Raw genomic sequence first — 72,089 nt, 5'->3', positions numbered from 1 at the left:
TTTAATTACAAGTATTAACAAATCATTTTACTTTATAAATTAATTAATTTATATAATGTTAATAGGTGAAAGAAAGAAATTATGAGACAAAATAAGTTTATAATTATCAATTATACCTTTTAAGGGATTTCTTTTAACACATCACACATCACACACCACACCCCACCCCCACGCCACATACCCATGTCGGTTTCTCTTTCCACCCATGCCAGTCTCTCTTCCTCTTCTAACTTTTCCATTCTTCTTCTGCTCCATTCAAACGTAAACTGCCACAAAGTTGAGTTTATGAACGATGTACCTCAACAAGATCCAAGATCAAAGTATGTATTCCTATCTTATTGTAATTTGTTCATAATAATTAATTCACTTTCTTTTTCAAAATAATTTTTTTCAATGTTTTTTCAGTGCTTGTGGACTATACGCATGTCTATTTGCTAAAAATATTAGCAATGGAGTTTTTGATATGGGTTACATTGACATCGATGCAACATACCATCGTCAAAGGTTTGTCACAATCATATGACAATATGGAAAAAACAAGAATGCTGATGGCACATCTAATGAGAGCGAAATAATTGACACTATTGCTAGCAAATATGGTGGATTGCATATAGGAAAGGAACATGCTCCGAATACTATCAATTATTCTACATCAAGACCAATGAGATCAGTTGGAAGATAGATGATTGGCTTAGAATTCCATTCCAAATGATTACCAGCAGTAACCAGTTTTAATTTTTTAGTCTACATTTGAAAAACACTGCATACACATAGGAGTAAGTAGTACACATAATAAATACCATAATTCTTTAAGTTAAAAGACCCAAAAACAATCAAATGGATCTGTTTGTCACAATTAAACAACTAAATTAAAATTAAAAGAAATTATGACTAATTTTAGCAGGGTATATCTTCCTGTTGTGTTCCTTCCGACGACATGTGATGCACTTAACTTTATACCTCTTGAATTTCACATCAACAAACTCCTTCCAACGTTCAAGTTATGATCTCCCTATCTTTCTTTTAGAACTAGGCGGCAACAAATTAGACTCCGACACATAACTTGGTATATCCCATGTACTCTCGCATGGGAGAGGTTCAAGAGAAATTGCATATGCGTCCTCAAAAAATTTTAACTATAAAAAGGAGAGCAATAATCTGATTCATGCAGTTTTCTGGACTTAAGACCAAGTCAATTGTAAGCATTCTTTAATTACAAACACTAACCTGATAATTTCTATACCAATATCATACCAAGACTAAACACTGGTTCATACAAAATTCATACCAAGAAGAGTACCAGATTCAAAATAAACACTAACATGAACATTTCTATGCGCATTTCATACCAACACTAAACATTAATTCATACAAGAATCATACCAAGAAGTGCACCAAATTTACACAAGTTAATTGTAAAATTATTTAATCATAAATTAACCGTATATAAATCAATTCCATTGTGGGTATATGCAAATTCCTATACCAAATTCATGCCAAAAGAAAACAATTCTTATTTAAAATCGAACAATATAAATTTAAAAAATTGTTCAAATAAAAATTGAATACTATTCACTAAATCGAATAAAATTACGTAATTTTATTGATATACACAACTAAAACACATTCGAAATAAACACTAATTTGAACAATTTCAGCTACCACCATACTTAATTAATATTGATAAGAAGCCCTCCATCACAGAGAAAGATAATGGCGAAACAAGAAAAAAAATGTGAGAGAAGAGAAAATTTTGAGCTATTATTGTTTTGAGCGTTGATAGAGAAAGATATGAATATTGAGTAAAAAATAAGCGATTTATGTTTTGATAGATAATTAACAAGTGAGAGAAAAGGTTAGTACTATTTTGAGCTAAACAAGAAAACAAATATGTTGATTGTTATGACTCTCCTGATTTTATGCCTATTATTAATTATCATAACTATTATTAATTTGTTTGTTAATATATATATTCCTTTTTTTATTCAACAAATATTATAGCCCGTAATTGTTTAATGTTAAAACTTGAAACATAAAGAATAAAGTCATGACTAGTAATAATTAGTCTTATATATGTCAATTATAAAATTTTCTCTTTTCTACAAGGATGCTTATGATTTGATTAAAAATCGATCCAGATCAAAAAAATGAATCAAACTAATTAAATAAATCGATCCTTTTTGGGGTGTGGTTTGGTTTAAATATTTAAAAACCACACAATATTTGATTTAGTTTTGATTTTAAAAAAAAAATAGAACCAAACAGACAAATATACATATACTATTTGAATTGACCAACATGCCCCTCATTAAGTTTATCCAAGATTTTGCTAGTTAGACTTTGCTTCTTTATTCAACATTAGTAATTTCTGATAATAAACTTTTCTGTACTAACAAAACAAAAGCTTCTCAGTATTAGTTGTAAAGCTAATTATGCTAAGACAAACATTATTATAAAAGGAATTAAATAATTCATCTTTTAATATAATAATAATAATTAGATATAAAATTTCTTAAACTTGCTTGACATAGAATTCATAGAGGGGACAATATAACATATGACACGAAAGCAGAGATAATGCCTACCTTCATATCCACTCCATTCCCATTTGCCAAAAAAATAGAGGCAAAACCTTCATAAGATTCCTTTCAAACTTTCAAATATTGCCAATCACATCATGCTACCCTTCACTCTTCTGACCAAGTGGCGTACTCATAATTTTGTACAAAAATATATTGAAGTAAATAAGCTCGAGCAATCTCTAAAGATTTTAATACTTTACTTATTGTCTCAAATTAATATTTACTTTATATCATTTTCAAATGATGTCAGACCATTATACATACATACATTATTAGTTATTAATAAGCATTAGTACATCATCGAATATACAATATTATTCCACATCCGATTCTTTCGGTTATTTGTTGTGCAAACAAGAAGTTAAATACGAGGAAAAATTAATAATGAGAAGTATTTATTCTAGGCTCGAACATTGATGTGTATTCATATCATACATTGGTGACATTTTTATTGCTATGTTTATTCTTTTTTATTTTTTTAAAAGTGAAAGTTGTGTCAAAAAGGAAAAATATGGAACCAAATGAATATCATAACTATCATATGAAGGAGAAAAAAGAAGAAAAAGGTTGAAAATTATATGTTATATATGTAAAGAGAAGTTTAGAATCAAAGTTAAACATAGAACCAAAGGAAGAAAGAAAAAAACTTAGAAACATTTAATTAAAATAGATTTATTTATTCATGATATAACAACATGCTCACTTTAAGCTAAGTAATGAGAGGACAAAATATTTTAATGGGACTTGCTTGTATGGCTAAATATTCCCTTCTTAAATTCATGTGACATAAAACAAAAAAGGCAAAGTATATAAACCACCAATTAGGTGATTTTGATGCACAAAAAATATTCACTCATGTCTCTTCCTACTTGGTTAAGTCTCAAGATTAAGTCCCCTCATGAGTATAGCTACAAGCCTTCATCTAGGCTCATTCCATCTTCTATTCCATCAAAGTTGAATCTACCATATACAAATCACTCTGAATGTCCAAACATTCTATGTCCTCCAACAGACCAGGTTTACATGTCGTCCATACTAAAAAGATCTATTTCAAAATACTTGTCATTCTCTGTTCATCTACTTTTACTTGTTTGTTCACTATACTAAAAATAGATGTTCACTTTTCCTTGTCCAGTCGAGAAAACCAAGAGATAATTTTATTATTTAGTTCCTTATTTATCCTTACGATTAGAGAAGGTCATTTCCCAATGCATTTAACAGAACATTGAGTTTATTATATTCATAGGGTAATATAGTAAAATTATAATTTTATTTATTGCTCCTTAAGGGTTGTGTCAAGTCAATACTGGACAAGTAAAAATGAACAGAGGGAATTTTTTTTTTCCGTTTTACCCTTATTAGTAATGTGTTCTTGAACTAGAAAGGTGTTCACTATGAAACTTGTCCAAGTCAAATGCAGCATTGAAATGGAAGGGGAAAGTTAGGGGCCATAAAGAGCGAGTTCAGAATTCAACTGTCAAGGCGTCTTTTGGGTCAAAACCCAAGGGGACAAAACCTTAAGGTCCCAAAAGTTAGACGAAGAGCGAGCAATACCTTGACAGTTGAGCCTGGACCAATATATCTTGTTACTATTTTCTACTGATTCTTTACAAACAATACAATGTCAATGTGCCAAGAATCTATAATGTAGATTTACATCTTTACCATTGTTGGCAGAATGTTGCAGCAATAGTGTTTGGAGATGGATCAAATTCAAGACTTTATCCATTGATAAAGAGAAGATCAGAAGCTGCACTTCCTATAGCAGGAAACTACAGGCTCATTGATGCAGTTATCAGTAACTGCATCAATAGTAATATCAAGAAGATTTATGCACTTACACAATTTAACTCTGCCTCTCTGAATTCTCACCTTTCAAGAGCTTATTCCTGTGCACACATCGGAAACGAAGCATTAGTTGATGTAATTGCAGCTTATCAGAGTCCTGAAGGCAAGGGCTGGTTTCAGGTAAACAAAAACAGGCAGTTTCAAGACTTTATAAATGCTTTCTATAACATTCCTTCTTGAGTAGCTGTTAACACGAATAAGAGCAACACTGTTATATCCAATGTATTCTACGGATAAAGAAGTTGAGAGATTTTGTAGGTTCTTCTCTCCATTAGAACTATAGGACCGTTATGCTTCTCAGTGTTTTCATGTATTCTCAGGGAACTGCTGATGCGATAAGAAGATGTTTGTGGGTACTAGAAGAGTATCCGATTGTTGATTTTCTGGTTCTTCCTGGTTACCATCTTTACAAAATGGATTTCCAGGAACTCTTAAAGGTCCACTGCAACAACAAAGCCGATATAACTGTTGCAGTTTTGAGCAGAAGGACAGATAAAGATATAGAACTTGGTACTTTCCAAGTAAATTCTGAAAATCAAGTCATTTCGTTCAAAGACAATCTTGAGATAAGAGTAGTAAGTCTCTTTTTCCTTCTTCTCGTACTTCCAATAGCTTCATTTGCTCCTCATTATGGACTAGCTGAAAACATTATTTTCAGGTACAAAATTCAGACATTTCTCAAGATTTGTATGCTGGTATGGATATCTATGTTGTTAACAAAGATGCCATGATAAAGCTTCTTACAGAGTATCACCCCATGGCCAATGACTTCAGAAGAGAAGTTGTACCAGGTGCAATTTCCTTAGGAATGAATGTAAGAGTCGTGTATTTCCATATCCGAGCAACTTGTTGCTCTAAGTTGCCATTTTGAACATAAAATTTTTCCATCCTGTTGCGTAAAGATATTCAACATTTTGTCTTCTACTCTTAATTGAATCATTCTTTGGAACAAACAGGTATATGCACACAAATTCAGTGGCTACTGGGAGGACATGAGAAGCATTGAAGCTTACTACCAAGCAAATATGGAAAGCATAAAGAACACAAAGAAGGCATATAGGTCAGTATCTCCAAAAACCAATAAGTCTCAAGAGTAAATCCCTTAAATATCACCTAACGGGATTTTCATTTTCATTAGCAGTTTGTATGACAAAGACTCTCCCCTATACACTTTGCCTCGACACCTGCCTCCAACTCAGATAACTGATGCTGCTATAACAGACTCTGTGATCGGAGACGGATGCTTTCTCAATGTATAAAAGTGATCAATTGTCCTTGAAATATAGTTAAAGTTTATGTAATTTTTCTCAAGAATTTGGTCTCACAAACATCTTTCTTCCATACTTTGTGTTTTCCGAGTGCAGAGATGCAAGATCAGAGGTACTGTCGTTGGCATGAAGACAAGAGTAGGTGATGGAGCGATAATTGAGGATTCAGTAATAATGGGATCTGATACTTACCAAGTAAGATACATGAATACATTTCATTTGGTATTCATGGATGGTCACATAGAGGAAATGGAGACTATATGAATCCAGTTCATATTCAAGTAAAACTTTTTGAAAGATCCCTCATATTTCTACGTTTGATTCTTATCGATCATGGTAACAATAAGGAACATTAAGTTTCTAGGGGAAGGATATTTAACTTGGTGAAAAATATGCAGAGTGGTCGCGCAGAGGAGGATATACACATTCCTATTGGAATTGGAGAAGGCTCACAGATAAAGAAAGCAATAATTGATAAGAATGTGAGAATTGGCAAAAATGTTAAGGTACTTAGAAAGATTTCCTATCAAACTCAAAATGCACCTTAACGATAAGCTGTTTGAATGCGCGAAAATATCAACGACAATACAGAATGTTGTGATTTCATTTTCTTTATCAAACTGCATTCATACTTAAGTAATCTTTTTATGCAGATATTGAATAAGGAAAATGTTCAGGAGTGCAATAATGAAGCAAATGGTTACATTATCACTAAAGGCATAGTTGTAATAATGAAGGGTGCCATTATTCCAGATGGGAGCATTCTGTGACAGATAACATCATTCTTTCAATGATTTGATAGGAAGACATAGCTGCAGGGAGTCAAATTGTACACTGAGAATTTTTTGAAATTCATACATTTTACTTCACTTTGGTTCATAGTTCAGATTTAGATCATACAGAATCATTCTGTAATGACTTTAATTCATGTTAAGGGGAATAAAGTTTCCAAATTCTGGAATCGTTTTAATAAAAAATGTCAGCTTTGTTCTTTCTGAAAAAGCACCAGTAAAGGTTGCCTTCAGACTTTTTAGGGAAAAGAAAGGAAGAAATTTTTTTTTGCTAAAAAGATACTGAAATAGGACTTATTATAAGAAAGAATATACTTAGGGTTCCAATGGGAATAGGTATATTGATAGTTTGGAAAATGCAAAACTATTGTTGTTTCTTTTTGTTATTGTTCTTTCTTTTATAAATAAAGATTTTCTGGGACATGGGTTAACTCGCGAATAGCAAAAAAATTCAAAAAAGAAGAGGAAAGAGCCTTGATGAGATTCGAACCCTGCATCGATAGCAAGTGAAGTTACACAATTAGGGTACAACTTCACTCTGAATGTTTTTGTCATGTGGATATGCAAAATAAATAAATTGAAAGGACATTTGGGACCTAAATTATGAAGCTACAAAAGCAATGACAGCAGCATCACATTTGTTTATTTTGCTGTAAAAATTAACTCAAAGAGAGTACCTTCATCCTAAATGGACTTTGAGGTTTGTCACTTGATGTACTCCAACTCTCAAGTACAATGCTCTGAAAAAGAAGTAAAGGAAAATGTGCAATGTTTATGTATTCCCAAGCATGCTAAGATATTAAAAAGTATGAAATTTTCTATATGCATACAATTATAGAAGGTGTAGGACATGAAACAACTAAACCAGTTCTTCTATTCTGATATTTCACATTTGATTCCATAAGACTACCAACATCATCTACCAGCTTCTCCTCAACATTTGCTATCGGATATCGCATTTGATGTTAGGACTATCAATCATCTACTAAGCCTAAACATTCTGCAGGCAACAACCAAACGGCATGTTAAATTCCAATGCCAGGTTATTTTCCCTCTAGACATGGTATATCATGCCAACTTCAATAAGACTAATCTGAGGAATGTTAAGCACCACGGAAGGACCCCTACAGTTCTTGCGCAGAAATGAATACCCAATGTCAATAGCAAACTTCTTTAAGAAAGAGGACGATCTTCTAGCTTTCACGTAGGAGTGCCCCATTATATATGCAACCCCTGCCTCCTTTGCTCGAATTAAATCTTCAAGCTCTGCCTTAACAGCTGGATCCATGCCAGGGTTTTCTGGCAATTGAAACCTCACTCGTCGCCTCCTTATTTGTGGGTTCTCCTCAGCATAAGCAGATCTTAGACTCTGGAGAGTAAGAGACTTGCTGCTTTGAATGGAGTCCCTCATTCCAAAATCCTCTGAGACAATTAGTGTTGAAGTCGACTGTACGTTTTTTTTGCTTATGACTGCCATCCTCCCATCAAGTGATGGACTCTCGGAGCTTGACAACTGTGGTTCCACAGCTTCCATTTGGATAAACTCTGCTATACTTTGGATGAGAAGGTCCTCAAAGTCCCCATCATCTCTCTGTATGTCCTTGTAGCCATACCTAACAATGCAACGATACATGCGATAGGGTCTTGGACAAATGCGACCAATGAGGAAGCGTTCCTCAGGTGAGACATAGGGTACTGGAACAGATTTGACACATAAAAACACCAACACACTGTGAAATGCAGGGAGATTCGTCAGAAAGTGAGAGAAGATAGCTGGAACCCCTGTTGCCAATTCTGAGTATACAAGGCCTATCCCGGGGACGCGCACAATACCAAGACTGGGGCCCATGCCAAGGAGCCATTTCAATGGAACTTTGTTGTGCAGATCAAAATTGTACTTCTTGCGAGTTCCATATTGCCAGACAAACATGACTGCTAGGAAGACAAAGGCGAGCACTAGGGAGACCCATCCTCCCTGTGGAACTTTAGTGAACGCGGAAGACAGGTACACACCTTCAATGAACCAGAAAAATAGGAGAAAGCAAGTGGCAAGAACTATGTTTCTTTGCCACACAAAAATCATGACCAGTGTGGTGAGAAACGTTGTGATAAACATACTAGTCATGCAAGCTAGGCCTGAAAGGAAAATAATCAATATGAGAAAACAACCAAGAATTATCACAAGGCTAAATTAAAATAAAGATTCAAGTGTGAAACATAAACTTTTTGTAGTAGCTGCAACAATATTCATTGTAAATCAGTATCATGATAAAAGAAGTCACAATGACCACATGATTATTCACACAAGGGAATACTCTTTGTACTGTGTTTGAGAAAAGAAAGAACATTCTTTTCAGCAGGTAATGCAATTAGAGATTCCTTCTAGTTCACTTCTTCTAGTTTTTGTTTATCATTCTAATCTTTTCAGATGAGACTCCTTTGGTCCCATGAGGCTTACAAATCTTCTATCACAAGGTTCACAAAGAAGAATACATTAGTAGAGCTACACATCACATTAGAGGAACACAATCATATAAAGCAATTAGGTTCCATAGAAAAGTTTGCAAACAGAACTAAACTGGGATTTGTCACCAATCGGTAGTCTTAACAAAACTACCTTACAGGTGATAGGCAACAACCACCTGCGCCTCAAAACTCAAATAGTTGGGTCGGTAATTGAATTTTACGTCTTCATCCCCACTAACAATTACCTTACAGTTGACAGATCGATCAATCAGCTATGACTCAATCTCAAACTAGTGGAATTCTGCTATGCCCAAATGATTCGTCATGATTAGACCATTTTTTTGTTGGCAGTCAAACTATCGCAACCCTCCTCCTTTATATGGTCTATGGAACTGGCTGTGTTCTGGGAAGCTCACATAGGTTAAGTTTATAATCGAAGATGCACAGAAGAAAAAGTCTAGTTGCTTTTGTAGGTAGCATGATTGAACTAGTTGGGAAGAAGACATGATGGAGATTGTAACCTTATATTGAAATTAAATGTTCTTTTCAAACAAGAAACAAAAAATTATATAGTCAAAAGGAGCATCAAATATTACAAAAGAGATCTTCAACACACTGTTGGGCTTACCGTATGCATTTCCCATTAAAATTGTGTCCTGGAACCCAACTGCCACGGAAAGTGTAAGAATCATAAGGATCCAATTTATTTCTGGTATATAGATTTGCCCTTTAACATGCTTTGAGGTGTGGACAATCTTCACTCGGGGGAAGCAACCTAGTGCATTCAATTGCTTGACTATGGAGAATGTAGCTGTGATGATGGACTGGCTGGCAACAATGCTCGCAAGGGTAGCAATGACAAAAACAGGCCAATATACACTATCTGCATGAAAGAAATGAGCCGCAGTTCGGAAATTGGATATAACTTCATCAACTATCCCGAGAAGAATCTCATTCAAAAGTGAAATAAAGAACTAACCAGGTATTGAATTATAAAAGCTGTCTGGAATAGAAGCAAGATTTTTGGACAGAAAAGCAGCCTGACCCATATACTGTACCACCAAGCAAGGATATACAAGAAATGAAAAGGCAATCTGCAGAGGAAAAGACTTTCAGATTGACAAGGTGCAAGTTCTAGAAATCCAACTAATCAACTACATTGAAAGATGACACAGAGAAACGGCCACTATAGGCAATATAATCTGCCCAGTCAAAAGGATAATCAGTCTAGGGGGTCCCATTTCACAAAATATACAATTTTGGGTGCACTTTGGATATCTAGTTAATACTGTTTCTTTCAAAAAAAGAAAAAAATCCAATAGACACAAAAGTTACTTCAAAGGGTTTCAAATTCTCTTCACTTAGTTGTCATCTGAAGTCCTCTCTGATTAAAACAAATTCATTATCTTAACCCATGTAAACCTTGTTGTTTGCTAAAAATGGATCTTTTACATTTTCAAACTGTTACAACAATATTTATCAAATTTGAAAAAGAGTAAGAAGAAACGGTTTGAGCCACTTATTTTGATTTCTCGAACCATTTTTTCTAGCTAGTAAGATGTTTCACTTAGCCAGGTTGTCTCTTGCCTGCACATGAATTCAGTAGCAGTTCAAAAGGTTGCCCTATTCAGGAATCTTTGGTCAACTTAAATATTCACTATTAAACTGCAACAGAAACCAATTCTTGCTTGTTGCTTCCCAACCCAATTATTTTTGTCCTAGTGCTCAGGATTTGACAAGAAAGACGTACATGCTGGGTAAAATTAACTAAGAGCACAACAGTTTCCTGAAGCTGCAAACAGGCTGACTTACCCTCATTGAGCAGGAAGTGAAGTGACCAAGATCTGCAAACATAGCTTCTGTACCTGATGATGGAAACTGAATTAGAAAAAAAAGATTCTAAACTATAAAGGACAAGTTATATAATCCTTGTTTACTAACTAGTAACTATCTGCACGAGCAAGTGCTCTTAATTCAAGGATACTTTTTAATCTTGGATAAAAGAGATGATATCTTTGATGTACCTGCAACAGAGAGGAGGACACCACCAAGAGAAAACCATCCGTGTTTTCTTGTTTCCCTAAAAAACTTGATGATATAATAGGGAGAAAGAGCATGCACAATCTTGGGATTCCAAATAATAACGTTGTAGAGCCCAATCCCAAAAATCGATATCAACCAAATGATTACTATCGGTGCAAACAAAAAGCCAACCCTATGGGTCCCAGAATGCTGTAGAGCAAACAGACCAACCAATATCAGGCAAGAAAGCACCAGCACTTCACCTAGATGAAAAACAATTTAATGATCAATGCCTTGGATGGAAGTCACATAAGAGCAACATAAAAGTGATAAAATGTTTACCCAAAGAGGTAAATCTAAATAAATCTACCGTGAGATAGGTGTTCCGCAGCAGCCTTGATTCCTGATATGGCCGATATAACTGCCACATTAAAACTACTCCTAATTAATAGATATACTAAATTGACAAAAATAATGCAAAAGTTATAATTTTCTGCACTAACATAGGCTTAACAAGGTAGCAAATATGTCATGCTAAAATTTAATATGTTAGTCTATCATTTTCAACTGAGGAAGGAACCAATTTCATAAAACCAAACTAATATTTCTAAATTTATTTTTCCATTTTCCGGGATAAACTGATAGCTTTTAAATTACAAATGCACACCAGCTAATGCCACATACAAGAAAGCAACTACTGTTGGAATTATCAACCTGACATTGCAGGCGTTAGAATACCATCACCAATGACCATGCAAGCCCCCAACAATACAATAATGAGTAAAACTGCACGTGACTTCTTGTGTTTCTCAAGAAATCTCTTTAACGCTGAACACGATGTGGACTGCCCAGCAAAGCCATATTTGTAAGCAGATAGCTCCTCATCAGCTGCTTGTTGGTTGGAAAGTAGACTGAATTTTGCATGTCTACAGAGTAGAGAGTAAAGAGCAAATGTACCACCTGGTAATATTCAAGTATAATTGATCAACACAATCAGGTTCCACAAGAATTATTGGATTCACAGCCTTCTCTTTAACATACCTTCACCATTATCATCAGCACTCAGTACAATAAGTACATATTTGATCAAAGGAATAAGAGTTATTGTCCAGAAGATCAACGAAAATGCACCAAATATTGTTTCTGGAGTCTGATAATCCTGCAACTTCCCCACAAATATACTCTTATAGACATAAAGTGGTGAAGTGCTCAAATCTCCATACACCACCCCAAGACTCTGGTATGCCAATAGCATATTTCTGGAAATATCCACCAAAGGGAACTGCAAGGCCAAATATAAGAGCCGAGCTGGTTTCATACATAATCAGTAGGTAAATAAATAAACTTGACAAATGGAAACTCTAAATTTATGAATTCTACTAGAAAAGAAGAAAATAAAATTTTCTATTAACTGAACAGTAACGTGTATTATCTTCTTCTTCTTTTTTATTTAATAACGTGTATTATCTGCTCCACAAAGTTCAGGCAATGTGATTTCAGTCACGATGTACCCGGAGCTTGAAGTTCTCTTTTTTTTTTTAGATCTCCTTATTTGGATGAATAAACACGCTACACATGGGAATCTGCTAGTTTTTTGGTTGCTGTAATATCTGCATAACTCATATGGGAGTGTGTATATTGCTTTACACTAGATAGACTGTGGAATGAGGATTCTTGCACTGGATAGACCCAGAGAATTCTTATTTTTTTCATTTGTGCAAGGGAAGTGGAGTGAAGGGGATTCGCAACTAAGGTTATTTATGTTTCCCTCCTATGGAAAAGAAAAAAATAAAACAAAGTTTTTTGCTTCTACATTGCCACTTGATTGGTGATGGTGCAATGAGCGCTTGCAGGAATAATTTCTTGACCTCCAATAGACAGTGCAATATTTTACTTTTACCACATCCCCTATTAATGTAAGTTAAGATGAAGCAAAAATAAAAAAGAAAAATTATGCACCTTTGACGCCAACTTCCTTTTTTTCCTTTCTAACTGGGGTTGTTCCTCTTGTCCAACTGTAATGACTGATTCCTGGGCCCCCCCACCTGCAGACGTCGGAGGTGGTTGCTCCACATTATGTTGCATGTGCTCGATATCACCTTGGAACATCTATTTACCTGCCATTTGTTTCAAATAATCTATGTTAGATAGAGGAAGAGAGCTGTCAAAAAGAAAGAAAGAAGTTAAGGAGCCAGGGTCATAACAAAGGGACAATCCCCCTCCCTCACAAGATACATCTTGTGCCTATGAGTCGCTATAATTATCCAAGAAGACACTTTTATCAAAATGTACAAAATAAGCTGCTGTCACAGATATAAGCAAAGGAAGAACAGCAAAAGGTAAGCACCAGCAGGATGATCTTATCAAATGATTTTTAAGGTAAGCACAAGCATCAAAAAGTGTTATCTTGTAAAACCATTGTATTGCCAGACTGGACACCAACAATCTCAGTTTGATGCAAATCAACTTAAACCCTCTAATGGTAAACTGAAAATCCCTCTCTAACCAAAAAGCATACATGATACACGAGAAACTGATACCTAGAGTAATCATTTGAAACATAATAAGTAAACTTCTCAGATTTGATTACAAGAGCGAAGAAAAAAGGTTGGAAGAAGACTATCATGCCAAACTTGTTGAAACGGTAGAGAGGGGACACTCAAGACATATAGCCCTAGAAGTGGTAGAATTTGCTCATTCATACACACACCGACTGGCAGCAAAGATAATGCTCGGAAAGCGAATACAAGTCACATTCTTTGACTAATACTCTATTCATCTCAAAATGCAGTTTCTTGTCATTCAAAAATATACAAAAAACAACATGGCCATTAAGTGCCACTTGCAATTCACCAAAGCTCAATGAATCTTCTATTTTACTAAGCTCCTAAAAAGAGGTTTTCCATTCTTTCTTTTTCCTTGAAAAGGGGTGAGGGATACACAAAGCAGCAAAAATATTTTCCTCAACTTCCTCTTTTTTATAAATAACCTAGTGCCCAACCCAACTTGCACGCACCTCAACTAATTCCACAGAATGCATGTCCTCTCCCAAAAGTAACAGGTACCAAGTTACTGTGTCCACCAAGGCTAGGACAGATGAAAAGAACTCACGTAACCTCTCACTAGTATCGGGTATCAGGTATCTCTGTCCACCAAGGCTATGATAGATGAAAAGACATCACCTAGTGTTTTGTCGCTATTAGATTTTAGCCAACTTCCTTTTTTCCAAGTCTTTTTCATTTTAATCATCAGATAATCTTTCCTAAATCAATAGAACAACAAACAACATTGCATCTCAATCTCAGTCCCAAAAAGACCTAGTACATCAGAAACCATTTCCTTAAAATAATCATTAAATTAGTACAAAAAAATCCCAAACTTGAATCCCTAAAGTTCAAATCCTAGATAAGCAACATTTCCAAACCATCTGTATGTCCAATTCATTCCACTTGGGACACACATATCACACATATATATTATTCATCATAAATTATTGAAGTAGTAATTTTAACTTAACAATATAAAATCACAAACTAATCAAAAGGGGTTCTTTAGAAAATAACCAATTACGAAGTTGTTCAACCAATAAAAAGTCACACAGTATAAGTGTAAATTTCCGGCAACGGCGCGATGAATTGTGGTGACGTAAAAGCGGGTTACGGTGGCAGTATTGAGATGTAAGAATTGGAGAAGATAGTAATGGTGTTACTACTAGGGTGGGTGGTCAAGATTAGGCCTTCTTCTTCTCCTCCTTGTTCGTCCATGAATGGTGATCTTCTGCTACACTTGGCTCCTTCTACTTGGTCTGCCATTTTCATTCTTGCCAAAAAAATTCATGGACATTAATTACTCTTTAGCTTTTGAGGTTTTCATTCAAAGATATATATATATATTTCTATGTTAAAAATATATATTTCTTTTTAGTATCTATTTTAACAAATTAAGAGAGTTTTGTAATCTATATATTTATATATATTATTATTATTATTTTATTTTTTACTATATAAGAAGAGCGAATAAGCACACTTTTCTCTGTCAACACGTGTGCTTACGTGAAAATACACTCAATTTAAGGGTTATTTTTGTCATTCTATGTTTTACTTTACATAAGTGTTGAGTACCTCAATACTACGAAATCAGTTAATAGCCTCCACATGGGCCGGACGATGAAGGTACTTGTGTAAATAAATCAAAATAGAGGGTTGCTTTATGGTATTTCGTACTTTTCAAACTTGAAAAATGATTGTACTTGCCTGCTTCATAAATGTACTTCCTTTTTGTTGGACACAAAAACCATTTGCTTTTTTTTCCTCTTTTACGGCTTTAATTGTGTGGGCCCTATTATTACTTTTGTACACCATTTCATTTTTCCTTGCATTGTTCTTACATTTTATTATTTCCAATTTCTATGCTCCAGGGATCTTTGAATATTATTTATTAATTAATTCATTCATTAATAAATTATTTATATTGTTTCTTCCATTTTAATTGTTTCATCTTTTTTTTTTGCACGAAGTGTTAAATATGAAGAATATTTTTAAATTTTGTAATCTTAAATTTAAAATATATCACATATATTAAAGTAAAAAGTATTTCTAATTTTATAATCATAGATACGCTATGTAAAAAAATTAAAATTAAGAAGTAATTTTCTTTTTTAAGTGAAATAAAAAAAAATATGTTCAAATAAATTGATACGGAAGGAGTCATATTTAAAAAATAGAATAAATATGTGATACTATTAGAAAGAGCTTTAATATATATTTTAAAAATTATTTTTTCTTCCGTATATTATTTTGTGCATATATGTGGAGTTTTAAAGTTTTTAACATTTTAATATAGAAATATGATTATTTGAAAATTTTAGTACTTTCTTCATTTAAATTTTTCCTTGTTTTTCTTTTATATTTAAAAATTACATAAAAAGTACTGAAAATCACAATGTAATAATATAAGATATTAAAAAAAACATAATTAAAAATCATAAAAGAAATTTTATTGACTCTTTAATTCAATATTGAAACAAAAGAAGTTTGTTTGAAAATAACATAAAAAATACTGTAAATTAAAGTAAAATAACAACTAAAAATATTTAAGAATCATATAAGAAATTTAGTTGACTTTCGTAAAAGTACCTACGTCACATGAAATGGAACAGAAAGAGTAATATATATTATTTGAAATGATATAAGAAGTGCTATAAATCACAATAAACTAACAACTTCAAAATATATTTAACAAAATCACATACAAAAATTATATAACTCTCCAAATTTCATCGGTGTCACATAAACTGAAACAAAAAACTACTCCCAATTTATGTGATTTAAATTTAAAATATAGTATATGAACATACTAAAGATTAAATTTTCCATGAAAGGAAATAAAGTTAAATACTTATTATTAAATGTATAAAGGAAAATTATGTTTCAAATTTGTTACTCATGCACGTCAAAAAATCAATTTTATCATTCGCATGTTATGAATAAATTGTTTAAAAAATTTATTATCGCACAAAGCGCGGCTCAATTCACTAGTTGTTATCTATGTTTCAATTTATATGATTAGGCATGCTTTATTGATCAGTATTGTTATTTATCTATTTTTTCATAATTTTGAATTTTTTTCATCATTTTCTATTCAATAATCTTTTTTAAAAAAATTAGCTTCCTTCCTTATTATTAGCATTTAGCATAATGAGCAATTAAATTAGGAAATTATTTATTGCTTTTGCCCACGGAGCATCGGTTACTTCTTGATGCTTTTAATCACCAGTAATTAATTGGCAGCATTCATTTACTTATTCATACTCTATTTTCGCATATATATACTCCTCATATCTTTCATTTGAGGTCTAAGGTAAGTATTTTTCTCTTCTTCTTTTTTTCTTTTTTTTTAAAATTTTATTCATGATTCATAATCCTTAATTTTTAATCTATATATATGTTATCATCATCTTATAACATGCTAATCAATATGGAGTTTTTTTTATGTGAAGAGGCAAATCAGATCTTTTTTTTAATCAGTGTCATTGTTATTTAAGTTTTTGCAAGACTATATCATATTTTTTGTGATTTAAGTGTATTTTTGAAGTAGTTAATATATATATGAATACCCATCTCTCTCTCTCAATCTATACAATATCAAATATCAAAATTTGATATAGACAAAGTGATGTGATATCTCTCTATCATCAATAAATTATTCATCTTTTTTCTTTTTTTATTCTTTTTTTTAAAAAATTTATTATTGCAATTCAATAAAAGGCAATGCAAAAGTGTAAAGGAAAACAAAAATTCATATCCATATTATATAGAAAATATATATAACATAAGTTGGATAAAAAAAAAAAAGGTGACGTAAAACTTATTTTTAGCGTAAAAAATAATAATTTGTTTCCTTAGATTTGCAGGAAAACGTATGAATCATTTATTGCTCATGGAAAGGAAGAGAAAAAAGAAGAAAAATGTGAATATATTTTTTATACCCGGATAGAACCAAGATAGCATGTAAATGGGACTGTTAGACAAGTTCATGTATTTATATAGTAGCTAAGTTTTTAGATTTAAATTTAAAATATAGTATATGAACATACTAAAGATTAAATTTTCCATGAAAGGAAATAAAGTTAAATACTTATTATTAAATGTATAAAGGAAAATTATGTTTCAAATTTGTTACTCATGCACGTCAAAAAATCAATTTTATCATTCGCATGTTATTAATAAATTGTTTTAAAAACTTATTATCGCACGAAGCGCGGTTCAATTCACTAGTTGTTATCTATGTTTCAATTTATATGATGTAGGGGTGTTCACGGTTTGGATAAAAACCAATCCAAACCAAAAAATCTAACCAAATCGATAAAATAAAATCGATTTTATTTGGGTTTGGTTTGGTTTGGTTTTAGATTTTTGAAAACCGATAGTATTTGGTTTGGTTATGGTTTTATTCGAAAAAATTGAAGAAATAACCAAACCGAACCGATGAATTATATACATATATTTTACTAATATACATACTTAATATATTATTTTTATAAACAATTTTAAAGATCTTATACATATTTTCATTAAAATTTCTTTATAATTTACTTATTGAAAGCAAAATGCCCAAGATGAAATATTTATCTCATTGATTTCATGTATATGAGTGTCTATGACAATTCTTGGTGGGGCTGAAAATGTTATCGTCTCTTCCTTCTAGGCCAATACAGTGAGTTTTAAAGTTTTATTGATAGTAAATTTAGTGATCGAAAGTTCAGTTATTTAAGTCATTCTAACTATTTTTCGTTTTGAATGGATTGTTGTCACTTTTTTCACATTTTGAATGAATTGTTTCTTTTATTTTTGTGTATGGTTAATAACCGAATAACCGAACCAAACCAAACCGAAATCGATAACCATCAAACCGATAAATGTATATTATATTTGGTTTGATTTGATTTTGATAATTTTATTGGTTTGATTTTAATTTTGACCAATAACTGATCCAAATCGACCCGTGAACACCCCTAATATGATGTAATTTGACTTGAACGAAGTTTAAGAAAGACTTTTAAAACTTGTTGTCTAACCTTGTTTGGATGGTTGTTACCCTTATAGTGTATTGTATTATGCACATCTAGACTTGGAGGACATAGATGACACTGAAGCTAAGTTGAAGGGCACATTTAGTATTATTTCATGTTGTTTTCATTGTTACTTAAATTTTATTGTATCATATCGTTTAAATCTATTGTTAGGTAACAACAAAAAGATCCATTGTGTGTAATGATTGATTTGGTGTGATCGCATCGTTATCTTAATATTTTTTTTCTCATTTTTTAATTATCATTTAATAATCATATTTTATGCTTTACTTTACATTTTCATAATAGCTCTACCTTGTACCATGTCTTTTTTGTAGGTTTATCATTCAAATTTTTGATGTGTGACATTATGTAATGACAGAGAATGATACAATCTATTCAAATATTATATTCATTAAAACAATACAATACAATATGTTACATTATGAAACAATACATAACAAACATTAAACAGTGTGTAAGAAAGACTTTTGAGACTTGTGGTCTAAAACAAATCAAAGGTGTTTGTGTGCTTGTAAATCGTTTCATTAAGGACGAAATCTAACATTTTAAAGTTAAATTATTACTAAGGGCCACTTGTGTATGTGAGATGAAATTGTGATATGAAATTTTATGATATGAAGTTAAAGTTTTGTTTCGACATGTCACTTGGATTTTTAAGTTGTATTTTTTGCTCATAAACATAAAATTTCCATAGGTCGTGAAAACTATCAAAATTGCTCCAATTCTTTATGCAATCTTACCAAATAAGCAAAAGTTAATAACAAAAGTATAATACAACATCAAAAGCCATTTTAAAAAATACAACAATTGTTGATCGAACTTTAATTCTATAAAAAAAATTAAATGGAACATGAGTTGTAGTGTATACTACTCTTCAATATAATCATTTCAAATAGTATGGACAATCTCCCAAGCATGCATTTCTCAATATAAATAGTTTAAAGGTTGGTAAGAGTAATGATATTAACTACTTCCTACGTTTCATTTTATGTGACACCATTTATCTTGGCAAGAAATTTAAGAAAAAATGGAAGACTTTTGAAACTTGTGGTCTAAAACAATCCTTAGATGTATGACTGAAAATCATTTCATTAAAGGTAAAATGAGAATTTTAAAGTTAAATTGTTTCTAATTTACAGTAAGTGACATTACATTCTTTTCTGGACGGACTAAAAATGAAAGGATACCACATAAAATGGGACGAATGGAGTATAATTTGGTTGGTGAGAGAAATGGTTATATCCAATAAATGATTTTAATGTTGGTAAGAGTAATAATATCAACTATAAATTTGATTGGTGAGAGTAATGGTTATATCCAATATAAATTATTAAAAGATTGATAAGAGTACTAATATCAACTATAAATTTTATTTACATACGAAATAAATAGTGATTTTTTTCTTCTATAAAATATAAACGGCAAAGGGCCAAATATACTCCTGTAGTATAGGAAATAGTTTAAATATACCCCTAGTTATACTTTCGGACTAAATATACCCCTCTCGTTATACTTTCGGGCTAAATATACCATTATGACTAACAGAGGACATGTGAACGGCTATGATTGAATGAAGTATTCAATTAAATTCGGATATAACCCGTCCCGTCCCAATAGTTTAACCCGACCTAATTATAACATTTGACCCACCCAAGTTTATGATCGGGAAGTTCCACAAAAATTGGAAGCAACTCATTCTGGCACTTATGTCTTGGTGCAACACCAGGGTTGAGTAATCTGTTTTGGTAAGAAGAAAAAGAAAACCATTGTAACTCCAAATCCGTTACACTTCTCTACAAGTTTCTATGCATCCTATCCAGAAACCCCTTTTAGAGCTTTGATAATTGATGCAATAGGAAAAGTGAGGAAACTGAACAGAAAATCGACAAATGAATCCCTTGCTTCAACATATATATACATAATATCTTGTTTCTAGACTTGTTTAATATTAACTTCAGGTTTATTTTTCTGGAGTTAACAGTAAGCAAGTCAGTAAACACTTGAGAAATTCTTGGCTCTGATGTTGTTGTCAACTATTATTTGCTAATTAATAAACACCTCATTTAAGGGAGATTTTGAGATCAATGAACAAGTGAGCAGTCTTAATATCTTGACAAAGAAAAACAAGGAAAATGCCTATGAGATTACATGGAAGAGTCAATTCTCAACACATAACCTGAATAGTACAATTTATTCACTCTTTAGTTTTCCCCCTTTCTATAACATGAAATTGATTTCTCATACCTTCATAAATTGGGTGGTTCAATGTTATAGTTAGGTCGGGTTAAATTATTGAGACTGGGCGAGTTATATCAGAATTTGATTTATTTTGAATTGAATAGTTCATTTAATCTAAATCGTCCACGTGTCCTCTGTTAGTCACAAGGGTATATTTAGCCTAAAAGTATAATGGGAGGGGTATATTTACCCCAATAGTATAACTAGGGGTATATTTGACCCTTTGTTGAAATATAAATTTGTGGGTTAAATTTTGTTTGAAAAATGTGAAGTTATGATATGAAATTCTCAAAGCAAACTTTTTGGAGAATTTGAGACTTCATATTATGTCCAAACGTTGATTTCATCTCATGATATAAAATTGCATGTCTAAACGCTTACTAAATATAATAATGTGTCATTCTTTTTCAAATGGATTAAAAAGAAAAGTGTATGTCACCCTTAAGGGATAAGGTCAGATATCCCACTATATTCCACCTACCAAATGATCTTGTGTAGTATTAAATAATTAAATTTAGAGTTCTAAAGTACAATTAATACAATATGTTTAATATATACACATTTAATAAAAGATTTAAAGTTGAGGGTCAAAAACACATCTAATTTTTTTAGTCTCATGCCTAAATCATCAAGAATGTGAGTTTTGTACCTAAAGTATCACTCAATGGCTAGAGAAACACACGTAAACGCTGACTAGGCCGATGTTTGTCTACAAACACTTCTAGATGCATTTGTCCATAAAAATTACCCACGTGACATATATAACGACTATATTGGCTTACTTATTCCACTTTATTGTGTTTCATATCTGTACTATTGAGAGTGTGAGTTTTCTACTTGAACTATCACCAATGATTAGTGAAACACACCTACACGTTGACTAGACCAAATGTTTGTCTAGAAGTGCGTTTGTCTGTAAAATCTTCATCAATCTAACATATGTAACAATTTTATTTGTTGACGCATTAATTGTTTAATATATTTTTAATTGACTTTTTTAAAATCCTAAACTCTCCTCTTTCAAGTATGAGATATTGATGTCATATTAAAGATGAGACCACACTTAAGAAGATAGAGAAGAAGATGATGAATGTCACAATTGAAATAAATTTATTTATACGATGATAGTTTTAACATTTAACCTAATATTAAATTATTAACTATTTTGCCACGTGAAGTGTCGCGTGACAGAATTTTTTAAACAAAAGAAGAAATGTACAAACATCATAAAAAAATAATCAAAATGTATTTCACTAACTATTGAGTGATAGTTCACACTTCAATACATTTTATGAGTAGGAAAAGAGAATTTTCATGAGTTCTTTTAATTTGAAATTTTAACTACGGAAATAAGGAAGAAAATATGTATGAATGTTATATATGTTTGTTATGATCTCCTAGACATATGAAGTTTTTTTTTGTTTCTTTTTATGCATACACAAGCTTCAGGGCCTGAAGGGACGGTTCAAAATTAAATCATAATCAATAATCAACCGCAAAATTAACTTAATGGTTTATTAGTAGAGAAAATTGTATGAAATAACAAACTATTAATTCAAATTAAATGCTATAACCATAGTTTATTTTATTTGTAATTCGCAGCAAACATTCCATTTTTTTGCCATCTAATTCGGTATACAATTAGTCATTTTCGATATACAATTAGTCATTTTATATATTTCGGTATAAAATGAGTTTGTGTTTATATAAAGCGAGAGAAAAGTGTATATACAAATACAAATACATATATTTTCATCCTATACAAATACAAATCTTATTATACAAATTACAATGTATAAATGAATTTATACAAAACTGAACAATTTGTATAAAATTGGATGTATCTAGCAAATTATACAAATCAAAAGCTCCATAGCAAACATAAAATTTGCTATGGAGCGCAATTATGCAAACTATAACTATAACATACAAATATGATTTTTATGTTTGCTATATGTGAAAGTTGCTCTTAGTAATATTGAATTATCAGCGAATTAAAGTTTACAGTCATAAGATTTATTAGTGCAAGGAAAAGTTATTCAATTTTCTTATCGAATAAGGTTGAACAAATACACACATATCCTACGAGATAATTTGTGTGATACATTACATAAGACATACATAATACATAAACATGACCCTTAACTTGATTTCAGCAGACATTTATGCCCTCCAACTTTGAGTGTGCACAAATGAACACTTAAACTTGTATAACATTGAATAATTTGACACACATATCCTACATGGCATAATACACGTAGAACGTCACGTAGGACACGAAATTGTCATGTAGGGTACCATGTAAAACGAATGTGTCCATTTGTTCAATTTTATACAAGTTTAAATACCTACTTGTGTACACACCCTAAATTAAAAGTCATAGTTGTCAGGTGACGCCAATGTAAAGATCATATTTATGTATTATGCCTAAGACATATATGCTTACTTGTTCAACTTTATACGTTTAAATGCCTACTTATACCCAACGTTAAAAGGACATAACTATCAACCAGGAAGAAATTGAAAGGCATGTTTATGAGTTATACTGACATTTAATCATCCATAAACTTTAGGCTATACACAATAGTGTCCTTTTTTCCAAAAGCACATTGGACTTCAAATTTTAGCTTCTTCCAAGTAACTAGAGACTGAAAGAATAACCAGAACTAAATGAACAATTTTTTTGTGTATTAACTAACATAAACCATTAGTCATAAGATATGAATCACAACAGATAAGAAATGCAACAATATTAGAATGTCAATAGCTAGTTACCATATAGTATATCAACCACAACAATAACAGCAAACAATTCATCACAATAAGTTACACAGGCAGAGACACATCTAAGTAGAGACATATTTCACATCCAAGTAAACGTTTGTATTTATTTCGGGGTCTAAAAATCCCCACCAGCAGATGGCATTTCCTCTATAAAGCTCGTCGCTCTTGTGAAATTGATCTCCAACTTCAATCCTGTGAATGGAAGGGCAGAGTGTTATCATTGTTACATGTTTGTACAGCCAAGGGGTTAAAAGGAAACACGGAGGACAAGAGAGAATATACATACGAAAACTAAGCACTAGCTAGAGACGAAAATTAAGTTTCGCAAGAGAAAGTGTAGACTAGCAAGAGGTTTCTGGTATCGAGACTATGCTGCAAGCCAACGTGAAGATTAGCAACAGCTACATTCAATAGCTTGATAGAATCATGGTACAGACTGGATGGTTGGTGGCTACAAGAAACTTTCTAGCCTTCAACGCAGCGAACCTCAAGTTTTAAGTCTACTTGAGAAAATACGGATCATTTAAGATTCATCTGTGTATGCATAACTGATAACCAACATGACCCAATAGTTGAACTTGAAATACGTAGGAGATGCCATTCACCCAGCCATTACTCGAGGAAACAAAATTCAGTAAATAAAATACATAATGACAGGTAAAGTCGGTTGCAATTAGGAACTAGGTGACTGAAGGACTGTGGTGAGTAAACATGGTGACACGACATTACATTGTAAAATACAGTAGTTGGAATGAATCAATTCTTTTGGTAAATTGTCATTTCAAGTCCCAAATGTATTTTCTAATAAGAGACCAAAAGAACATGTTTTCAAATTCAAAAGATAGATAACCGAGTGCAGCAACTTTGCTTAAATGAGAGATAACCGAGATAGACACACACAGAGACATTTTGTTTTGCAGAGTAGACTATGCATCTTTCAGAAGAATTAAATTGATGAGTGAATAGCACAGCTTCTCAGAATTCACAGTAGATATATTTTTCTGTTACCCCTCTAGATTACAAACATGTAGGCTGGAAACTAAACTATTACAAGCATGGATCATTCAACATTACCAGATACAATGATCAAGCATCTGTCATCTTGTAGTGTCCCTTGATATAATTACGTATTTTAATTACCGACCTACTTCATGAGTAGAGATAGAGAGACATTTGTTTTTTCATGTTCCTTCAAATATGAATTTATTGAGTCAATAACATACACGTATTTACAGAACAGACTTGTTAAACGATAGCTAAACTTCAGAATGCTCAGGCTGGAAAGGGGGGGTGACCATTCCAACTTAGGAGAACAGAGAAACATCAAATAAGTGAAATAAATGAGCAACACTCAAGATTATTAAAGCGGAACAGCTAACATACCTCATCTTCATCATCGTCTCCCCCATCTTCTTTGTTCTTCTTGAGACTGGTTGTACCCCCCTCCTTGCTAATGGGCAACTTCATTGGTCCAAAGGGTGTGTCCACATTTATGTTACCTTTCATGGAATAGCCAGTACCTCTCCCTCTGATCATGTCCCAAAGAGCAGAGCCAAAGTCCTTGGGCCTGAAGGTTATTGGAAGATCGATATGGGTGATTCCATTTTTTGCAAGTGTAGCTGATTTCTCAAGCTCTGCACCACCAACATTCACATCGGAGAGCCAAAGATCATAATCAAGGCTATTGAGCCCCAGATCAAAGTCGTTCTTGTTTTCCAGCTTTAACTTAAGAACTGCTACAGTTTCCTCAAAAGAGAACCTCTGGAAATGAATTTTCTCAACATCTATGTCTGGCTTGTAAGGTATAGGAATCTCTCCAGTTTTCTCGAGAGGAATAGTTATCCTACCAAAAACAGGCACATCAACTATGAGATCAACCTTGATCTTATACGGAATGATGCTTCCCGGTTTTATATCGTGGTATGTAGTTTTGATGTCATCATAAACCAGATTAAGTGGTATTTTGACAGTCTCTGAACCATGTGCATGGATCGTTCCAGCGTCAGGGATCAATCCAGAAAGCAGTTTCCTTCCATCACTCTCAATTAAGTAGTTTATGTCAATGAGAGGAATTGGGATGGGGTTCGGGTTCTTCACAAGCACATCAACAACTATTTCAGCCTTTTCAAGATTGATATGAGGAATATGAATTCCAGAGACATCTGCAGTTGGTTTTCCAAAACCTATTGTTCCCTCAATTTTCTCACCAATATCATGGATGAAGTCCTTAACTTTTTCAATAAAACCACCCTTTTGCTCATCTTTCTTGTCATCGTTCTCCTCCTTGTCCTTGAAAACCCTTTCGACAATCTCTGGATTTTCCGAAGACGACATACCTTAGAAGCAAAAGAAAGAATATTCAATGATTTACATAGTAGACTAACAACAGGTATTCAAGACACAAATACACTAGCAAGCAACAAATTGGAGTTCAACATGTTACATAACTGTGCACCACAATCAGAAAGTATGTTTATATTGCTTCTAGAGGATTGCTACAGAAATAACGGGAAGCATTTCAATATTATACTGCACTTAAATAATACATCTTCAAATCATACTTAAATAAATTTGTCATACAAATGCTGTGGATGACAAAAAGTGTACTGCTTGTGCAACTACCAGAGCCAGTAGTGAGAAACTGAGTATTTAATCCAAAACTTCAGACAGTTGGTAGAATAGCCAAGGGCCACTAAGACATTAGCCAGAGTAGCTAGGACCTCTTTCTCTAGAATGCTCTACATTGTAATTTAGTTCTTTTCTTCTTCTCTTTTTGCAAAGTAATGCACCTCAAAGGCCGAAGACTGAGATTCGATCTAAATGCGACCAATGTGATATAAATATCTTTCCTAACATGTGAAAGGTAGGGTGCTCGCCAACTGAGTTGGCCCTCTACGCCAAGATTCCAAGGTTTAAAGGTGAACCTGGAAGTTTCTTTCCTTTTTTTTTTTTGCTTTTTTCTAGGGGAGGTGGCTCAACGAACCGCGAGTGTGCCTTGAGAAAATGGTAACTTGATAGTTCTAGGGGTAAAGTGCACGGATACCCAATTTTGTAGCCGACATTTAACTTGTAACCTCTTTTTAAACTTTTTTGCACGTGTACTCACTTTGGGTTAACTTCAATACAAAGTCTAAACTTAAGATATTGTGTCCGTCATTTTTGCTTGAACTTCTACCAATTTTGTCGCGGACTTCAGCCATTTTTGCTTGAACTTCAGCTAAATGTGCATAAAGTTCTGATAAAAAGGGCTGAAGTAAGGCAAAAATGACTGAAGTCCACAAAAACTATTATATTTCAGACATAGTGTCATTTGATTTTGTCAAGACTTAACTACAGACACCACATGTCTGAAGTGTTATATGGGCAAAAAATTTAAAATGGCGGGTACAAGTTAAAAGGTGGTGTCAAAACAGGCCGCCCCGTGAATTTCCCTGGTTCAGGTAGCTTGATGGGATGAGCTGAGTGGGGAAAAACAAGATCAAAGCCATAGAACAAATATGGTAGAATTAAGTGAAAATGGGATTATCAATAGTTGACTCTTGATACTACAATCAAGAAACCACACATCCAACCCAAAATCAAATCTTAAGACATAAAATGGAACAGCTAAAGACCATTATAAACTCCTTTGAAACCCTAATACAACCAATAGAGAACAGGTCAATTATGTTCAAATCCCAGCGGAAACAAAAAAAAACACTAGGTGATCTGTCCTAGCTTTGGCAGACAGAGGTACCAAAGTTACCCATACCTGTTGGCAGATTTCTATTCTCTAACAAGTAATGTTATAATTAGAAAACGTAAAGCTTTAATCTTTGCTCACAAGATTGAGTACTTGAGCAAATTCTTGCATCATAAACAAGTCAACTAAAAGCATACATACAAATCTGACAGTCAAAACAGATATTCAAACACATTCAGATGAATCAAGAACCATAGAAACTAAGGATCTGATCAGATCAATTGATAAGTACACAAAAAGGTAAAATATGACATTTTGGGAAATCAAGATTCAAGACTGATCTGCAAAGCAGACAACTTTATATTCAGACTTCAATTTTATTTCAAAGCACAAAATGGGGTTGATCTAAATCCGATCAAGAAGGCAAAAGAGTGCAGAGCAGGAGAAAAAAACACAGAAAAAATGATTACCCTTTGCTTGGAATTTGCTGGAAAACTTGTTGATTTTGGACAGAGAAGTGTAATATGTAGACTGATATATATATTCAAGCGGTTCTTTTGGTATTTATTGTCAACACATGTCTTCCGCGTGTGGATATTAATTTGTGTTGACCATCATGACAAAAACTTGTAAATTATCTCTTTCTTTTTTCACATAAATAATTATCATTTAATTTCACAAAATGTCTCCAATTTATAGTATTTTATTTTATTTTATATTAAAATGATTAAATTATGGAGACTTGGAAAGAATATGAGGGGTTTGAAAATGATCAAAATATATGTAATTGAATATGGTTACTATAAGTCTATAACTATATTATGATCATTATTTTATTGAGATTTTTTCATTTTTATTATTTTTAAGGGAAAATTCCATAACAAGGCAAATACGTGATATGATAAGCCACTTTAGTTTAAAAAATTATATTTTGTAGGGTTTTATAGTAAATTTCTTTCCCTTCCCTCCCCCCTCTCTCGTCTCTCTCGTCCCTCTTTCTCTCCAAAATATGACAATTGTATTTTGTATTATGCATCAAATGCATTTGTATTTCATATTAACTGTATTTTGTATTATGTATCAACTGTATATGTATTTTATAGCAATTGTATTATGACAATTGTATTCGTTGACACAAATTATGTTCATTAATACAATTGATACAATTATATTCTATATATGATACAAATCAATTGTATTCATACAATTATATTTATATTTGTATCAACTGTATTTGTGTTTTGTATCAATTATATTTGTGATACAAGAAATACAACATGTATTCATCCTCTCTCGATCTCGCTCACCTCTTTCCTCCTAAAATATTTTGATACAAATCAGTTGTATCAATTGTATTTGTGATACAACCTAATACAATGAATACAACATGTATTCAACATCTCTCATCTCTCTCCCAGATCCCGCTCTCCTCTCTCCTCCCTCTCCTAGTCTCGCTTACCTCTCTCCTTCCCTTAACATGCAACTATAATTCATAATTAAGCAAATTATAGCTATAGATCTCTAATGAAGTCCAAACTATAGCCATTTTTGAAAATTTCCCTATTTTTAATCATTTGAACCTCCTTTGTGGTCTTATTATTTGTTGTGTCTTGGAATTTTTCCTAAACAATTGTTTCCATACTATAATTATCTTGATAATTTATGACAGGAAAGTTGAACCTTGGTATTCGAAGGAGAAGGAGAAAGGGGAGAAATGGGGTAGAAGAATTGATCAACTCATCAAGCTTATTGATGAGTCCGAGATTTGGACTCATTTGGGGCTTTGTTTAGATAGATTTAGTGCCCTCAAATGCCTAATTTGTGTCGTAAACTGATGTTAAAGCCTTGATTTTCAGGTATATGGATTGAGGAGCAAAGTAAGGACACTAACATGCAAAAAGGAACAAAACAAACTGAAGAAGTGGAGAAAGGTGAGCCTGATGATCGCCAAGACCACACGGCAACTCACCGAGTGGCTCTTCAGTCCGCCTAAAGTTCCAGTGTGTCAACCCTGAGGGAAGAAACCAAGTCGGCGACAGGAAATGGGCAGTGAGCAAATCGTCAATCAGTTCCAGGATGACAAGATTGATCGCCCAAAGTTACAGAACTTGAGGATGCTGAGAGCTAATGAAAAAAGGCGATAGAAGAAATCAAAGGGCGGTTCACCGAACCACTCGGCGAACCCTACTTACCTCGCCTAATGGCCTCTTCGTGGCTAATTTTTCGCAACTATAAATTTAATTTTGAACTGTATATTTAGGAGTTCTTTTTTTCTAGATTTTAGCTTGCTACCATTTTAGAATAGTTTCCTTGTAGATTTGAAGGCTTTTTGAGACTAAATTTGGAGATTTTGCAAGTGGGTTACAAATTTTCTGCAAATTGGAGCATTGTAAAGGCTTAATTACTCTCACCCAGTTGATGGCTAATCGATTTGGTAACCATTTTTACCTTTTTATGATGTTTGGCTAAAACCCCAATTCTTGAGGTGTGATCATGTGATTATGGGTTGAATTAGTTTATGGATATTATTAATTACTAGTTTAAATGCTATATTGAAGTGGGTTTAATCATTAGTTGTGGTTTAATTTATGAATTGTAGTTGCAAATGCAGTTCTAATTTTGTGTTCTTAGCTTGCGAGAGAGAGAGGTTTTAGAACCAAAGGTATTGACTAATGGTTTGTAAGTGTTGGGTTGAGTTGGGTTCAGCTCGAGAGAGTGAATCCTAAACCCAATCCTATCCATGTAGCTCAAGAGAGTGGATGAATTAAGGTGTGAGTTGTTCTTCATTGCTATGCTTGTGGATGTTCGAAAGAAATCACCTGATTCGGGATAGTTGTTCGAGAGAAAGCTATCCCCCTTATAGTCTAGCCTACCCACTGATTTTTAGTTGTTTACTAGTAGTTTCAATTACCCATATATCGAAATTTGCCTATAATCGATCACATCCCGAGAATTTCTCTCCCTATTGTTATTTTATTATTGTTTTACTGTATTGTAGTTGATAATTGCAAACCAAAACCCCCCATCTGACATTCGTGTCAGCCTTTTTAATTTATTTCATGTCTTTTTCGATAATGTCTATTCCTATAGCTAGCTAGATCACATTTGTACTTCTCAATTGAATTTGAACACATACCGCTCCCTGTGGGTTTGACCCCAACTCATTTGTTGGGTTTTATATTGTTTAATCATCGTTTGCACTTAGAATTGGATGAAGTGTATTTGAAACGTTATTCATCACTTATGACATGAACATTGCATGTTTGAATTTTGTTCCTATCCTTTTTATTTAAGATTTTAATATTCAAAATCAATTGGCATAACACGTTTTAAATGTAGCCTAGACTCATTTGCATTATAGTTTATCCTACTAGGACATCAACTCGGCCTGGAGTTTTACAGGTGGATTATAAGATTTATTAATCATTGGAAGGCTAGTAAATATAATTGACAGTTGATTTGTAATATTAGGCAAAATAAATCATCTCTTTAACCTTTTGCTTACATTGACTATTCTTTTTTCTTTTTTTTTGGCTGAATTTTTTAGCTATCGGCCATTTTATTTCTTCAATAAAGAAACCCAAGAGTCGTTACAAGGCCATGGCCCAGATCTACAATCCAAAACAAAATTCGGCATAGTCTAAAAGACCAAGCCCAAAAATAAAATATGCCCCTTATCTCTTAGGTCATCATCACTTTTTGGAAAGTGATTTGACAAAATCCCTTCTCCTCCGTTGCCTGAGTAAGCTCATCGGAAAGATTGTCTTTTCTTCCATCAGTTGAGTGTCCTCCATGCATGTTCAAGATCGAAAGTTTCCTCTCAGCTCTTTTGTGTTGTAACTTCATTGGTACATGTATCAAACTCTTCTTCCTTACTTTATTTCTCTGTATTTCTATACTTAGCTCTTTTCCTTTCTTCAGGTATTCATGGTATATCCCCAAATGACTGATGAAGGAATGGGTAACTGGTGAAGCCCATTGTAGGCGAAATCTCTGGTGTCCCTTAGTTGAGTACTCATATTCTAGATCTGTAAAATAGCCCTTCTCCCCTTCGTCCTTTGATTAGTATTTGCTTGCTAGGATAGTATTTGGCTTTGTGTAAATCAGTTGCATTTCTTTGACAACATACAACCAACTGTATTATGTTCTTATTACTTTTATTCTCCTGATTAGCTACTTTGGTGTATGCAAGCCTTCTGATACTGTTTTGCATCTTGTTTAGCATCTATTATCTAATGCCTTGTGTCTTCTCCTTCTGCTTTAGTTTATGCATCATTATGGGTAATTCTGCGAGTTTTTATCATATAGTTTGGAAGTTGTGATTTGTTTGAATTGAGGTTCTTCCTTCCCACTAGAGGGAGCTTTTGCCAATCATGATACTCATGATCTATTTGTGAGTCAATGACTATATTAGCCAAGGAATCAGTCAAACAATTACCTTCTCTGATGATATGGATAATTGTTGCTCTAGTCTTTTAAAGTAGCTCTCTTATTTTCTACACCTTATCTATTATTTCTCAAGGTATCCTCCAGGTCTTCAGAATAATCTTTTTGAGACTCAGTGAATCCGTCTAAATTATAACATTCTGCAACCTTCTCCTCAGACACTGATCAAGAGCTGAAAGAATTGCAATTGTTTTGACTATTCACCATCTGTCTCGCCACTTCCAATGTCATGTTCACCATGCTCTCTGTAACACCTCAAAAAGGAGACTTGTAAGGAAGGGTTTAAGAACGGTGGAAAGGTCTAAGGAAGGGTTCAAGGACGGTGGAAGAGTCCACAATCAGTGAACCCATCTTTGTGAAAAATATTCTAAGGCCAGGGTCTAAGGAAGGGTTCAAGAAAGATGGAAAAGTCCATGGTCAGTGAACCCATCCTTGAACCCAAGCCTTCTGAAAAATATTCTGAGGCAATGGTCTAAGGAAGGGTTCAAGGACGGTGGAAGAGTCCACGGTCAGTGAACCTATCCTTGAACCCAAGCCTTGTGAAAAATATTCTAAGGCAAGGGTCTAAGGAAGGGTTCAAGGACGGTGGAAGAGTCCACTGTCAGTGAACCCATCCTTCAACCCAAGCCTTGTGAAAAATATTCTAAGACAAGGGTTTATGGAAGGGTCCAAGGACGGTAGAAGAGTCCACGATTAATGAACCCATCCTTGAACCCAAGCCTTGTGAAAATTATTCTAAGACAGTGATGCATTGACAGGTTCACGGCCAGTAGAAGGGTCTACAGACGGTAGACCCGTCCATGGAGATTGACTTAGAAAAATAAAACTCGTCAGTTATTTTTTCAAGGTTATATGGGTCTTTTCCTATGCATCTAACACCTTAACTAGGTCGTTTTTATCCTAATCCTAAACCCTATATAAGTCTTTTAAGCCTAAAATTTAACCATTCTAAAATCACTTTTTGAATTTCCCCAAATCCCTCCAAGTTCTTCCCTAAAAAATTTCTCTCTCTAAAAGCTTGAAGAAAAAGACTAGGATTTCAAGATCAAGTCTCCAAATTCACCATTAATTGCGGGCTTTGAACTCTAAGGTATGATAGTCTTCATCCGTGGAGCCTTTCCTCCATGGAGTTCCCAAATTCTCCAATTTACAAAGTTAGGATTCTCCAATTGAGTTAGGATTTTCTTCCATGTCATGGGTTCCTTTAAATATTGACTTATTTGATTGTTTCATGATCTATCAAGCATGAATTGAGCTAATTACATAATTTTATGATGAATTCCCATGAACCCATGATTAACCCATGTTTTCTAAATATTGATGATTGCAAATGGGTTTTGAACTATGAAAGGTAAATTATGAAATTATGCATGTTCTTATGTAATTGATGAGATGATGTAGATTTCTTTGAGAGTAAAAGCATATATGTTTTTGTGGTTAATTGTTGTGAAAGGAATGCTCACATAACTACCTCATGCATGAATGTGAAAGGTTTTCTCACATAAAGGATTCTAAGGTTGAAAGATCTTCTCACCTAAAGTGAATCAAAGATAAAGAGCTGTTCTAATGAAACCTAGCTTGGATTGGTTACTTAATTGTATCTTTGCATGGATGACATATGACTTATATTGGATTGGCAAGGTGACGTGCCCTTCCATGGATAATAAGAACAAGTTAAGAAAATGACTATTCTGTGGGACTTACGCTTAGCACCGAGAGGATATTGAGATGGTAGCTCTCCCGTTAGTAGAGGTCGGGTTTCTAGAAGCAATATCTTTATCCCATACCTTATGTGCCCCCATAGGATGATTGTCTTAGATATATATTAATTAGCTAGTGGATCCACATAAGTTAGAAGTTCATGGTATTACCTTAGTAATTAGGACACCCCTCTTTGGTGTGGGGTAGACACCAGATTCCGTGTTGATAGCTCACATGGTCTTATATGTCGGTTAAAGGTAAATCTCCCACAATAATAATAAACTAAGGTTACTTCAAGAAGTATCTCACATTTGTTCAAAGAACTTTAACGATGTTAGCTTGCATTGACTATGTTTTCTAACCCTTTTTATATCATGTTTTAGCTTGGTCATTGCATGTCCCCTTTTTAAGCATGTTATCAAATGTTATATGCATGTCTATCATACTTGGTACATATTTAGTACTAACGCATACTCTTGCCTTCATTTCTCTAAATGTAGGATCCGACAGTCAGGGTTCGCAGTTTCGTGGCTAGGGGTTGATTTGAGAGATTTCGAGCTTTGGTGAGTCCTTATGCTTCGAGGAAGGATTTTCATTATTTTTAGTTTTTCCTTCTTACTTTCAGTTTTGGACATGATGTATGGGCTAGAACCAAATTTCATTCTTATGTACTAGATGGCTAATGATACAAGTGTTTAGACTTCCGCTTTACTTTTATAAAACTTTTGGACTTGAAATGTACTTCTTTATCTCCTGTCATTCTATTTCTTATGTTATGAATGCTAAGTGGCTTGTATGAGGCCTCTCGGGGTCCTATACGCCATGTTATGCCTAAGGGTACCTTGGGTCATGACACTCTCATAGCTAATTTCACTTCCATGTTTGAGGGCATTCCTTCTTTTCCATAAACTCCATGTGATGATAGCTGGCATGACTTTATAAATGTTGTTGTAGATGCATCCCATATATGTTAATTCTTATAAAATTAGAAAAAAAAACCTCCATAGTTAGTAGATATGGGGGCTGTTACGAATAAATGAGTTGTTGGCTCCTCCTCTTTCCTATCACAACACCAACATCTGGAAACTATATTGATTTTCATCTTTTTAAGGTTGTCATATGTTGTAGAAGTTGATCTTAAAAGGTAGCCCTTTAATCTAGATTAAATCATAGTCTCTTCTTTGATCTTGTTTACCTCTCATCAAGTCCCAAGCTGACGTCACTGTGAATCTCCCATATGAATATGTCATCCACCATGCTATATCATTACCATGCTGGAAATTTAGTGGTAAAATATTCTCCATGATGTAATCTGCCAATTCCGTTGACAAATTTTGTAGTAACTTCTATCTATTCCACCCCTTTTCTGTGCTAAAATCTTTAACCTCCAACTCCTCTTCCCTTGCCGCACCCTCTATGTGATACAATTCTCCTTGTTTAGTCCAATTGTCAAACCAGAAGATGGAGTTTCCAGCCTTAACCTGCCACCAAATTTCATGTTCTAATTATTTCCTGATTGTTGTCATTTTCCTCCATACATGTGATATGTCATATCCCTGAGCAAAAATAGGGTGGTGCTTCTTGCAGTATTTGTTTCACATATAGGAAGCCTATGTTGTGTTTGTAGAAGTTCTAAAGTTTCACCAAAGCTTAGCAAAAAGAGCCTTTGAGACATCATGTAGTGATCTCAACCCCAAGCCCCCTTCATTTTTTGGATAACACGTTTTATCCCAGGCCACCCTGTGCTTGTTTTTAGCCCCTGCAGTATTAGCCTAAAAGAATTTTACAAAAATTCTATGCATCTAGTTAATGACACAAACCAGTGGGTTCAAAGTTGATAGAACATAAATTGACATAGACAATAGCACAGGGGATATTAACACATATTTGTTCCTAAAAGAGAGTAGTCTGTTGTGCCAAAGAATAATTCTCTTCATCACCTTTTTAATCAATGCCTCAAATTGGGATCTATTCTTCCTCCCATAGAAATTGGGGTACCCCAGATAAGTGAAAGGAAATGAAAGGAACATTGTTTAATACCTGTAATTCTTGTTATTTGCCTGCAAGCTCCAATTGGTACCTTTTCATGCAAATAGAATAGACTCTTGTCAAGATTAATCATCTTCCTAGACACCATTTCATATCCCCTTATCACATTTATCATTTTTTTCATTGAATTAGGATGTCCTGAACAAAACAATATAGTATCATCTGACAAATGGTTAATCACTGGGCTCAATTTTGGTAATTCAAATCCCTTAAAATCCTGATCCTTGAAAAGTTGATTGACCTTTCTAGCCAAAACCTCTGTTGCTATGATAAAAGGGGGTTGGTGAGAGTGGATGTCTTTGCTTCAATCCTCTAGTTGACTGAAAAAACCAAAGGTTTGTCCATTCATGATCACTGAGTACCAATTGTTAGACACCGGCCTTACCACCTTGTTTAATATTCTCTTTGAGAAGCCAAAACTTATTAGCACCTTAGAGAGGAAGATTCATGATACTCTATCATATTGCTTAGCCGTGTCTAACTTCACTCTTACATTATGAAGCTTATTTCTTCTATTGATGCCTCTAATTATGTCTTGAGCGAAAAGGACATTTTCAGTGATAATTCTCCCTTTCACAAATCCTGCTTAATTCTGTGAGATTATTTCAGGAAGCACTGCCACCAATCTATCATGTAACATCCTTGATATTATCTTATTAGTGAAAGTGCTTAAGCTGAGAGGTCTCAAATCCTCAAAGTTACCAACCACTTCTTTTTTGGGGATTAGTATTAGAATAATATGAGTAATAAATCTTGGAAGTTTTTATCCACAGAAAAAACTCTTACCATGTTATTGATATCCACCTTTACAATGTCCCAACAAAAATGGAAAAAATGCCCAGAGAAACCATTTGGACCACTAGAACTATCTCCATTCATGGCAAGAACAACCTCTTCGATCCCCCCATCTATTGGTATTCTTCTCATCTATTCATTTAGTTCATCTGATATCACTCTAGGTATGATATCTAGCATTGAAAAATTAGGGGAATTATTATTTTCCATAAATTGCTCCTGGAAAATATTTATTGCCTCTTCTCCAATATTCTGAGTTGAAATAATTACATCTCTCTGCCTAGTCTTTATTTATGAGATCTGCAACTTTCTCCTCCTACCCTTGACATATGCATGGAAAAACTTTGTTTCTATTCCCATTCTAGAGGTTGCAAACCTAATAAAATATATGAGAGATGTGACTAACAACTTGACTTGATATTGTGTTCGCATAAAGTACTTAACGGGTACAAGCAAATCATATGAGAAAACTTGATGCTATTTGTTGGAAATGAAAAAACCAAATTATATTATTTGCAAAATATACTATGGAGGTTGAAGTAAAAAAATTAAGTTTCAACTAGTGAAAAAGTGAATTGATTTTACTATATCAAGTACTTTATTTTGAGAAATCAATTTTCTAGTTTTGATTAATTGTGATTGCACCAAATAATGGCAGAGTACAAAATCGTTATTAAAATGGCAAATTCAGACTCATAAGGCTAAAATACAATATTGGGAGATCATATTGATCACTAGTATACCAACAATATTAATTGTGTTAAAACTTGTGATAATCTTGCAGATTCATAAACTAAGGTCTTAGCAACATATTGGATCTTAAGCACATTGAGGGGGATACAATTAAAGCTCATAAATTTATGAGTCATGTATGAGGAAACCCAACTTGGAGACTAGAGATCCTATAACCAGGTTTAATGGGTAGAACAAATCACATGATGACTTGTTGTGAAATGCCCTAATATTAATTTTATTCAATCCCTATGATAGAAGTGCATTTATCCTATTATAACATCCTGGAAAACTAGTAGGTGAAACTAGAGCTTTACGAGTGAGTTGTTGAGTTTGATGTGGGGTTTTATGTTGTAAAATGATTTCCCGAGCTTAGGTTAAAGGGTTTAGGGGTTAAACGTCAAGGTACGACCCCCCAAGGACCAACCAACGGTCCTTGAGGGGGACCCTAAAATCTAACCCCAAGAACCCAAAGTCCGCCAAAAAAGTTAGGACCTACGGATGAGACCTACTAGGCGTAGGTCCATCCACGCTCCGTAGCTCTAACTCGTGGGTCAAGACCTGGAAAAGCGAGCTGCAGAACCCTCACCCACAACCTACAGGACGGGGCGTGAATGGACCCACGATCCGTGGGTCATGGGCGTGGGTCACATCTGCACTTTTCTATCCAATCTCGGCCAAGACGTAATTATTTTAGGAAATTCCAAATTAATTTGTTAATGAATGGGGATGGTTTATATTGTTTTATTTCACTTATTTAAGACATTTTAAACCATTTACCACCCCATTACACTTCATAATTCCCAAGACCCCCAAAACATAACCCAACTCTCTTCCAATATTTCTCTCTCTAGAACCTCTATTGAAGAAGAAGAGGAGGTCAAGGTCTAGGGCTCAAGAACTCAACTTTTCCACTCAATTTTGTGAGGAATCTTCATAAGGTATGGTATTTTTTCATCTATGGGTAGTCTTCACCCATTGAGTCACTTCAAAACTTGATTTCAAAGCTTCTAATTTCTCCAAAAGCTAGGGTTTCAATCTAAGTCATGAGTTCTCTTTCAAAATATTTTCAATGGATGATTTATGATGAATTATGATTGAATTGATGAAATTATTGTTGGTTTATGATGAATTCCCCCAGGAACTCATGAAATCCCTAATTTTCCCAATTTGGATCTTAAGTGTGGGTATTGTGGTTTATTGGTTATGATGTAATTACATGATTTTAGTATGATTATACATGTATCCTTGATTAACCTAAGATTCTAGGGTGAAATTGGTATGGTCAAGTGTTATGCCATGAAAGAGACAAATTGAGGGTTTAGATGTGACCTTCTAAGATTGATGAACTTCTTTTTGAATTGCCTTAGACTAGATGACCTAAATATGAATTGCTTATAAGTAAAGCTTGTAGACATGAATGAATTAGGCTAGGGCTTATATGATGGATCATGGTTGAGTAGTATTGAGATTGAGTTTACTTGATGTTATATGACTATAATTGGTTAAGAATGAAACATGTGGTTAGTTTACCTTGAGAGTTAGGTTTACATGATGACCATGTGAGGTATTGCTTGAGAGTAATGCTTGTAGTATAAAGATGGCTTATAAGGCTTAAATGGTAAAAGATAAAATGAATGAGCTATGAATGCTGAGGCTTTAAGAAGGAAGCTATTATGCGTGTTGAAATGTATATGGTATTATTGTGGAAGGACTTTACCCACATGACCTACAATATGAGTACATGAGCTTATGCATGCAATGAATGAACTACTTGAATTATGGCAATATCCATGTATAATATAATGAATGCTAGATATGTTGATTTGATGTGATCTATGATCCTTGTATGCAAAATATGAGAATTATGCATGGTTGTGATATTATGTACATGCTTTATGAACACTTTAAGAGTGAAGTGTCTATGATGATAATGTTGTGTTGTGTCATTGAAAGGACAATCACACACACACTACATGTATGAGTATGATTATGATGTATCTATGGTGTTACTTGAAAGGTTATTTCTCATATGCACCTTTACACATTACTATGCATGAAGTGTACATGATCATGATAATCTTCTTGTGTTGATTGGAAGTCTATTCTCATGAAAACACATGATTATAATGTAAAAGTTTTCCTCACATATTGAAGACTCTAGGTTGAAAGTTAGTTTTCACCTAATTGAATTCATTATGAAGATTCTAGGTTGAAAGTCAATTCTCGCCTAATAGAATCTAATTTAAAGACATGGACTGTGAAAGTACATTCTCACGCATGATCTATGAGCTATTTTATGAGTTGTGTTGGATGGAGGGTCTAGATACTCCTTCATGCATGTAAATCCAATTCAAGACTAAACATGTAATTTTGGGAAATAATGCTTAGCACCGAGTGAATATGGAAAATGAGGTAGAGGCATCCCGTCAATACAATAGGTTGGGTTCTCTAAAGATAATCTCATGATATGGAAGCTCCCCCGTCAATGCAATAGGTTTGGGGTTTCTAGAAGCAATCTCCCTATCCCATCACTATGTGCCCACATAGGTTTTTAGCTAGTGGATCCACCTAAATGCTAATACATTTAATTCTACCTTAGGCAAGTAGGACATCTTTTTTGGTGTGGAACAAGACATCGGATTCCATGTAGCTCACATGGTCTATGTCGATTAAGGCTATTTTCCCTCTATGAACAAGAATAAGAACAAGAACATGAGTTATGTACTATGGTTCCTCAAGAGGTTCTATTTAGTATGAATGGGGGTATGGGACTTGATTCATGCATTGCACAAGTAGGCTTTGAGAGTGTGTGTGGTATGCTTCTCTTACGACATGATGATTATGAGTTAATGTATGCTTTATATGAACTATGAACATGAACTATACTTATGACTTCTTAATGGGCCTTACTTAGTGTGCGTGGGGTATGTGACTTCACTTATACATTGCACAAGTAGACTTTGAAAGGGGTTAGGGTGTGGTTTCCTTATGCTATGAAGATATATGAATTTATGCATGTATGGTATGCAGTGTTGCTAATAGTGACTTTCCTTGTTATAATCTATGAATATGAATGTTTTCCTGTCTATGATTATTGACTCTGGATGAGATCAAAGCATGATAAGTATGAGCATGGTGGCCTAAAAGTGAAACTTAGTATAGATAGGGTATGCGATTCTATCTATACATTGCACAAGTATAACCTAGGGTTACTTATGTGATGGTTCTATTATGATGAAATGAATTTGGTATTTAACTATGTGTGTGAACTATGTCTTGTGAAGATTGGGATATGTCTTATGTTTATGTTGGAGACTATGCTTGTCATTATGATGATATCATTTATGCTATGATGAATTGTGCATGAGTTGTCTTATGAGCTACATTCTCCAACTATTTCAAAGATGATGTTCAAAATTGGCATATAGCATGATTTCAACTAAAATGTCCCTTTTTGCATGTTTTAAGGATTTTTATGCATGGCTTCCATACTTAGTACATTTTTGTGCTAACCCATATTTCTACATTTTTCTACAAAGTGTAGGGTTTGGTGATATCAGCTTCCACCCTCATGGCTAGGACCATAGTAGATCAAGAAAAAGAAGATTGGTGAGTCTTTATAGTATTCAAGGGTTTGACCAGTACGTCCTTTAAGTCTTTCTTTATGTTTTAGACTTTTGTAAGGGTTGTGTCCCTAAGATTGTATTCAAGTGTTATATATGGTTTGAGACATAGTGTTGTTGACTCCCATTTAGTTTTTATAAGAGACTTCGATTGTAAGGAAAAGTTTTAAATTTCCGCATTTTTTCCTATGTTCTTATGTTATGATATGCTATGCTATGAGGGTTTTCGGAGTCTTGTACACCATGTCACATCTAGGGGGTAGCATTGGGTCGTGACACCTATAATGATTTGTGGAGGTTGAGTCTTTGAACTCTTAATTAAATTTTGTATCTCATATGAATAGGGTGTCAAATTATAAGAGCACCCTTGACAGATTTCACCTATGTGAATGTAAAAGTAGGTCACTTTCTATGAGAATGGGCTAATTCTAAAACACACTCATGAAAATTTAAATAGCACAAGGTTGTAATGTGCTAACTATGAAAGTTTATGTCAACACCTTGATTATTGTATGTAAGTAGTGATGCTTTATTTCCCTTAAGCAGTCATAGTTCAAGTCTGAGACCACTACAGACTCCAGAGTAAAAATTAATATTTTACTAAGTGAAGGTTCAATGCAGGCACACCTTCATTATGCATAATAGTCTACCTTCAACTAAATTGTAAAGTACTCTTTTATCTAAATATTAAAATGAGTGGAGGATTGTTAGTGTGAAAATTTTAATATTATTTTATTATTAAATTGTCTCATACTTTAATTAGGTTTAATAGCATAATTAGGTTTAATAGCATATTCTGCCTTAGTCTATCAAATGTTACATGAACACTAGGGGAGTATTTGCTTCACAGAACGTGGTAATGGTCCTCTATAGCATTACTTCCCTATTGAAACCTTATTAGTCTGTAACACATTATTTCACTTTTTATTCTATTATTATACCTTATTACTCATGTAACTTTTAGGCCATTTATTTATCCAATTTACAACTTCATTATCTTCCTTTGCCGAAGATTTTCTCACCTATAAATAGTGTGGTCTTACTTTGTGTTGAGTACAACAAGATATATACAACTGAAATAATGTAAGAAAAGATGATAAGTTTATATTGTGCTTATATTGAGTTTGGTGTAGTGAAAAAGAGAGTTGAGAGAAAGAAAAATATTCTAAGTCTTCAACTAATTCACTATACAAAAGAGAGTAATTATGTGTTGAAGGAATGTATTCTTTTGGTGGAACTTTGAACTCTTCAACTAATTCAAAGTTGGTTGAGTTGTATAACGTTGTTGGGTTGTTGTATCTTGCAGGGAACAAGTCAAGAGATATACTGTTGGATTGGTGTAAATTATGCCACAGTAAACTTGAATCTCCTTAAAGAAAGCGAGTATCTGCGCCCCAACCTGAATTTTGTTTTATTCATTTTTATCATTTTATTTTCAAGTGTAATTTAATATATTTTTGGTATATCACACCAACATTAATATAACAAATTTACCGAAATAAATATACATTTTTTCAAATTATAAGAGTGAGATAGAGAAAAGTAAAAGTGGAAACCATAGCTTGAGCTAATTTTAAGTAGTCAAACGACAGAATGACCATTTTCAATAATTTGATGATAAACGGTCCATTTTTGGTTAATACAGAGATCAAACAGACATTCTGTCTAATTTTTTTTTGAATGAGTTCAGGGGTAATAAGACCTTAGTTTAGTTAAGATGTGTCTCTGGGATTTCGGTCATAGTATAGGGGTATGTACCTTATAGCCAAATTATACAAACAAGGTCGCTCATAGCAGCTTAAACTATAGTTACAGCCTGTAAATATGCAAATTGTAGCTAAGAAGCCTAATTAAGTTCATTATAGTGACTATTTGAGAAATTTCCTCTAGAGATTATGGTGACTTTGACGGCCCACATAGTGTTTATACTTTCCTAAATGCATGGTGGCCTCTATGACCCAAACAGACTTGTGTGCTACCTGTTTATTAAGTTTCTAGGAGTAGCAATGCAACTTGAGCTTCTTAATTCCAACTTAGAAGAAACATATCCACAAGGATCTGAAATAGCTGTCTCAAGAGAATAAAGAGATATTGATAGACTTTAACACTGAAGAAAGTAGGGACTATTCCTACCTTGTTGATATTTTAGATGAGGTGAACTTGTGTGGCATGAGCTTAACAATACTTGACTATAATATCTGGATTCTGGAATTCTTCCGACTGTCCAGTCAATTCACTACATAAAAAATGATCTTAATCGGCTCTAATTAACGACAATAGTTCAATTGCCGTTAAATATGAATTTTTAGTAGCAATTAACACTCTTTGTATATGTCCCTAAAGCCTTTAGCAACAATGGATCTAATAACACTTAACTAATGCAGGTAAACACTTTAGCACTCTTTTATCATACACATGCAACATACTAATTTATCTTTTGGGAGATCAAGTGGGTAAAATGATTAGTTTTTGCATAGATTGATAGTCTCACATATAGTAACATTGACAGTTCAAATAGCCAATCTCATTAAATATAGATATATTACAATAGACTTCTCAGTTTACAAAAAAGCTTTTCCTTCAAAGCACAAAACTATTTCTTTCCTTCTGTAATCCCCCATCATACACGATGTGCCAAGGTTCCACTGCTTAGCTTTCTTTACAAAATTAGTTTGATATGTTGCAATTGGTTAAAATGATAGGGGTCAAAGGTTATTGATGAGAAAAGACAACTGAAATGTGCGGAGATGATCTTGTAAGTCTTAGGAACTCCTGTGTCATTTCAGCATGATCTGGAAACGCATCACTCCCTAAGAATGATGCAGCAATGACAAACTTTTCTAGCACGATCGCATGTTTGACCAAATATTTCACCAATGGCAGCACAAACTTATTTACACTTAGTAGCCCCTAAGGTTATCGAACTTGACAGTCTTCAGATGTGGAAATGAGCCGTCAAAACTGTGTCTCAAACCTCCGGATTTGTTTATCCTCGTTTGTGTACCTTAACAGCAGGTCCTGTAGGAAAGAAACCGCCATGTTAACCAGTTACTCTCCTTAGATGAAAACCGGAAACCAAAGAGTTGATTTGTGGATAGAATAAAAAGGTCATGAATTTTTAAATTGAAGGAACATCTAAAGTGCTTAGCAAATGTTACATACAATGTAGTACATGCAAACAACAACAAAAATGGTTCAAAGCTTCATCAAATCTGATCATATACCCCCCTCGCATGAAGGTGAGAACAATCATTTGTGAAGCGTCTTTTTCCAACAACTTCCAAAAGTTCACTCAGAAATCATTTTGATAGCGACAATCCCCTATGGTGTCTTGAACATTGTATTAGAAACATTTGGGTGGAAGACCGCCCTTATTTTATTGTGAATGCTCTCAAGGGAGTTACAAAAACTTTTTGATCCTTATGTCAGCTCACATGTTATTTGTCTCACCTTTTTCTCCTTTTTAGTTCTTGTGAAAACAGCGTACAATGGGACAAATCTCCACAAGTCAGAAGATATTGTTGTGAAGCTCCTTTTTTAGTGAAGTAATTGGTTTAATCATAGAAGGCATCAAGAAGATGCAGAGATACACAAATAGAGAGTAAGGCTACATTGTAGCTGCAAAAAGCAAAAGTGAGACCTTGTTAACTACATTACTTTTGAAAATTATTAAGTACTTAAACTAGTTATGTCTCAAATTGCAAATGGGAGTCCTCCTCCTATTAGGGGCTTATCTTTTTTTAACACGTAAGGAAGTCACGTCCCCCCTTTTCGTAATACAAATAAAGGTCTAAAAGAAACTTACTCTTGATGCATCCTCAAACCAATCAATGACCAATGTCTCAAGATCCAATGAGCTCTGTAGAAAGCTGCAAATTCCAGGGAAGTCCAACTGGTTGTCGGCTAATTTAAGGACCAACCAATTCCGGGCTTGATGGTGGAGACTGCCACCCTTTCAACTCCAGAATGGACAGGCACTTGTAAACCAAAAAGATAGAGTAGAATATGTCAAAGCATGGAAATATGACATATTTGATAAATGAGATGCAAACCGTTGAATAATTCATAAAAAATAGCTTGGACTATACGACTGTGATTTTCCACATCAAATCATAGTTGGTTTGAAAATCCAAAGACGGACCCATAAACACTTGGAAAACCCCATAAATACGACTTAAAAGTAAGATCAATGTAAATCAAACCAAATTTTACACATTGTTCTATCAATTGCAAACTCTTTACTCTTGAGTACTTAGCAACTTAGTTATCAAATTATCCCAAGTAGTGACGATATTAATGTTACTATAGTGATGATTCAATAGCAAATAAAAAAAATCGTGACTTTTGGATAGTGAAGAGTATGAATAAACCTCGATGCACCAGCTACTCATTTCAAGACACTCAACATGGGCAACACCATGAAGAAGTTCCTTCAAACAGCTTAACTCCTTCTCTAAGTTGCTTTCCTCATTCTTAAAATCAAAATGTAAACGAAGGATAGCATAAACAAGTGAAGAAACATTTCTCTGCACGATGCGTATCTGACTACACAATCCCAAAATTTCCAAATGTTTAATATGCGGGGCAATTATTTCAAGCCAAATATCATGATTCTTATCGTAGTACTCTTCTATCGTCAATACTATCATCTTCACAGATCTAATTTCCAGACGTTGTATGCCCGAAACTTTTTGTAATTCCAAGCGTTCCAAGTTAGGGCAACCAGATAATACCTTTTCCATAGAACCATCCGTCAATTCCATGAACCCAATTGAAAGAGAAACCAAATTACTCCGATTAACACTACCACAAGGGTTCAATTGACAATGATTTAAAACCAATGCCTTTAACGACGAATTTTTATACCCAAACTGCGGAAACTCATAATTATGTTGACTTGTAGTAATAAATGAAAGTTTAAATACTTCAACATTTGCAACTTTAGTAGCGAAATGTATCCATAAATGTCACGACCTGATTTCTCAAGTCATGATGACACCTACTATAACCCACCAGTAGGTAAGCCACCCCGTAACCCGGAACAACAAGTAATGGGTCTGAGGGTAGAAACTAAACAAGAGTAGGCAAATAACAATATAAACAGGCGGAAGCAAACCAAAAACATATATACAAATAAATATCCCTCCCAGAACCTGGAAGTCACTAGTACAGAGCTACTAACAAAATGAGTACAAGTCCCAAAAGTGGACAACAGAGACTGGACTGTCTCGAAAGGTAAAAGACAAGTCTATATATACAGATGGAGACTAAAATAATACAAAACGTCGTGTGCTCACTCCCGTCTCCGGATCAGTCTGCTCCAAGCTCGATCAACGCTGGCTACTAGTGCCCGGACCTGCATCACGAAATAGATGCGGAGCGTAGCATGAGTACCAAAACAACCGGTACCCAGTAGGCATCATAGGCCGACTGAACTTGAAAAGTAAAGGCAATATGAAAAGAAGGAATAACACAAACCGAAGTCAAGAACTAAAATCTAACTAATAAGGGAATGCACACGAGTGTACAAAAACTAACTAAAGTAATCTATAAGCTAACTACACTTAACTGGGCCCCCATAAGCCCAGAAGGTACACTCGTGCGCAAGTTAAATAAAAACCCGAACGGACCCCCATAAGCCCGACGAGTATACAGAATAACTATAACTAAAGAGAATTGCATATGAGAACCCAAGAACGGAGAACACGAATCAGAACCTCAACCCTAATTAGTAAAATCTGGCAGTACGGAGGCCGGACCTCTAACCGGATGCTCACCAGAAGTACCCAAGTAACCAATCACAAATATCAAGTATATGAGGCCGAAACTCTAACTGGATGCTCTATATAAGTATCTGGGAAATAGAGGCCGGACCTTAAACCGGATGCTCTATATAAGTATCTGGGCGATAGAGGCCGGAACTTAAACCGGATGCTCTATAAAGGTGCCAATGTAGCTGTTGAAAGAGTCCTAGTCGATCCACACTCATAAATGTCCGTGGAACGCCGTCCATACTTAGCCAATCAATGTAAGTCCTTGGAACCAAATCGAAAATCAAATTTAAACCGCGAAGTAGAACTAGTGTCGCCGATGTAACTCGTAAAGTCGTAACATCGGGGAAAATAAGGATAACTATAGTCGGAGAAAGAGTATTGCCTAACTAAGACCCAAACTATCAGACTTAAGTCTGCTACACCAGTCTACAGGGATCTAAGCCGGCCGAGCGACGTCAGGGCAAAACTAAGGCCTATTAGATCCGAATAATGTATTTCTAAGGCAAGCCCTAGTCAAACCTAAACTAAGGCCCAACATTCTTCAAATAAACAATAATTAAGCTTGCAAGCACTCCACGTAGTGAGGAGGGTCCGTTAATAACACAAAGCATGCTCACAGTTACCCGATATTTCCCGAAATAGGCCGAAAACATGATTTCTTAACACCTATGCAAGATTCAATAACTACCCAACCCAAACCCCAACTAATCAACATGCATTCACATTCTCGAGCTCAATCTAAGAGAGGAAAATCGTAGCCTACCTGTAGGCCAATCACACGCGCTTCAAAATCACTTCTCCGGATCTTTCCATTTCCGAACGTCCTCGAAACGCTGCCCCGCTATCAAAAATAGAATCACAACATTATTACAGTCGTTTAGACACCAAAATCACAACAAACGGAGACGGGTCAATTTCGGGGTCAAAACTGGAAAGTGGGACCCGCGTAGGAAATTCCAAAATTAAACCCAAAAGCGGGTCCTAACCAGTTTCCCCAGCTCATGTCCCAAAATGGGACACAATTCGGGGCTCGGGAACAACACAATATCAACATGCAACTAAAACCCAAATTTTCTCAAAAATTAGAAATGGGACAGCAGTTGAATCAGTGTATTTACCAGAAACTGGAGCTCTACAGTGAAAGCCGACAACACCACGACGTTCTCCTCGAAAAACCACTTAAGATAGCCTCAAAAATCACCAAAATCGGATCTAAAATGGCTAAGAAAACAAGTCTAAAAAATTTCTAAAATTTAGCTCACAAAAGGGTGCGGTAGCAGGTATTTTTAGAAAATTACCTCAAACGGGGACTCCAAATCACTATCCGAGCTCACCAACATGTTGTCCTCGAAAAATATCACAACTTTGCCTTTTGAATCGCCCAAATTGGTTGAGAGATGAGAGAGTTATGAGGGTTTGGAGTTTGGGAAATGTGTTGCTGTTTTTCTGCATTTATTGCAGAAAATCTGCAATAATTCCAAAACTTAAAACTCCGATGGGGTGCTCACGGAGTTCGGAACCCCGTGCACGCAAACGAGATATGCAACCATACCAAATTCGACATTCCAAACTCAACGGCGCAGTCAAAATTTCCATCAGAGGTCATTTCGATAAAAAATGGGTCCCACTTCCAAAAGTCATTTAAAGTCAAAACTCACAAAAGGGCTCAGAAAGATATCGAAAACCTCCAGACATAAAAGAAGGGTCAATCTAGACCAAACTCGACATTTCGGAGCTAACCACGCTGACAGAATTCTCATCCGAGCGCGTTTACTCAGAATGTTGACCAAAGTCAAACTTAGGCTTAAACTTAAAGTTAAAACGCCTAATCGCACCGACTCACACTGAAAACCTCGAAAGTCATGAAGACCATGCTACTAGCCTAAAATGACCCTTCTGGAGCTGATGGAATCGTCAAAATTGGATTCTGATGTCATCTTCTTGAACTTTTGATCGAAAATGATCATTCAAGGTTCATAAGTTCTAAAACACAAAAACTCGTACCAAGACCAAACGAACGACCAGGTGACCGAACTGTCAGTCACAACAAGTCATAAATGACTTGGGGTCGCTATAGGAACACTCTAAACGACACACAGAAGGCAAGACACAGAAATGACCATGAGGGTCTTTACAATAAATCAACATCTTTAGAATAAATCTCGTCATACCTAAGGCACCCGATACTAAATCTCTTGATTTTCTTGCAAGATTTCCAATAATAAAGCTCTCTATGGACGGAGGCCAGGTAAGCAACAGTGTCATTTTGATTTCCACTATAGGGGAAAGTGAAACAGAGTGATAATGGAACGGACATCCAAAGAAATCGCCATCGTGTAGAGAGTAGGTTGGTTCGCACAACTTGTTTTGCGTCCTACAACTTAAAGAGGATGTAGAGTAGAATTGGCTCCGGCAGATCACTCAGCCGGTCTCCTCCTCCGGCCGCCGCCATGATTTTCTTCTGCCTTTCCATGGAGTATAGATAACCTTGGTAATGACAAATTGAAATGGAGTAATTGCGGTTTACCCACAATAATATCCTCAAAACCTGTGCACAAAACTATTAAAAATCCCTTTTCTAAATTTTTAGGATTTAAAAGAGAGTATAAAATTGAAAAAGAAAGAGAAAATGTCTTAAATAAGAAGCAAAATTGATACATATATATTATCGACGTCTAACAAATTATGCATATATAGTAACGATGTTTAATCTTATATCTTATATTACAAATTCCAATGAGAAATCAGGTGATATGCTATTCGACGTCCCAAAATGTGAGAAGTGGAACAATCATCACGCCACAAGAAGACAAGTTTTCCAAGAATACACTAAACATATATCAAACACTTGACACAATACACCTCCAAACGGCCAGGTATTATAATTGCTATTGACTACACATCTAAATTTGAGAACATGTATTAAAGTTGCAATTCCACAGAAGTATCTCTGATTTCATCGATTCTAAATAGAGTTGAAATATATGAAACTTTAATATTGCATTTCAAATTCTTCCAAAGCTGGATAAAACAAAATAAGAATATCATTTTATCTATCAATCTTACACCAACTATTGGTGAAATGTCAATACCTCACTCGAGGATAGCAAATCAGTCAATTGTCTATTTTTTTAATCATTTCCTCCATTAAATCGGGCTCACAAGTTCAATTGGACCAACCACACAAGCTCTTTAGCTCTCAGAATATAAGATTGTTTCAAACATTAGCATTCAACTATACTATTAGGAGCTGATTAACACCACATTCTTTCGCTGCTTTCCTAATTTGCTTTACCACCATACTTTGCAGCATTTTCATAGGGATTGTGCTTAGATCCCAAGGACATTTATCAGGTGGAACCTGAAGTAGAAACAACGTTTTGCAGTACAGAACATAAATCCTGATAACCTTGGAGTCACTTGTTTCAGAAAGAGGTTTTGCTATGGGAATTTCACCAGAATTCATATCAAGAGTTTTTACTCTAGAAACCTCATATACTCTGATATCAAGAGTAATCCAGGTTAGAACATTCCTTGGTGACTGGCACCCGCTAACACTACCCCCTAGACATGACTGGCACCCGCTAACACTACCCCCTAGACATGACTGGCACCCGCTAACACTACTTGTCGGGCGTACCAAATATCCATACACTTACCAAATCAATTAAGCACAAAGATAAAATATGAGCAACTCCAAACTCATTAAAACAAATTAAGTAAATTAAGGATTGATAGTTCGGTCCATATCCAGTGTGGGCTTTTGTGCATTGAGAGGATCGGGAAGGACGCGCCATTAATATACCAGATATTGTGTACACGATATACGCGGAGTAGTCAAGTGCGGAATGGATAACTGTTGAAAGCATCTAAGTAATAGTCCACCCCAAAATAAAAAAATAGCAAAACATTAAAAAGGAAAAATGAAAAAAAGGTAAAAATAAATGTCCTTAAATTATGTAAAATTCAATAGAAATGTCTTTTCAAAATAATTTAGTATAAAATATTCCTATTGTCAATACTTTAGTTTAAAGTGTTCATTCCGTTAATAGTTTGGTTCAAATACTCGTTACCTTGATCCAAGTAAATTAAGGATCTATAGTTCAGTTCATATCCGATATGGGCATTAGAGTATTGAAAGGATCTTTCCCTGATATGAGAGGATCGGGAAAGATGCACCTCTAGTGTACCAATTATCATGCCCACGGTATACGCTGAGTAGCCAAGTGAAGAATGAATAACTGCTTAAAGCATCTAAGTAGTAAAGCCACCTTAAAATGAGTGCTCTCCCATTCCAACTTAATTCCCCAGAGATTCATGTAGCACAGTCGAGACAATGACAAGTTCTTTGCCCCTACAGGAATGGAGTGATAGAAGTATTTTAGAGAATTCAAGAGAAGATCACGGTGAGACGAATCGTTTATCATTACATTGGGTGTTTATCATTATGTTGGGTGTCAAATGAAAGTGCAGTGATGTATGCATTGTAACCATAAATTTAACTCAGTTCACCACGTTTAACACCCTTAATTGGGAACTATATTTGGGTGGTCATTGATTAAGTTTGAAATATAATTTTTGGCGAGCTTTGTAGAAAGATCCTATTTTCAATTAGACTACTCATTCAATTCATATACATAATATGATTGTGTAATATACTATTTCCCTAACTATAAATATAATAAATTATAGTTGAAAATAAAATAAAATAAATGAATAAATAATCATTTAAGTTGAGGCACGGATATCTCACTTTCTTTAAGGAGATTCAAGTTCACTGCGGCATAATCTACACCGATCCAGCAGTAACACTCTTGACTTGTCCCCTCTAGGATACAACAGCCCAACAACGTCAGACAACTCTAGATTTAGTTGAAGAGTCAAAAGCTCCACATGAGAACAACTTCCTTCAACATATAAATATTCTCTTTTGTATAATGAATATAGCTAAAGACCTGGAATATTTTTCTTTGTCTCAACTCTCTCTTTCACTATACTAACCTCAATATGAATTTCTCATCCTTTCTTACATTATTTCTCTTCTTACCAATACAAAGTAAGACCACACTATTTATAGGTGAGGAATCCTTTCTTATAATAAATAGGAAGATAATGGGTAGTAAATTGCGTATATGAATAGCCCAAATGTTACCTAAGTTACAGTGTATAATGAGGTAGAATAATGGGTGGAATCAGTGGTAGATCATGACAATAGTGGTTATAAGAGTTGCACCAAAATAATAGTTACATTTTGGTCAATTTATACCCACTAACATATACACTTAATATTTTAATAGATAAATGGAGAAGAGCTAAACATCAGTTGTACAGTCTCTTGCCACAAACATAGAGGTCTTTAAACTACATGGTGACATAGTAATATGTTTTGTTTTGCTAGTGACTGGTTACTATGGTGAGTCTGCTCTGGACTGAAATCGCTGAACCACTTGCAAGAGCCCAGTGGTACACGAATGATCTTCTGCTCGAAAAGATCATTCTTGTTCGAGATTAAAACAAATGGTGAGGTCTCTTTGAAACAGGGATGTCTGGCCATATTTTACAGATTGTTCTTTGACATGCATCAGGGCCATACAAAATACTGCAACGCCAACATCTCCATTCAGTAGCATCCTTCATCCATTCCGTTGGCCTTTACTCTAATTAGCTGGTACCTGTCACGAAATGAGTAAATTATTTGGATGAGTACATAACATTATGGAGTTTCAAACTATACTTCAGTTTCCCCCTTTTAACAACAGAAAGTGGACTTGTGCCTTTCAAGAAAGGGAGTAATAGGGTTCAGTTAGGAAGACATCCGGCTCGTGTTGCACACTGGATAACAGATTTTACTTTTTGGTCCGAGTATTACTTCTTCTCGACAATGATGTTCGACTAGACACAAAGCATCAAAAGGGGCATGCAACAGGCATTTCCAAATGTTTGTGGATATACATAAACACCTAATAAATTTCCAAGAAAATTTCTTAGAGAAGCTTTGACTTCAGATATAAAATAGTTAATGAAGAGCAAACAGATCTTCTATCAGGTGACATGCAATAAATTAGTCAGACAGATCCAAAAAGGAAATACCTGATGATGCTTGTTCCAGAGCTTTCAAGTCCAAGTAAAAGTAGCTTCTGAACCAATGATTTTACTCTGAATAATTTGGAACACTGGTATAATTGTGAGGTTCATCCCTCTGTCCATGGGGCTGACCATGAGGTTCGGGGAGACATTGCACATTTGCAAGCTGAAATAAAAGATAAGAATGATCTGTTGAAGGAACAGCTGATGTAGGGAGTTCCATCTTTACAAGAGCCTTAGCTGAATGTAACATAGACATATGCACACTTTTTCTAGTAAACCATCTCATATCAGTATCACAATATAGTAATCAACAGTTAGCCCATGTCTTAATTCTATAACATGCCAATGCATGATTTTCTTCAAGTGGCAGGTTCTCAAGTTTCCACAAAAAAAAAATAACACGTCGAAAGAAACAAGCCCATTGAGTCGTAATGAATCAAGAAATACAATTTCTGCAAAATGACATTCAACCTTAGATCAAGCTTTCTTACATGATTATCAAAGAAAAAATACATTGTGCTTAGACATTAAAAAAACTACAAACAGCTATTTTGTATTGGATACTGATAACTAGAATCCAAATCTCGTCTATCAACTATAAACCAATTTCAAACCAAAATTAAAAGGTTGTTATGTATGTCGCGATCACAAAAAAGAGAATAGTGTAAGATTATCAACAAGGAAAGACAACTGAAGCTTGCGGACAGGATCTTGGAAAGCTTAGGACCTCCTGACGACATAATTCCAAAACACATCTCTCCCTCTGAATTCGCAAGCAATGCCAAACTTCTTTAGTGCTGTCGCATTCTTGCACAAACATTTGATCAATGGATGTACACACTTATTTTCACTTGGTTTTCCATAAAAGTTGATGAACTTGAAGGTCTTTAGATGTGGCAATGAACAGTTAAAACTATGTGTTTCAAATCTCCTCCGTCGTTCATCCTCATTTGTGTACTTTGACAGCAATTTCTGCAGGAAAAAATCTGATATATTAACCAGTTATTCTCATCTAAGTAGAAAGCAAAGGAGTTGATTGCAGACAAATTAAAAAGGTGATAAATTTTGCCAAATCCCCTTTTTGGAAGAGGATAAGCTGTCAAAAGCCCCTCTTTGTAACCTTTTATCATTGTCTATGAAACATAACAGTTTAATGATTTTTTTTTCCCTGAAGCACTAAACATATATCATCTTTCACTAATAGTTTTGTATTAATTACATGAAGTAACAAAAATAAAGGTCTAAACGAAACTTACTCTTGGTTTAGGATGGCGCCAGTCAATGACCAATGTCTCAAGACCTGATGAACTCGATAGAAAGCTGCAAATTCCAGGATAGTCGTACGGTTCTAAGGCTGAGTTAAGTTTTAAGAATCTCCAGCTTGATAGTGGAACAGGCCACCCTTTAAACTCCAGTATGGACAGGCACTTATGAACCAAATAGATAAAGCAAAATACGTCAAAAACTAGGAAATGCAACATACTTAGTAAATGACATGAAAATTGTTCAATAATTCGTACAAACAACTTCAACTATAGGACTGTTTTGCCTCAAGCCACATCGAAGTATTCAAGGCTGGCTTGGAAATCTACGGATTGATTTTTAAACACTTGGAGAAAACCCACAAAGGTAGGCGTAAGGTTTGTGTACGCCACACCCCTTCCCTAGACCACAAGTAGAGGGATTACACTAGGTATGTTAATGTTTGGAAAAACACATTAACATGACTGTTTGATAAAAGTGGTGTTCGGGCCAGTTTGTGTGCACCTCAATTAATTCCACAGGAGACTTGCAAATTGCCACTTCCTACCCACAACACGTACTAGGTAACTTTGTCAACCAAGGCTACAACAGTAGGGAAGAATCACTTAATGTTTTTCTCTCTTGAGAACTGAACGTCACGGTGTTCAACCCACTTCATTGACCACTAGGCCACACCCATTTTCATGACTTAATAAGTATGATCACTGCAAACCAATCCAAATTTTAAATGTTATCTATCCTAGAGTAAACTCTTTGTTCTCACAATTTCCGTCATAAATAGAGTAATTTTTTTTGTTCAATAGGCCATGAGGATGTTATTCTTTAGTACTTACAAACATAGTTATAATATTATCCTAAGTAGTGATATTGTTAATGTTACTAAACTGATGAATTCAATAGCAAAGAACAAGTCTGCGAAATGAAAAAGCAAAATCTACCCTCCTTCTCCAAATCCTCTTCAAGGTCGATGTAAAAACAAAACATACCTCGATGCACCAGGGACCCAATTCAAGATTCTTGACATTGGCAACGTGGTGAAGAAGTTCCTGCAAATATCTACACTCTTTCTCCAAATTCTCTTCAAGGTCGACGAAATGAACATTTAAAGAAAGGACTGCAGTGATAAGTGAAGCCACATCTCTCAGCTGAAAGTGTATCTCATCGCAACACAATCCCCGAAGTTCTAAATGTCGAATATGTGGGGCATGAATTTCGAGGCAATAGTCTTGATGATCAACACCACATTCTCTATCATAAATCGTTACAATCAATTTTCTCAGCTTCACAGAGCTGATATCCAGACGATGAATACCAATAACTTTATCTAACTCCAAGCACTCCAAATTAGGACAACCTGATAATATTTTTTCCATTACACCCTGTGTCATACCCGCATCCCCAATCGAAAGAGAAACCAAATTACTCCATTTCACATTACCAGAAGGTCTCAACCGGCAACATCCTAACACCAAATTCCTCAAAACCGTATTCGTATACGCGAATTCAGGAAATTGATACGCAAAATCTACAGACTCAAAAAAATAAAATTTCAACGTAAACTCTTCAACCTTACCAATATTAACAGCAAAGTGCACCCACAAATCAATATCATGTTCAATAAACTCGTAACTATGAGGAAAAACCCTAAATGATTTAATTTTCTCGCAAGACCTCCAATAATGAAGCTCTCTATTAACAGAAGCTGCGTAACCGATAATATTTTCTTCTTCGTCAGAGTTAAGATCATCTTCTGAGTTGAAATAGAGTGATGCCGGAACGGATTTCCAAAGAAATCGCCATTGCGATGATAATGCGCTGGTTCGAACAACTTGTTTACTGTTTGGTAACATAGAGAGGATGTGGAGTAGAATTTCCTCCGGCAGATCAGTCAGCCGGTCTCCTCCTCCGGCCGCCGCCATGATTTTCTTGTGCCTTTATGAATTCTCAATTGCAGTTTTGGTAATGGCGAATTGAAATGAGAGTAATGGCGGTTTATCCAACTACGATTTCTGTGCACAAAACTATGTAAAAAATAGGATTGAAACGAGAGAGAAAAAGATTTAAAAGAGAAGAAAAATGTCCTAAATAAGAAGCAAAATGTGGTGTTCTGACTAGCTTTTAGGCATCTTTAACTAAATTTGTGGAATACATGTCGCCTTTACCAGCAATACTAGAATAGATGGAAAGAATTATCTAATGTTTTTTGTCTTTCGTGATTCATTCGTAAATTGATTTTGATTCTCTATTAACTTTTTTCTATTTTAGCCTACCTTTCTTTTTATCATTTTTGAAAAGTTGATAAACTTGGCCAGTATGCAAAAAATATCCCCCCTTATCACAACAAGGCTGGAAAAAAAAGAATTAACCACGGCCTTATTTCTTATTTATCAAGCTCGGGACTAGAGGAGCATTTTAGGAATTTGAGGTATTGCGTGTAATGTAATAAGGATGAAGTTTCATTTATATAGTAATGTCCCTATGTTTTGAATCTGGAACATTAGGATTCTCAACCACTTCATTGCGGTTGATTGGTATAATTAAGTGAAAAAGAGACGAATATAATCCTCAATTTTGCAATTCAGAGCATATCTCTCGTTATAAAATTTATTCAAATAACGAGCTTATTTGAATAACGTGACGAATAAAGTTGACCTACTTTGATTGATATGAACATTCAATCAATCATTATAAGCCGTATCAAAAGCATCATGATTTGATAAAATTTGAATTAGAAAATAATTCAAATTTTAAACTCTTGGTCTAGCTCAATACTCAGCGGAAGACTTATTCAACAATATAGGAACTTTGTTGCAAAGATTAACTCAATTGTCTCAAAATAAAGGTCTATTTTTTTTTTAAATCTTTTCCTTCCCTTCCTCCATTAAATCAGGCTCACAAGTTCAATTGGACCAACCACACAAGCTCTGTAGCCCTCATAATATAAGGTTGTTTCAAACATGATACTCACATTAACATTCAATTATAAGGAGTAGTAAGCTATATATAAATATAACCATCCTCGACCCACTACTTCAATCCCCCTGAACAAGTGTTAGAAAATATATCTTCACAACAAACACATAATGATATGCACAAGAATTGGTTCCATAATATAATAATCAATAAGTCCAAGTAAATGTGCAAAAAAGACACTAAATGTCTCAAACTCAATCCACACTCAAAGCTTGTCATAAACGGCAGAAATTGGAAACGAGAACAAAATAACCTAACACAATTCATACAAAGTCTTGCAATATATTATAGTATAAATAAATAAAAACATAATATAAAATGAAATGTCATATAAGAAAGATAAATAAAAAAATTAAAATAGATATATGTGAAATTGAATAGAAATGTCATTTCATATTATTTAGTATAAAATACTCAAAAGTGTTATTCTGTTAATAGTTGGTTTAAAAACCCACCACCTTGATTCAAGTAAATTAAGGATCTATAGTTCGGTCCATATCCAGTGTGGGAGTTTGTGCATTGAAAGGATCAGGAACGACTGTAACAACCTAGAAAACTAGTAAGACCAAGCTAGAGCTTAACATAAACTAGTAGGTGAAATTAGAGCCTTACATGTGAGATTTTGAGTTTGATGTTTGGTTTTAGGTTGTATATTGACTTCCCGAGATTAGGTTGAGGTGTCTAGGGGTTAAACGTCAAGGTACGACCCCACCAAAGACCAACCAAGGGTCCTTGAGGGGGACCCTAAAGTCTAACCCCCAAGGTTGCCTAAGTTCACAAAAAATTGTCAAATGTGTGACCTATGGATTGCCATCTACGGCCAGTAGATGGATCCACGGCCCGTAGGTCATGGGGCGTAGGTCAAGACCATGTTGAGGAGCTTCAGGTCATGAACCAAGAACCTACAGCACACCCCTAAGACATGGCCAGTATGTGGATTAATTTAGTTAATTCATTTTTAAGTTGTTTTCATTAGGGGTCATTTAATATGGGTTTATTTCACCTATATAAAGTATTTTAGGTCATTAAACACCTATTAATTCATTATAACCCAACTACCTCCCCTCCAAAAGTCTTCTCTCTAGAACCTCTATTGAAGAACCAAGAAAGAGATCAAGGAAAACTTGAAGAAGGAAGATTTTCAATACGAATTTGGTTGGATTCTACACCTAAGGTATGGGAGTTTTCATCCTTGGGAAGCTATCACTTAAGGATCCCTTTCAAAAGCTTTTATCTCAAATCTAGAAAACCCAATTAGCTAGGGTTTCAACTCAACCCCATGGATTCCTTTCAAGGCTGCTTTTAAAGGTTGAATTATGTTTGTTTATCAAGGAATTACTGATTTTATATGATTTTAACTTAAATCCTTCAAGAATCCATGAGTCCCCCAATCCTAGCTATGGTTCTTCTTTACATTATGAATGTTGATTACAAGTTGGTCCAATTGATTGGATGTGAATAGATTATGATGAGATTGCATAATTTTAGTGTAATTCTACATGTATACTTGATTAATCTAAGATCCTATAATGAAATTGATATAGTCTAGGGTTATGTCATGAAAGAGGTAAATTGAGGGTTTAGATGTGACCTTCTAAGATTGATGAACTTCTTTATGAATTGCCTTAGATTAGATGACCTAGACATGAATTGATTTGATTATGGCTTATATGATGGATCATGGTTGTGTAGTATTGAGATTGGGTAGTATGTCTTCTATTTGATCATAATTGATCAAGAATGAGGCATGTGGTTAGGTTACCTTAAGAACTAGGTATACATGATGAACATGTGAGGCATTGCTTGAGAGTAAGGCTTGTAACATGAATATGACTCTTAGGGCTTAAAGGGTAAAAGCTAAAATGAATATACTAAGTATGTCAAGGCTTTAAGAAAGAATGTTATTATGTATGTTGAGTTGTATATGGCATTATTGTGAAAGGACTTCACCCACATGACCTATGATATGATCACGTGAGTTTATGCATGAAATGAATGGACTACTTGAGTCATGCTTGTATTTATGTTTCTTATATTGAATGCTAGATGTGTTGACTCAATATGACCCTTGAATGTAAGATATGAGGTGTATGTATGATTATGATATTATATGCATGTTTTTGAATACTTTGAGTATAAAGTGCCTATTATGATAATGTTGTTGTTGTGTCATTAGAAGGACAATCAGACACACAAGCCCATGCATGAACATGACTATGATATGACTAAGGTGTTGATTGAGTTATTGAATCATGGTATCTTCCCTTATCTAATGTGTTAATGCTAGATGTTTGGGATGAGTTGATTCATAGCCCTTGAAGGGCATATTATGAAGGTTTGTACATGTTGATAAAAATTGTGTATGAACTCATGATTTACTTAGAAAGTGAAGATCTTATGACTATTGTATAATTATGGTAGTTGTTGAAAGGTCATTCTCCCCTTACCCTTACACATGACTATGCATGAATTATCTAGGACTATGATAATGTTGTTGTGTTGATTGAAAGACTATTCTCATTAACACCATGAACATGATGTGAAAGGTTTACTCACATATTAATGATTCTAAGATTGAAATGACATTCTCACCTTATGAATCCATGAGCTACCATGATGTTGTATTGGTTTGAGTGTTAGGTCACCTTTCCATAAACATGAACTTAAGTAAAGACTTAACATGATTATTAAAGGGAATTAAGCTTAGAACCGAGTGGATATGAGTATTAGATAGAAGCTTTTACGTTAGCAAGTTCGGCTTCCCAATTCAAGTTATATCATGAGATGGAAACATTTTACCTCAGTTAGTCTGGGCTTCTAGTAGCAATCTCCTTATCTCATAACTATGTGCCCACATAGGTTCTTAGCTAGTGGATCAACCTATAAGCTAAACATGTTAGTTCTACCTTAGGCAAGTAGAACACCTCTTTTCGGTGTGGGTTCATGACACCGGATACCATGTAGCTGACATGGTCTATGTCGGTTAATGATATTTCCCTACATGACAGGTAACATAACAAATAACATGAATAAGTACATGAACAAGAACAAGAACATGGGTTATTTACTATGATTCCACAAGAGGTTCTACTTAGTATGAATGGGGGTATGAGACTTCATTCATGCATTGCACAAGTAGGCTTTGAGAGTGGGCATGGTAGATTTTCCTTATGACATGATAATTATGAGTTATGTATGCTTTATTATGAATTATGAACATGAACATGAATATGAACATGGACTATACTTATGACTTCTTAATGAGCTTTACTTAGTGTGAGTGGGGGTATGGAACTTCACTTATGCATTGCATAAGTAGACTTATAAGGGGGTTGTGGTGTGGTTTCCTTATGCTATGAAGATATATGAACTTATGTATGCATGATATGGATTGTTGCTATGAGTGACTTTAGTTATTACAAGATATGAATATGAATGTCTCCTTGTCTATGAGTGTTGGCTATGGATAAAGTCAAGGTATGTTATGCATGATCATAGTGGCCTAGAAGTGATGCTTAGTGTAGATAGGGTTATGGGATCCTATCTATTATGATGAAATGATCTTGGTATGTGACTATGTGTATGGACTATGTCTTGTGAAGATTGGGATATGTATTATGACTATGTTGGAGACTATGTTTGTGATTATGATGATATCATTTATGCTATGATGAAATGTGCATGGTTTGTCTTATGAGCTACATTCTCCAACTATTTTAAATATGATCTTCAAAAGTGGCATATAGCATGGTTTCAAATGAAATGTCCCTTTCTATGCATGTTTAAGGATTTTTATGCATGGCTTCCGTACTTAGTACTTTTTGTGCTGACTCCATATTCCTACATTTTCTATAAGTGTAGGCTTTGGAGATATTGGATTCGATCTCCGTGGCTAGGTTCATAGTAGATCAAGAAGAAAAAGATTGGTGAGTCCTCATTGTATTCGAGGGCTTGACCATATGTTTTTTATGTCTTTACTTTATGTTTTAGACTTATGTAAGGGCTAAGTCCCTAAGATTGTATTTAAGAGTTTTATTCCAAGTAGTTAGATGGTTTTGAGACATAGTGTTATAGATTCTCTATTATTTTATAAAAGACTTCGATTGTAAAGAAAAGTTTTAAATTTAGCACTGTTTTCCCATGATCTTATGTCTATGATTATGCTAAGGGCTTGTATGAGACCCCTTCGGGGTTGAGTACATCGTGTTACGTCTAGGGGGTACCCCTGAGTCGTGACAACGATGCACCTCTATTATACCAGTTATTTTTCCCATGATATACACTGAGTAGCCAAGTGCGGAGTGGATAACTGGTGAAAGCATCTAAGTAGTAGTCCACCCCTAAATAAGTGCTCTCCCATTCGACTTCCCCTGAGCTTCTGATAGCACAACTCAGACAACAACGGGTTCTCTGCCCTGAGATAGAACGACAAAAGTGTTGGAATACTGACCCCCCAGATTTGCCTAAGGAACATGTATATTCTATTTGTTCCTTTGCAGATTACAACAATTACATTATGTAAAACAAATAAGGCAATGACACAATGTTTTATCGCGGATAACCCTGGCTCATAAAGGGTAAAAAACCACGACTTACACCTCTGTAGGATTTAACTCTATTTCATTAAATTTTGAGCCTCAACAAAAGATTACAAACCTATGTAACCTAAGGAATTCTAAACTCTAATTCCTAGACGTCAAGAACCAACTAGATTGTCGACCACACTCCAAGTTATGACTTTAGATTACAACTTTTGCAATCCTAGGACTAACTCTAATTCCTAAACTCCAAAACAAACCCCCCAATGTTTATGTTCCCAAGTCTTTAAGTCGCCCCAACTTGAAGACTCTATTCCTACTCCAGTTTATACTTCACTGAATCTAGAAATAATTAAAGATACAACTCAAAAAAACTCAATACAAGCAAACTTGACTTAAGAACTATAATGTCACGACTCGAAATGGACGTGATGGCACTCGTCTTATCCCACCAAGACAAGTCAGCCTAAATCTCAATCAATACGATAAATTGTGGAAATAAAATGATAATAATATTCCAATACTATAAAATAATGCAGAAATTTGTAATCAACTTAAATATACCCCCCAAAACCTGGTTGTCACGTGCACAAGCCTCTAATGTATTATACAAGAATTGAAAGAAAAATACAAGTCTCATATGACATTGTTTCTAAAGCATAACAAGATCATAAATAGGAGTAAGAAGGTTTGCTGAGATGACAAACAACTACCTAACAAATCTCCAGGAAGCCTCGGAAAAGAAGAGAATATAAAGTATCATAAAGATCTGGGCTCATAACCTACAAAAATGAAGAAGCAAGGGGTGAGTACCAAACCACATGGTACTCAACAAGTAAACTTCTAAACACAAGCTAAGGGAATAGAATACGGGTACTCCTTACACCCCATCCGAACCTTCATAACTACAACCTGGATAAAACCAGCCCAACTTAACAGTTCACAGTTTACATAGCATACAACTCAACAACAACACTCTAACAATTACAAAACCTCAACAACAAACTCAATATTTATCAATCACAACTTCCACAGAAGGCACTCACAAGATCAGTAACACACAAGATCAAGTTCATCAATGATAAAGATGTGCAATGCAATGAAATGTAATATCAAGTATAGTGATGCATGTTTGACCTAACGATACACACCCGTTGTCTCTCAGTTCGGGACCCATAGGGGACATATCTGTCCATGCATTCGTCGTGGCGCGCGACACGTCTCTCGATAATAGAATCCATCGCGGCGTGTGATACGTCCCTCGAAATAAAGTATCTGTCGCGGCGCGTGACACGTCCCTCGAAATAGTACATCCTCTTTAATTTCTTACTCTTTTTCAATTCACATAACACTTGTCACAATCATGTCTCAGAACAATGCAAATGACATGTTCACACAAATAATGAGGAGATGACAATTTTCATAATAATGCATAATTCACAACAACACAATCGTGATACAACATCAACAATGTGTCAACAAGCCTTTCAAACCATTCTCAACACATCACACACCAATAATTAAACATATTGCCTTTTATTACCCCCTTTTCACCATTAGAATTAATCGATATGGACAAGTCAATCAATCACCAAGTCTAATTACTCCCCAACATATACCACAAGGAAATACACGATTCTATGCACTTAACAAGAGTTTAGAAATCTACTTGCCTCAATTTATCGAGCAATCACTCCGGAGCTTGAGCATTCCCCTTTCGTTGGGCTTCCAAATCAATACAATCTATCCAAATAGATAACCACAATAAGATTTCGAGACTAACAACACCCACATTGCTATGTGTCTAGTCTAGACTCAAAAACTCACTCAAATATATATAATCAAGTTATTAAAATTAATGCCAATTAATATGTCAACACTTTCAATATTCTCCAAATTTCAAGCCTAGGGTTAAGTCTTCATTCCTCCAAATAACATAATTTTAGTTTAATTTATATAATATTATACACCTAATATTTAATTACCTATCTCGACATATCTAAAACTTGAATAATGATATGATATTGTATAATAGAAGTTCAACCACAAAAGATAAACATATACCAACTAACCTGTATCAAGACCCGTAACTATAGAATATTATGCACAAGTGAACTCCTTTGTAATTAATCCAATCCCACCCATCATGCTCTTCCAATCGTTATCCTATAATCCTAATAATCATTACTTAATCATCAACCATGTAATTTGTCTCCAACTTTTTAATAACATCAACAATAGCAAAGAAAAGAAAAACGACAAACATGTATTTGTTCACAATTGTGCAACCGGTGTCACCCCATTACTCTCAAATCAAACATATAATAATAAATTCCTACATCTACATTATTTTATAATTATTACAAGAGATAATTAATTAACAATTCTACATACCCAATTCAATAACCCCTGTTGCACGGAAACCCAATTTTTTCCAATTTCAAATCTCTATTCAACTATAAAATAATAATATTAATTCTCTCCTCCCCCAATCAATTAGTATATGTAAAGGTAATATTGAAGCTTGATTAAGCTTTCTACCTGGAGAAGTTTTCATCAATTCTGTCGGCGTCAAAGTTGAGTTCTCTCTGACGATAGTTTCAGCCGCAACTAATTTGTAATGGGGCTGGCGGGTGGGGCGGGGGCTTGTAGTGGGGCTGGCGGCTGGTGGTGGTGGTGGTGGGGGGATGGTAGTGGGGCTGGCGGGTGGTGGAGGGGAGTGAAAAATAAAAAATTTAAATTGAAAGTATTTTTAAAAATTAACTTGAATTTATTTTTTTGGGGGCAAGTGCCTGATCGAATTGATCAGGTCATGTAGGAACAAGGTTCATTGTAAGAAAAACAAAATTTTAAATTTCTTTTTGGGAAGGGGGGGCGGGGTGAGGGCAGGATAAAAAAATAAAAAAAACTAAAGTTGAAAAATATTTTTTTTAAATAAGCTTTAAATTTTATTTTTTCATAATTTTTTTTTATTTTTTTAACAAAAAAAAATTAATTTTTTCAACAAAAAATTGTAATTTGAAGTTGGAGGAAAGTTTTGGAAAATGTTTTCTTAATTTTTGAAAAGAAGTCATTTTCCTTAAATTTGAAGAAAATTAGTTGATTTGAAAAACATTTTCCGAAACATTTAACCCAACCAAACATGAGAAAACTGGAAAATACCAAACACACCCTTAATTTAATTTAGTTTTTACATATGGGCCAAGTGACATAAGGTATTAACTAAAGGAAAAATTGTATATAATAGCAAACTATTAATTCAAATTAAATGATATAAACATAGTTTGATTTAATTGTACCATATAGCAAACTATTGCTATTTTTGCCTCTCTCCCTGGTGGAATCTCACTCGCCTCTCTCGTTTGGTGGCAGTCTCGCTCGCCTCTCTCGCTTTTATACAAACACAAATGTATAAAATGCGTTTGTGTTTGTATAAAGCGAGAGAAAATCTATATATAATATAAAGGAGAAACATAGATAAGGTGATGTGGCACCCCTCTATGACCTCTATTCATATTTATTTTTTTTCTCATTTTTTTGAGATATTTTTCTTAATTCTTTTCATTAAATATTTTATTTATTAAATAAAAAAAAACAATCATATTTACTATTCTAATTATATCTAATGAGTTACAAAAAAACCTCCATCTATTTATATTCTCTACTTAAATAACATGTCTCTTCAACTTATTCTTATGGATTATCAAATCTATAAATTACAATCATCATGGAGATGTTGAATATTCATTTTTCATTTTCTCATTCTTTCTTTCTATTAGTGTAGTTTTTTTCTCATTTTTTCTTTCTATTAGTGTAGTTTTTTTCTCATTCTTTCTTTCTAATAGTGTAGTTTTTTTCTCTTTTTTTTTTGAAAAATAATTATTCTTCAACTTTTCCATGAGAAATCATAGAAAAGATAGTGATATGATATGTTCTTCACTTTGATAAGATCAACGATATATTTTCAAAGATTCATTATAAGAGATGTTCACATTAATTTAGTACAAGATCATCAAAATGAAAAAAGAAGTTTAATTGTGTTGAAAGATTCATCAAGAGAGATGAGCATATTAGTATAAAGTTTGAATGTTTTTAATATTTTAAAGATTCATTAATGTATTGTTTTGATTTCAATATTCTAAAATGTTGCCATGCTTGAAAGGTATATTGCTATTGGTACATTTCTCATAGCTATTACATATTGTTGTACTTAAAAATCTATATATAATATAAGCTAGATGTTAGAGTAGTGAAGTTGCACCTCTCTTTGGCCAAAGATTCTATTTATCTTTTTTCCTCAAGTTTTTGATAATTTTCCATATTTTTCTACTTACTTATTATTGTACAAAAAATAAATATATCAATTACTACTCCTCTATTTATTGTTATACTTAAATGTTTGAAAAATTATTTACACTCATTATTATTCTTTGTTACAAAAAATTAAAAGTCTCAATATTTACCACTTTAATATTTCAAGATATTTGTCTCTTTTTTTATTGTATTTTTTTTCCTCTTTCAATTTTGTTAAACACAAAAAGAGAAGAAGTTTATTTTCTTGCTTTCCTAATAAAACTTAAACACCCAACAAATGTTGAATAGTACATGAGTTTTTTTTTTTTTTTTTGTCTTCATTATTTTATTTTTTTCTTCTTTTATTTATTTTAAAATTTTTATCTCCATAACCTATACCTAATTGAACTTTTACTTTAATTAATATTATTAACTCTTTTCTTTAAATTTTCATATTCATAACCCCAACTATTTATTTCAAAATTTAAGACACCTTATGATATTAATTTCTTCAATTTTGTCTATATAAATTAATATTTTTTGTTTCGTTAGATTCCTACTCAAGATTATTATTTTTATTCCATATTTAAAATAATGATATTCTATATTATTGTTGTAGTATCAAATTTATACTTTAGTTTGACTCCATGAAAAGGCTCTTGGATATGGATAGAAGGGGTGCTTGATAAAAGCTAAAAAATAATTGCATTGATTATCTTATTTTTTATCATCTTTATTTTTGTGATTAAGGACTTGACAAAATTGTGTTGTTATTTTTCTCTTTTTACTTACTTTTATTACTCATGGCTCAAAAAACTGCATATTAAGTATTGAAATACGCAATTTTTAGGTATTTCTTATGGTGAAGAACCATTTAAATTTGTTCATTTCTTCTACTTCTAAAGAATTACCATAACAATATAGGATATATACAAAAAATTAGCAATAGAGGTTTATTTAGATGATCATAAAAATAGAGAAAAATAATTATTTAGACGATGTTGAATAAGAGAAAAAACAAGGACAAAGAGAGGATCAAATATCAAAGAAGAAATGAAGTAGAAATATTTATCTCTTTTTCCTCCTATTTTTTGTTTCATCATTTATTTTTTTCGAATTAAAGGAAGATTCATTGGATAGTAAATTTATCATTTGATAAAAATAAGAAAAAATATCAAGTCCTTAAATATGTTTATCTGAATTTTATGTATTAACATCATAATATATGAATTTTTTTCTTAATAAATTAGTCTTTTAATTTTGAAAAATATTTGATAATAAAAATGTAATTCACTCAAGCTCTAATTCTACAAAAATATTTGTATTGTGATTTTATCATTTTTCTTATTTCTATAATTGATTTTTTATTTCTTGTATCATAATTATTTTTAAAAATAAATTTACATATATATTTCTTAACTGCGTGAAGCGCGGCCAAATTCACTAGTTGTATATATACATATATTTTCATTCACTTCTCCCAGATCTCGCTCGCCACTCTCCCAAATCTCGCTCGCCACTCTCACTCGCCTCTCTCACTTTATACAAACACAAATGTATACATTGCGTTTGTGTTTGTATAAAGCGAGAGGAAATTGTATATACAAATACAAATGCATATATTTTCGTCCTATACACTTATGATTATACAAATACAATCTTCCCCTGCCCAACCTTCTTTTGTCTTTCTCGCTTTATACAAATATAGATTATACAATTGATCTTTTGTATATATATACCGAAACAAATTATACAACTGCTTTCTTTTATATATGTATAACGAATTATACAACTGCTTTCTTTATATATGTATAGCGAATTATACAACTGCTTTCTTTGTATATGTATAGCGAAATATATATATTTGTGTTTGCTATGGAGCGCAATTATGCAAACTATAGCTATAGCATACAAATATGATTTTTATGTTTGTTATATGTGAAAGTTGTTCTTAACTAAATTATGGACTTGACCCATTAACCACAAATTAAATTAATTACTTAAAAATTTCCCCATTAATTATATAATTGTAACTAAAAGAGTAATTAAAATTTCCATTTAAATTTACGGAAAGGGTATTTTATGAAAGAGAGAGGACTAGTTCTCAAAATGACCTTACGGGTCATTACATATAAAACATAAGCCTATGAATCAATTCTTCAATTCTTGTTTTCTTGTGTTGGCTGCACTTCGTAACCGAAAATCACTCAAATATAAACTCCCTCTATTTGATTGTATTCCACTTGTAATTCTCTGTTTAGGTGTGCAAGTTTCGTTGGAAGATCCTTGCTCTATTGATAGACTAAGTAGACCAAGAATCCTTTTCCTACTTTAACTCTGCTTCAACATGTTTTCCTACTTCAACTCTGCTTCATTATCCGTGTGGAATTTAGAAATTCTTGTAAATTGATTTTATGCACGCTTCCTCTTCCTTGAAGGAATTCTTTATGGAAGAAAACCTTTTTGCACTAGTTTCTTGTTGAAAAAGTAACCCTTTCACCGCTTTATAACTTCTAATTCGCGTGGTTGACATTGTCCTTATCCCAATCGGATTCGGTCTGAAAGGAACATGTCGGTGCAATCGGTTCCTTTAATTTGTTCCTCTATTTGTCAATTATCAAAATCTTTCTCGATCTAACAAATTCCCCTTTTTGATGATGACAAACCATTGTTTCTTGTGTGAATAGATCAATTTGTATTATGTCAGTTTCTTAAAGCACAACACACAAAGCAAACACATTAGAGGATCAAGTTAGAACAATTGGGTTATAAATATTAGACATATATGCACTTCCCCCTTTTGACATCATAAAACACTGTGAAGACATACACCACACTAAGAGAAGCAAATTCGATACTCATGGACACTGGGATATCACCTACACAAACACTTAAAAATCAAGAACTTAGTTAGCTATAACAAGCATTTGCACAAACATAAGAGATAGACATGAACCTGTAACACAAACCCGATATTAGCATTAATCAAAAACATATACACCACAAATGTAATCAAAATTAAAGATAGAATCAAGCACATGTGATGAGGAAAAAAATTGAAAAGTCAAAGGCTAGAGTGGCTAGGCAATAGTAAAGATTGGGCATGAGAGGGTAAATAAAAGTCCTCTTTCAGCAGCTCAAAAAACATTTTTTGGATTAACAAAATTAGTAGTCTTCTCAATTTCAAGGGTAGCCTTGGTCTATGCAAGCTCAGCCTTGAGCTTTGTGTTTTATTTTTCTTTAGCAGGCCTACATGTTCAAGATCATGGTTCATATGCAGCTGGTCCATGGAATTCTGGTGAGTGACACATATGACTTCAATTTCAGCTTATTTTTTTAGTTTTGTATCACTTTTAAGGAACTGGTTCAATCAATCATGTGCCCTCCGGAGAAACAATAGTTCACTCATAACTAATCCCCAAAATCAATAATCACCTTGCCTAAGAGCACTGTCCGCTTCCAAAAGTTCACAACTCTAAATGTACGAACATCAAAAGTGTCTTCCAAGAGATTCAAAGAAAGGTAATCCATAATCATTTCATTTACTATCGATAGTCGGATTGACCAGCTTTGACTTAACATAATCTTAGGAGGAACATATTTCTTGACTTGATTCTTTGATCGTTTTTATTGAGAATTATCTTTACATTTTTTCCTATATTCTCCTCATCATTAAGAGGAACAATTTTTCTTCAGCATCATTTGTAGAGGAACATGTTCTCCCAATCTGTTCCCTAGATGTGGTACTATCAGATGCAGGATCAACTATAATAATTTATTACATCAACCCTAAATCTCAGTTTGTGTGGATTCCAATAGAAGAACTAGGTTCGACAGAGGGGTCCCCCATTGATTCCCCATCACTAGATGCACTTAAGTTGAGCCTAACAATTGAACTTTGCTCAGCTGTAGGGTCCTCAAAATACTCCCCCTCACAAGGTAAATCCTTCAAAACTTCCTCAGTAATTTTTGACACACTCAATACAGATTTCCCCTAAGAACCAGCACTACCTACTTTCTACGTCACAACCTTTATTTTATAAGGCACCAAAGCAGAGGTGTCATCCACCGAAGTCATCTCAACCATAACATCAGATAGACCATCACACTTAGAATCTCCTAGAATGTCATTAAGAAACATAAATTGTAATTAATCAAACATATACATGTTTCTTGAATAACACTTTATTCCACAATTTTAGAAAAAAGAGGATTTCTTGGTTAAGAAGTTTTTGGAAGAGAAGGGTGTGAGTTGTAGAGACACACTAGGATAGGATTTAAATAGTCTTTTAATAAGATATTTGTTTAGTAGTATTGAGAGTCCTTTGATATGAAGAGTTTTATCTTGGGTAGAGATCTGGTTATATTTTATCACAAGAAAGTGTGATTAGATTCCTTTTAGAGAATGCCGAAAATCGAGCATAGGACATGAATATATCTTTTGGGATAAGTGGAAGGAACATGTACATGTGCATTGATTTTATATTAAATTATGAATAATTATAGTGCACATACCTTAGATATCTGGATAATGATAAATTTTTCTCTAATTTTACTAAGTCTCTCTTGTGACAGATGCAAATACAATGTTATAGTGCAAGAGTAGCTTGAGTTTAAAAGTGGTATAAAGGCATACAACTAAATTTACAAGACTGAGCATCAAATTCAATATTAAAAGGCAGTATGCGCAATGTTCATTAGCCACTGAGGGATACTCATGTGATTTTAATCATCCCCAAGTTCCAACATGTTCCTTTAAAAGTGTTTCTTTAGGTTGAACACCCTTCTTAGTTGATGGACTCATAATTTCCAAACTATGATCATCTGAGTGCGCCTCATAAGACTTTCATATTTGTAATTGTGAGATACTACATAGATTGGACCTGTTTCTTTCACATGTTTCTTCATAATTTATTTGGAGATCCTTGACAAGTCATCATTACCATGCAGGCTTGTTTCTCTTATTACATAACTGTAATATACTGAGTGGATTTCGGTTCATTTCTTCAACATAATGCCTTCTTTCAATTTTGTGTTCTTTAGTCTTGCCTATTTTTCCAACTTCTTTGATTTGACCAAAAAGAATTTGCACCACCAAAATTATTATCCCATCATTTTCTTATGTCGGTGAGAGGAATTTCTTCTAATTTCAATCATGTGTCTAGAGCAACAGGTGTTCATATATGAATGTTGTTTGCCTCTTTCTCACTTTTTCTACAAATTCAAAAGTTAGATTTAGGAACCCAGACTAACTTGGGTCCTTTGTATTGATAAAAATGATGAATGAGATCTCTATTGATCCATATTGGTAAAATATTTTTAGATTTTTTCTTCTTCCCCAACCTTTTCCTATGACGTGATTCCTTTCTTTTAACATGGTTGATTTTTCTATTTGAGGCAGCTTTGAAGTTTTTATTCATATGAGTTATAACTATTGGGCATGGTACCCCTTGAGTGACCAATACTACCACTATATGTGCACAAATAAGAGGTTTCCCTGGGGCTATTTACAACTAGCCAATTAAGAAGTCTCAGATGTACTAGCACCGCATCTTTGATGCAGTCATCGATTCTCCCGAGAGGTCACAATTGCCGCGAGGTCTACGATGTGATACTAAAGTATGACCGGGGGAGATACATGCTAACTATGGGTAGGAAATCCATCGCGTCGGTAATAAGACGTTTTTTGGTTCCCATTGGGTTTACCTTGTTCACAGGTCGACCCCATGGCAGCAAGAAAAGGCGATCTTGTGCTATACTCCGGTGATATCTTTCCTACCGAGACACGCAAACTCCCATCGTGTCCCAGATCACATTCCGTGAATCGAAAGGGGAAGCCCTATTTGATCTAGTAAGGGGAAAGGCAGACCGCTTACCATAAACAGAAGATCGATATCGCACAGAAGGCCTGATATCGCCGTCGAGTGATGCCCGGTTAGGAGAACAGTTAGAGGTAGGAAAAGATGCCGAGTCATCTTCTTCGATGCACCCTATCTCTGTCCCAGAAGTTTTTCCTAGAGGTGAAAGTACTTATGCAGGGTCGGGTTAAATGAGTTCCGCGGGTAAGCTAAAGGCAGGCATCCATCCTTCCATTTGATCAAAGGCATCCGAGCACAACCAAGCACATTTCCAACAAGTCTCTCTTCTTTTTTTTGGGGGGGGGCAGACAAATAAAATGGAATCTTACTATTTATGAAAAACAATTCATTTCTACTCACCCCCAGCGATCTTCACTTTATGCAATCGATCGGATTAGATAGATATCCGACTTGAAATCATAGATCCATTTTGTGATCCACGCGACTCAGACAAGAATCCTATATCTTACCCACCTAGTGCTGTTCTGATTGAATTTCAAAGATCTCGCTCGCTGTCAAAGCGCATTTTGTGAAGTGTTCTCCTGCCCTTTCTGATGAGCTTTCTTTCAGAAGGCTTGGTTCCGGAAGATGACCTGATGGAGGAAGACTTGAAGGTTGGTGAGTCAAGCAGTCAGACCCAGAAAGGATCGGATCGAAGGAGAAAGGTTAGGCACTTCCT

General features: G+C 34.2%; 4 protein-coding genes and 1 pseudogene across 7 annotated transcripts; 1 reads left to right on the top strand and 4 right to left on the bottom strand.

The window, feature by feature from the left end:
* Positions 1–3,395: 3,395 nt before the first annotated feature.
* Positions 3,396–6,524, top strand: LOC125836017 (inactive glucose-1-phosphate adenylyltransferase small subunit 2, chloroplastic-like). Its single transcript, XM_049515112.1, has 9 exons — positions 3,396–3,599; positions 4,260–4,550; positions 4,751–5,002; positions 5,089–5,244; positions 5,387–5,490; positions 5,572–5,683; positions 5,795–5,893; positions 6,097–6,204; positions 6,352–6,524. The coding sequence occupies exons 1-9, from the start codon at positions 3,417–3,419 to the stop codon at positions 6,466–6,468; spliced, it is 1,422 nt and encodes a 473-aa protein (XP_049371069.1). The 5' UTR covers positions 3,396–3,416; the 3' UTR covers positions 6,469–6,524.
* Positions 6,525–7,167: 643 nt separating this feature from the next.
* On the bottom strand, positions 7,168–14,613 carry LOC125836016 (potassium transporter 4-like). Of its 4 annotated transcripts, XR_007443439.1 has the most exons (11): positions 14,548–14,613; positions 12,937–13,094; positions 12,019–12,259; positions 11,692–11,937; positions 11,348–11,398; positions 10,980–11,240; positions 10,768–10,820; positions 9,935–10,049; positions 9,584–9,838; positions 7,320–8,625; positions 7,168–7,229 (listed from the first exon to the last, which is right to left on the bottom strand). XR_007443439.1 is itself a non-coding variant. In XM_049515108.1 (10 exons), the coding sequence occupies exons 2-10, from the start codon at positions 13,084–13,086 to the stop codon at positions 7,544–7,546; spliced, it is 2,454 nt and encodes an 817-aa protein (XP_049371065.1). In that variant the 5' UTR covers positions 13,087–13,094; positions 14,548–14,613; the 3' UTR covers positions 7,258–7,543. The 4 variants fall into 4 exon arrangements, 3 of the variants coding, with proteins under 3 accessions (XP_049371065.1, XP_049371068.1, XP_049371067.1); XM_049515108.1 differs by lacking the exon at positions 7,168–7,229 and having other exon boundaries at positions 7,258–8,625; XM_049515111.1 differs by lacking the exon at positions 7,168–7,229 and having other exon boundaries at positions 7,258–8,625; positions 9,935–10,007.
* Positions 14,614–23,530: 8,917 nt separating this feature from the next.
* LOC125835974 (uncharacterized) lies at positions 23,531–27,809 on the bottom strand. Its single transcript, XM_049515068.1, has 3 exons — positions 27,746–27,809; positions 24,977–25,929; positions 23,531–23,785 (listed from the first exon to the last, which is right to left on the bottom strand). Exons 2-3 carry the CDS (start codon positions 25,925–25,927, stop codon positions 23,780–23,782), a joined length of 957 nt encoding a protein of 318 aa, XP_049371025.1. The 5' UTR covers positions 25,928–25,929; positions 27,746–27,809; the 3' UTR covers positions 23,531–23,779.
* Positions 27,810–43,336: 15,527 nt separating this feature from the next.
* Positions 43,337–48,850, bottom strand: LOC125836052 (F-box protein At5g03100-like; annotated as a pseudogene).
* A 4,312-nt stretch (positions 48,851–53,162) lies between these two features.
* On the bottom strand, positions 53,163–55,670 carry LOC125836015 (F-box protein At5g03100-like). Its single transcript, XM_049515107.1, has 3 exons — positions 54,735–55,670; positions 53,742–53,912; positions 53,163–53,457 (listed from the first exon to the last, which is right to left on the bottom strand). The coding sequence occupies exons 1-3, from the start codon at positions 55,665–55,667 to the stop codon at positions 53,206–53,208; spliced, it is 1,356 nt and encodes a 451-aa protein (XP_049371064.1). The 5' UTR covers positions 55,668–55,670; the 3' UTR covers positions 53,163–53,205.
* Between the last annotated feature and the right edge of the window lie 16,419 nt (positions 55,671–72,089).

This window comes from Solanum verrucosum, unplaced genomic scaffold (assembly GCF_900185275.1).
Source record: "Solanum verrucosum unplaced genomic scaffold, falcon-dt-bn FXZP01000208.1, whole genome shotgun sequence".
Lineage (NCBI taxonomy): Eukaryota > Viridiplantae > Streptophyta > Magnoliopsida > Solanales > Solanaceae > Solanum > Solanum verrucosum.
The sequence above is the reverse complement of the archived record's forward strand: the minus strand, read 5'-3'. Positions and strand labels throughout refer to the sequence as shown.

Bases quoted from the DNA above. Each gene is read 5' to 3' on its own strand.
- LOC125836017 (XM_049515112.1), top strand. From the start codon at position 3,417: ATGCACAAAAAATATTCACTCATGTCTCTTCCTACTTGGTTAAGTCTC. The intron at 3,600-4,259 runs GTTTACATGTCG...CATTGTTGGCAG, and splicing joins TATGTCCTCCAACAGACCAG to AATGTTGCAGCAATAGTGTT. The intron at 5,684-5,794 runs GTATAAAAGTGA...TTCCGAGTGCAG, and splicing joins GAGACGGATGCTTTCTCAAT to AGATGCAAGATCAGAGGTAC.
- LOC125836016 (XM_049515108.1), bottom strand. From the start codon at position 13,086: ATGTTCCAAGGTGATATCGAGCACATGCAACATAATGTGGAGCAACCA. The intron at 11,399-11,691 runs GTTGATAATTCC...TTAATGTGGCAG, and splicing joins TCTAACGCCTGCAATGTCAG to TTATATCGGCCATATCAGGA. The intron at 10,050-10,767 runs GTAAGTCAGCCT...TTTCCTCTGCAG, and splicing joins TCACTTCCTGCTCAATGAGG to ATTGCCTTTTCATTTCTTGT.
- LOC125835974 (XM_049515068.1), bottom strand. From the start codon at position 25,927: ATGTCGTCTTCGGAAAATCCAGAGATTGTCGAAAGGGTTTTCAAGGAC.
- LOC125836015 (XM_049515107.1), bottom strand. From the start codon at position 55,667: ATGGCGGCGGCCGGAGGAGGAGACCGGCTGACTGATCTGCCGGAGGAA. The intron at 53,913-54,734 runs GTATGTTTTGTT...TTGGTTCATAAG, and splicing joins TGGGTCCCTGGTGCATCGAG to TGCCTGTCCATACTGGAGTT. The intron at 53,458-53,741 runs GTAAGTTTCGTT...TTTTTCCTGCAG, and splicing joins GGCGCCATCCTAAACCAAGA to AAATTGCTGTCAAAGTACAC.